This window comes from Aptenodytes forsteri, unplaced genomic scaffold, assembly GCF_000699145.1.
Source record: "Aptenodytes forsteri isolate BGI_AS27 unplaced genomic scaffold, ASM69914v1 Scaffold76, whole genome shotgun sequence".
Classification (NCBI taxonomy): Eukaryota; Metazoa; Chordata; class Aves; order Sphenisciformes; family Spheniscidae; genus Aptenodytes; species Aptenodytes forsteri.
The window spans coordinates 1,992,130-2,064,218 of NW_008794444.1; positions in this window are offsets into that span (position 1 = coordinate 1,992,130).

Here is a 72,089-nt window from a genome sequence, read left to right on the forward strand (position 1 = left end):
ATTTTTTGACCCATGATTGATTTTGCTTATTCATGTGAAAGATATTGCAGACTTTAACTCTGAGGATTATATCTTTATGGAAGCAACAACACAGGACTGATAAATAAAAAAAAAAAAATAGCAACGATGATAATGCTTCTGGATGTTCTTTGAAAAGATCAAAGGAATTCTCTGGAGTTTGTGTGCCTTCACATGGTAGAAATCAGTATGGTATTGCATGGAATCTAAAATGGTAATAACAGCTGGTAATGCCAAGGAGTCTGCAAAATGTGAGGCTAGAGCTTGGGGTCTGCTGTGGCAGAAATGAAGAGGTATAGTACGTAAGTGTGAAATCTGAAGTAAACGTAGTTGGGGGAAAAAAACCAAACCCAAACCTGAGTAGGTCCTGTGAGATTCCTTATTACCCCAGGCATCTTGCAGCACTAAATGACAAATATTATGTTTATTAGCTGACTACCTGTTAGGGTTCTCTGTTTCTTTCTTAAATTGAGCTGTTGCCCAGCACATCAAATTGTAATGTGCTAAAGCACCCAGATCAGCTTGGTTGTGGTGTATTTTATAGGAAAGACTAACAGGAGCTTGTCTGCAAAAAAGTGTCTTTTTGGCATATAAAAAGGAAAGCATCAACATCAAGGCTTTACCTTCTGGAAATTTTTGTCAGTTTATAGATTGGAGGCCTGTGCAAAGTGAAGAAAAATAGTCATGGGCATGGGCTGACATACATAGTTTGGAAGATTTATTTCACTGGTGAGAGAGGGTGATGAAGAAGGTATGATTTAACCAGAATTTTAATTGGGCTTTTAGATAAACGGTTGAGCCAGGACCTGCTGTCTACAAATACCTAATGGGAGGGTCTAAAAAAGATGGAGCCAGACTCTTCCTAGAGCTGTGTGGCAGAAAGAGAAGAGACAACGGACAAAAGTTAGAACGTGGGAAGTGTCTAGTCCATATAAGAAAATAATTGCTTACTGCGAGTGTTGACAACAACAATCAATAAGAATTTGAGTGGTAACTTTGTGGCTACATGGTGGCTGCTTGGGGTTATGTTTTTTTGGTTGGCTTTTTTTTTTTTTTGAGAGAGATAATAATGCTTATGTTACATGACATAAGACACTTATGCCTCTAATGCAGTAATAAATACCCTCCCAGAGATATTAAAAATAATTTACAGTGAGGTGGGTCAAACAGCAAGATTTTCCAAGGAGCCCTATGTCCCAGTCTTTAAATACATGTATGTAGAATGGGTTTGTGGCCTGGCAGCAAAATCTGTATACAAAATTTGTAACGTAGGAAAATGGTGTATGAAAATCCAGACAGGCCTGGTAGGTTAGCTAAGAATTTTCTCATGGACCCAGTCGTGACTCCTATGAAAGCAATCCTGTTCAAACCTGTCTGGGTTTCAGGTCACTTCTATTCCTCATTTCTCAGCAAACAGTCAAGCTCCTAAGAGCCAGCTGGCTTTCAAATGTTACTCTGGTTATACCTGGCTCTCATGTCTGTGTGCACCAAACCAAAGTGAAGATCTTTATGCCCGAATTCATAGCTTGTCATACCGGTAAAGTGTTAAAATTCCGATTGCCAGACAAATACAGTTAAGCCTAACCGGGTTTTGCTGTCCTTGGCTCAGGGGAAGAACCCTCATCCCTGGGGACAGTGGAGTGGTTCATATATGCAGTATCTTCTATCTGCTATTCTGCACTCAGGTTTCCCAGACAAAATAAATAATTGATTTACTTCAGGTAAAAGCCTGGAAGCGAACTAGTGTGTATGCAGCGGAGACAGCCAGGGACTAGCGTGAAACAAGGAGCGAACGAACTGGATGGTATATAGTCTTAGCATGTACCTTGTTCAAAGATAAACCTTTAACAAACAAGCTATGTTCTTTTCCTGCAAGGAGCCAAAAGGAGATCTGAAACGTCCAAACCATCAAAATAATTTTAAGATCATTGGTAACTGATTATTCCAAACAAAGATATGTAATGCCAAAGACTTGTTCGTCACCTCTCATTTCATGTATCAGTTTCTGGAAGTTGCGTTTTAGTAAGACTAATTAATATCTGTAGCGTTCCAAGAGATGCACTGTAATGTCTTTGGGAGCACTCCACTGGTGATATCACCAGAAGATCCCACGGGGCATCATTTCAGTTTTTCAGATTGTTGTTTCTGGAGGGAAAAAATAATAGGTGGAACAGGGTTTCAAAATTTTCAAGCATCTTCTCTTTTTCCCCCCCGCCCTTGACTTTAGATTGTATGTTTGTAGAAAACTGAACACCGCTACGTTATAAGCTTTACATTGCACCTCACAATGAGGATATGAATGGAAAATTCTTGTTACGTGAGATAAAATTGTGTAATGTTTGGAGAAACAGTTCTAACTTGAGACACAAAAGAAAATTTTAGAATTGCAAGCACAATTTTGGGAGATTCTGTATGTTTTCCATATCACTACTTAGTTCTTCAGCTATACTTGAGTTTGTTTTGTTAGGGTTTTATTCTAAAACTGCCAATAAAATACTGACAGAAATGTTTGTGAATGGTGATTGTCTGCTCCCAGCCAGTGTTAGCTGAAAGCAGATTCTTTGCTCCAAGCCAGTGTTAGCTGAAAGCAGATTCTTTGCAAGATATGTTATTTCAGAGTAACAAGCAACTACCCTCCTACTCCAAATTTTTTGAGGGAACTTTTTTTTTTTCTTCACGTGCATGTGGTTTTTCATTGCTTTCCATCAGAACCCAAATACATTTGTGGCAGACAACTGGCTGGAAACATAAAGCTCATGGATTGGCTGTCTTTTCTGTCAATAAAGCTTCAAAACTGTAGTTTCTCTGTAGCTCTGAACAAAAACACCCTGCCTGCTGAGAACAGCTGTTGGCTTGCCGAGTGACTTACTTGTGAATATGGTGTTATATGCTGCTGCTGCTGCCATAGGACTGGATTTATGGATTGTTTTGCCAGGATAGTACCATGGAGTTAAGAGTTGAAAGAAAGACAGAGGGGCTTAAGCTCTGTCTGGCCCTATAAATCCTACTTGTCTATTGAATTAAAACCAGAACTGAGATTTGGCCCTAAAGCTGGTGATGAAAAACAGTGTTGTAGAGTAACTGCTGAGGACACAGGTAAATAAAATAGTATTCCGTGCAGTTTTATAATGGTTATTGGCAATTGTTAGTGCAGATGAACTTCTACGTTTCTAGGCAGAGTGCAGCCCTGCTTTTATTGAGACTAATGACGTAAGTGTCACTGGGATCAAGATATTTTGACTTGCAGTCTTCAACAAATCCCTGTTTATTCTGGATTGAAATGTGAAGCCTTTTATAGCTACAAAGAAGGTCTAGTGCTGTTTGGAGTCGAGAACTGTGCCATCCTGTGCAGTTGACATGAGATGGTGCCTGTCTCTTGTCTGCCCTTCTTTTATCACAGTTCTCTCGTTTATATATATATATATTGTTTTTTTCTGTTTGTGTGTTTAAACACACAAAAGTTACACCTAATGTGGTAAAGAAAGTCTCTGTAATGGTACTTTTTGTTTTGTTTTGTTTCCATGACTTGTTCTTTCTACAGTGATCTGTTCATGACCTTGGAGAATCCTATTTTAATGGAAATTTTTCCTACTGTATGATTCCTTTTGTATTTCAGGCTGAGATTGCCTGTTAAATGGAGTAAAAACTAAAAATATTTTAAACTAAGTTTTTAGCACAGTGTGGTTTGATTATAACTTGACTGTATGAGCCCTACCAGAATACAATAACCACAGTTAATGGCAACAATACAGCAGATGAGTCTGCAACAGTTGTGTCTTACTGCTCCAAAGCAGGTCATCTGTGGATATCTACGTTGCACTGTGTATGCCTGTGCAGTTACTTGATTCACAAGGGATAAAGTCATATTTGCAACAAATACGATGTTGCCCATGGAGCTGAGCATCGGAAGTCGATCATTGGCTTGACAAATGATATGAGTATTTTTTAATCCAAGTTACATGTAGCCATGTAGATCTTGTTCTTTTCATCATGGGACCTACTTTTTCTTTATTATCATTCAAATATCTCTTTATGTCTAACAATAATTGCTGTAAAACTTTTGGAGGGTGGAGATCCTGCTTGCAAGCAAAATGATTGAATTCTTATTCATTTTTTTTCTGTATTTGTGGTTTTTGATGAATGTGAAGTTTCAAAGCAATGATCAAAACAGGACATGGCAGTGACAGTAGGAAAGAAGGAAAGTGTGAAGGAGAGAAAAGAGCTTTGAAGGCCAAGTCTTCAACTGATAAGGTTGCCACATTTGGTGGCTATCCTGGTTTACACTAACCGGAGATCATATTCTCCCTAGGAAATGTTATTCCTGTTTTCTTTTATCAGCTTTGTAGATAATTCTCTCCTATTTAACATTGATCCAACTGATATAAAATTGGACTTTTAAAATGTATACTTCCTTTCTGGTAACAAAGATGAAATGGAAAATATTGTATATAGATGAATTTGTTCTTTTTCATTGCACTTACCAAGTTGCTCATAAGAAGGCTACAGTGAGGCTAGGGCTTTTGTGTGTTTCTGGCTTGCTCTTCCAGACATTGTCTTTTCAATCTTATTAAATATTTGGTCTATGACAGCACAGGTTTATGCAGTAAAGATGATATAAAGTCCCAAACAGACAGCTGAATTATTACTTCAGTCATTGTGAAAACAGCAGGAGGTGAAGTTTTGAGTGAGTGCCTGTGAAATAATTTCATGAACCATAATGAAGGTAAAGGAACCAAACCAAATATTTAATAAATGGACATATGTTTGAATTATGTTTAAAGCTTGATAGTCCAGGAAAGTTTTTGAAGGTTCTGGCATAGTGAATCTTTTTTTTTCTTTTTTTTTTACATGCTAGTCAATGGAAATATTATCAGAGCACAGGACTGAATAAATCTACATGTTTTCTTTCTCAATTTTTCCTGTTTTTTCAGGGATTTGTAGTGAAAATTAGCTGCAATTTCATCAATGGGTGTGACTTATGAGGTACTTAAACATTCATAGTCCAGATTTTTCAGCCCGAGGAAGGATTCTAAGCTATCAAAATGCAACTTGGAGTGGAAAAGTGCAATACTAACAATAGTTACTTCCTGCAAAGTGTAAAATCTGATTTCAAAGGACTCGCTCCGGGAGGGCTGAGGAATGAAGGGGGGATGTGGTTGAAGTCAGTGCCAGGTATTAGCATCTGTATCTTCAGTGACTAAAATATATTGCTGTCTCTTGCTGTTTCTGTCTGTGGATGTGCGCGGTGACTGTAAGAAACGGGGGTTAAAGCATTGGACACAAAGTCAGAGGATTCTTTCTTTTCTTAGTTCTGTAATTATTCATCTTAGCCTGTTCCCTTAAACTGTATGTTGCAAAGAAGGGTTTGCCCTGAGAATGTGAGTGGATAGAAGTTACTGGAGTGGATCCAAAAATACAAATGCAATTTTGGGAAAAATAAAGTAGAAAGGAATTTTATTTTGAAGATTTTGAAATGCATCTGTTTTTTCCATTCACTCATCTTAAGGAGTTAGTGAAAAAAATAGTCAGAAGTGTTCCCCAAATGGTTTGGGAAATTTCTTCAGTTAATTAAAACTTGGAGTTTGATCAAAAAGAAGCTAGGTTGCCCAGCGGGCCTAGTAAGATATTTTGGAAGTAGGAAGTCCTTTTGGCTCCTAAATCTTACTTTTATATTTGGGAATCTAGGAGCAATAGGGTTATCAAATTACCTCATTAAAGCTCTTGTATAACACAAGCTAATGAATTTTACTGAGCCACCTCCATAGTGTTGTCGAAGACTCTAAATAGACAAAAGGATGGCAGTGATCAGGAGCTGAAGTTGGGTGGTGATGGCAGAGAGATCAAAGTGCCTTACATGCCAGAAGCTTGTGCAATGGAAGGAAAACGACTGGATGAATTATACCTACACGCTGCCAGCAGGTATGTCATTTATTTTGCTGGGTGTCTACTCATTTCATTTCAGAGAAAATCATCCTGGCTCAAAACGTGGTGATCCTAATATCCGTAAGCAAAATGCATCACCCGAGCGCTTAGTCCAGCCTGTCTGAAGTTCCATATCCAGCTGTGTCCAATGCTTTATGAAAGCATTGATATTAGCTCCATAGTAAACTTCTGGGGAGACAGGTTTTGCAATCTTCTAGTTACTTTTTCTTTTTTAAACCCAAATCCTGCACACAGTAGTTCGTGATTCACTTGGAATGTATTTAGTCCTTCCCCTCAGCATGAAGTTGGGTTTCAGTGCAACTCATGTTTTTTAAGTAGGTTTAGGTTTGATCAGCAGTTAGATAGAAAAGACTGTAAGAAAACTCAGCAAAATTTAGCTGGAAGCGTCATCTTCCAGGTCTCATGGTGCAGGCTTCATGGAGTCTGTGATAATAAGGAAACATTTGAAGAACCAAAACAACAAAAGAAAAAAGATGTATTACTTAAGCAGTAGAGTAGAGAAGAGAACACTACTGGAAGTTAATAGACATCCATCGAAGATGCTGTCATATTTAGATTAAGGGAATAAAAAAATCCAAGTTAAATGTAAGGTGATAGTAACACAGCTAAAAAGATTTTGAGGGGCAAACTCCCTGGAGATGCAAAACTACTAATATGCTTTTTCCAGTCATATTGGAAGCAGAACTTGCCAGGGAATTTTTATGGCCTATTGACAGTGGTGTAAGAGGAATCCTTAATGAAGATAAGGTTGAAGTTGAAGACTAAATGAATTATTTGAATCAATGTTCTTTGCAGAGTAGCTTAAGGATCTTCCAAGACTACAGTCTGTCTTTATTCAAGATGTTTCTGAGGAACGGCCTCAAATTATAGTGTCAGTAGAAGAGTTTAAAAAAAAAACAAACAAACCAACCAAACCCCCCTCCAATGAAAATGAAGAATAAATGGCTAGAAGCAGAAGGTGTTCACTCAAGAATTTCAAAGGCACCTGATAATGAGTTCACCAAACTACTCTGGTATGCTGCTACTTTCTCTCTTGAAATGGAACTGAGATCACTGGGATGGCAGGTGACAAATACTAAGCCTGCTTTTAGAAGAGTACTAACAAGGATCCAAGAGACTTATGTGGGCCTGACTGCCATATTAAATTGGTCGAAGCTGTAATAAAAAGAGAAGTAATAGGCATTTGGGTAAGTAAGCTTGTATTAAATTGGTCGAAGCTGTAATAAAAAAAGAAGTAATAGGCATTTGGGTAAGTAAGCTATAAAAGCAAAGAGTAAACACTGCTTTTATAGAGGGAAATCAGGCCTCAAAGATCTGTTAATAGTTTTTGGGAGGCATCAAGAAATTGCACTCTTTTGGTGCAATTCTGTTGGTGACAAGAATGATTTTGACCTAGTCCCATTGTTGGCTTAATGTGTCTTCTCATTCCACCATATGATTTTGGATCTATGGGCTTATTGATTGTAAGCAAGTTTAGAACACTTAAGGTAAAGATGCTTTGCAATGTATGATAATACTTATTTAAAGATATGATCCTATTGAGCAATCCATATCTTTTCGTATAAGTCTAGAAGGCACTGAATACCAGCTCGAGGAAGAACAAGGCCTACGTGCAGCAAAGGGCAAGCATACCATGCCCATGAGCCTACATCAACTTCCCTGCACTCGAGGGAGTTGTGTGCCAGTTTCAGAGAGACAAGAGAGTTTGTAAATAATCTTCCTCCTGTTCTTGGCAGCATCTTGCCGTGGAGTTGTTGCTCTGCAGTCACTGAGTTCACTGAGCAGTATGCTTGTGAAGGAGGGAACAACTCCCAGGCTGTGAAGCCACCAAGGTTTGCAGAGCATCTCTGGGCCAGGAGCTTCACATATCGGTTATATGAAAACTCCATACGGTAAGGATGATCCTCCCTAGTTTTACTCTCTCCTAAGCATTAGAGGGCGATCTTGTCTTAAAAATTTAGACTTTACACCTATCAATGCCTTTCCTTCACAAATTGTTGTTGAAAGAATGAAGGTTTTTATCTCTAGAAACATATAGGATCGGATGTCTGTATTATTCTCTGTAAATGTTATCTTTGTTAAAGATACTCGCAGTACCTATCAGGTTTTACGCCACACAGCAACATTTCTCTATATTAAGTGAGAATTACTGAAGTAAAACTATTGTAATACTAATGGAGCAAATAATAGAATCCACTGTGCAAGAACACTGTAAAAGTCTGCTGTAATTGAGTAATACCCAAGAAGTATTGTGAAATTAACATTTTTTTAGACTTAGGATTAAAAAAATATTGAAACACTGTGATTCATGAAAGGTAGCTAAAACTGATTTGGCTTGATTTTTGGTTGATTTAGTACGCTACATGAAAACCAGGGAAGCAACATTCTAAATGTATTTTGTAAACTTTTCTGTATGGAAGGTGTCTGCCCTTTATCTGTATACATGGAGACGGCTGACTGCAAATCGAGGCGCTAAGCCAGCATCTAGTATTCAGGTGGGTAGTTCTGTTCACACAGACTATTCTTATGAGTATGGACAGTCTGCATGAGTAAAAGCTAAAAGATTAATGCTTAAGTTACTCAGACACAAAAAAAATATGAAGCACGTGACTGGGTAGAGAGTTGTACTTTGGAATATTTTTTTGGTGGTAGTTTTTAAACTGTGGGGTTTTTTTAACACCTTTGTTTTTATTTTGTATAACATTTTGTATTCCTGCCATGCCACCTGGAGACTCGTGTGCCAAAGCATTTGGCGACTATGAAGGAGGATGACTGAACCATTGTAGATGGACTGTCTTGATAAACTTCTTTGTCAATTAATCTGTTGCAAATGCCCTTAGTCTTCCAACTGGGTTTTCCTCTCGCAGCCCTGTGATAGTTCCCTATGGCTCCAGGATGGAACAATCCTGGGCAGTAAAGAGATTGAGATAATGACAGTCCATGGTGACAGCAGGGCTGGCAGAGCCAGCCTGGGGGAAGAAAGACACATACTTGCCAATAGAAATACCTCCATCCTTTGGGAATTGTAGCTTGGGAATCAAAGCTGACCTCATAGACAAGAATGATGGAGAACAAGCTTTTGATTTATGACTAGATGAAGCTCAAAGTCTGCCCTTCTGATCCTTCTTTACAACACACCTTTTGTATTTTATATGAGCTCTTTCACTTTATTCTCAGAACGTTATCTCTTGGGGTATCGTTTTTAAGTCTTTCAGTGTCATAATAGTTCACTCATCTCCTTCATGGCAGTTTTTTTCAAATGAAGCTAAAATCTCTTTTTAGTATCACAAATGAACTGTCATTTATATTTAACATGACTGATCAGCTGCTTTGCTTTTTGTTTTTTTTTCTGCGTTCTCCTAAAAGCTAAAACCGTATTTGCTTTCTAGACCGCATGCTCATCTAGGGAATCCCATTTGCATTCACTGGTGCCTCGGTTGCCTCAAGGACTTATTTGTACTTGAATATGAAAAAATTGCATTTTTAATACTGAAATTTATGGGCCAGATCCTTAGTAAGATGTTGACCTCTGCTGAGTTCAATGAAGCTATGCTGCTTTTCACCACCAATCTCTAATTAAGGCATCCACTATAATGATTGGAACAATATGTCCCTCTGCTAGGAAGGCTACTATCTGCTACCCGGTCACTTTGTTTTATAGGTCTTAAGCGAAATTGTGAACTCTCTGGAAGCGTTAAAAAAATGAATCTGTGTCTAAATCTTCTTAGCTTGTTCTTGTCCAAGTTATCTGTTGTTCATATTTTCCCAATCTTTGCTGTGTCCTCTGTGACAAGCCGTAGAAAGGGCATAAGAAGCGTTTACAGTGGTGTCATTTATAAATGGGAAGGGCTATGACAGCATAAGATCAAGCGCAGCTTTCTGAAAAGGAATGTTTCTGTGCATCAGCTCTGTCGTATCTGTGTTTAGGGTGTTTGTGTTTCCATGTATCTGTCAGTCTGTCTGTCATCTGCCTGCCTGTCTTCCTGACTTATATGACTGTTGATAAATATGCTCCATTGGTGATTAAAAGGAAGTGACCTCATAAGTTTGTCTTTTCAACCACAAAGGTTTGGTTGTAACGTGACATTCCATCCTATTACTCTGGTTTACACCAAATTCAACAACTTGTGGCCTGCAGATACTCAGTATAAAGAGCAGAAAGAGACTGACCTTGACAACCTCATTTCTCATTCCTTTCTTGTTATAGGTAATATAGCTGAAAATGTGGTTTTAATTATAGTACTAATGAAAACTGAAAATCCAGACAGACACTTGACAAACTCTGGTACGCTTTATATTACATTTGTGCTAACTACAAAGTATCCAGCTGGGTGTAACATTATATCTCTTTTCCTTGAGCATCCGCCTGACTTAAGCTGTATAATTAATGTGTACTTTGGCTGGAGGTCAGCTTACAGTTGGTTTTTTAGAATTTTTACATTTTTTAAGATGTTGTAATGAAACGAATATGTTTATTACCTCTGTGCCTGCATTCCCCAGGGGGAGTTAATACCTGTGGAGGAGCACTGGCTGGGAGAACTTGAATAAAATGCTTCTGCCAGCTGAGTCTGATGCATCAGAAGTCTGTTTTGAAAAGTAGGTGTAAGAAATAGAATCAAAGAACGTAATGTCCACAGATGTGTTTAACTTTGACTCACCTCCTTTGTATGGTTTGTTGATTTTAAGTTATGACACCGATACACAATTGCCCAAAGTAGAATTTGTGAAGGGATTTCTTTTATTTCTTTTCTTTTTTCCTTGGAAAGGATTTTGTTTTCAGAACTCACCAACGAGAAACTGATGTTCTCAACTAGAGCCAAAAGCACTAAAAGCAGGTTCCCTGCCAAGCCCCACCAGTGCACCTTCATCCTGACCTGTCTTAACTCGGCTATTCCAGTCGGGCATCCGACTGCACTAGCATGTGTATGTAATCGTGTTAAATTAAATACTGGTTTTCATGATATGGACAAATGCTCTCTTGGGACCAGACTGAAATTAGCTTTGAAGGAATTTTATTGTGATGTAAGGCAAAGTTGAAATTGGGTTGCAAATGATAAAAATCCGAAGACTTGCATTACACTGCTGTTTTCAAGGACCTGCTGCAGAATCTGAAATTTTTCTTGACAAAAATATTAATGTGATTCTTATGCCAAACATCAAAAAAACATTTCGGACATAAAAGGAAATGGCTGCAGTACAGCCACATTCACAGTGGGGGCCTCAAGGTGTTACACTTAGAAATGAATGCATAATAATTTTCAAATGACCTTTTCTGGCACGTTCGTATGACTGTTAATGTGGTTTGATGTTTTGTGCGAAGGCACAAAGAGCCTATCTGCAGCTGCGCTCTAAACTTGTTTGCTGATACAGATGATCTGAGGAAAGTTTGATTTTTCTCTAACAGCCTCGACTTGTTTCTGCTTTCTCTTTTTGTGATCACAAAGCCAAACGTGGTTGTGAAAAAAAAGAGAGTTTCTTCTGAAAAATTTTTCATGAGCAGCTTTGCTAATGTCTCACAAATTTTGGGAAGACAAACTGAGTCCAACTGATCAACAGGTCTCCCCAAAACAGTATAGCTAACAGATGATTGTTTTTAAAAATTGCCTTTCTAAAAATGATCAGTGGGTAGAGTTCCTTAAAGGCCGTACTTTGTCCTGGAAGATATTTTGGGAAATATGGTGCTAAAGTGATACATTTCCTTTGTTCAGAGGAGGGTATAGATTTTGAAAATAGCAATCTCCTTATACATTTGTGTTCCAGAAACATTGAGAAGCCTTGCCCGAATTCAAGCTCTGTAGGACCGAATGCTATACTGACATGCACAGTAAGAGATAGCCTTTGTTCCAAGGGCCTGCGATCTAAAGAGACACTATAGGCAAATTCTAGCCCCTGTTTCTACCACAGCTGCTTAACTGGTTTTCATAGTGCCCATTTGGCATGAGGGAGATGCACCAGCATTAATTAAAGGCATTTCCCATCTCAAAGAGGAAATAACGCCTAGTCTCCAGTTAGTAAACAGCTCAAAAAATGAATTAAACCAGATGTTGTTGAGCTCTTGGTATCGACACACATGGTAGTGCAGCCTTTAAAGTGTCCCTCCTGTGGCCCCTCTAGTTATATTAAGATCTTATTTCCACCCTATAAACATTTAGGAGAATGATTAAGCAACAGTACCCCGTTCATATCCCATGTTATGCGGTAGTGTCTCGTGAGTGCCCATTTGGCATGAGGGAGATGCACCAGCATTAATTAAAGGCATTTCCCATCTCAAAGAGGAAATAACGCCTAGTCTCCAGTTAGTAAACAGCTCAAAAAATGAATTAAACCAGATGTTGTTGAGCTCTTGGTATCGACACACATGGTAGTGCAGCCTTTAAAGTGTCCCTCCTGTGGCCCCTCTAGTTATATTAAGATCTTATTTCCACCCTATAAACATTTAGGAGAATGATTAAGCAACAGTACCCCGTTCATATCCCATGTTATGCAGAGAAAAGTTCATGGCTGCGTTGTTTCTTGAGTGAAAGCGTGCTGGGTGGGTAATGTAATATCACTTATTTGTTATTCCATTAACTGTTACTAAACAGACTTACAGGACAGAAGTACCTGAAAATGTTTAATGTTTAGTATTTGTGTATTATTATTGTTTGGCTTGTTTTCTCCCCGTGGTAAAAAACTCTATTTCTCCTTCACCTTAGCCATTCTACTGAATAGTCTCATTAACCTTAGTGGAACTACTATAACTATTACCTCTGTTCTGATTTTATTCCCATCATCTGCTATATTCAGCTCATGATTTGGAGTGAAGAGATTGATGCTGAGGCACTAGTTCTCCATTTGGCATCAAATAACAAGCACAGGCATGAGAATAAATTCGTTTGTATTCGTTAGCTTGGTATTTGCTGGACAATACAGCACAAATTAATGGGGAATTTCATTCAGGATAATAAAATGGGTGTGTCTTTTCAAAAAGACACAAACTAAGAGACTGTTTTGTGTGGGTGTGGGATTGTTACTCTTCTTGACGGAAGGCAAAGGCAGAGAGATGGGTTACACACTTGCAACTGAGGGCAGTGAGACAGTGGGGTCTAATAAGGAGTTACAGTTCAAAGCTGGATCCATCTGCGTTGTGGACTGGGGCAATATGCTGCCCTGTGGCTATGCCTTTGCCGTATAACTCAAAAAATATGCTGTGTGCTGGGTAATACCTCTGTTAGGTAATACTAACAAAGGAGGGAGGTACTGCTTCCTCAGCGTTTCCCCGAAGAAGTAAATTGTCAGCAGTGGGGGTGTTAGATGGTCCTGGTGTGGAAAGGAGTCAGGTGTTTTATAAGCAAGAACGGCAAACCTATGGAACTTCTTAGATCACATCCTATAGATGTGATGGATTCTCTAAATCAAGGCTGATATTTGTATTGTATACTGCCATGCAAACATTAGCTGATGGGCCTCTGTGCTAGAATTGAGGGCAACTACCTGCTCAGCTGCAGGTAGTAGGAAAAACATTTCTCTCTGTCTATTCGTGTTTCCTGCACTGAGTCTGGAGGACTCTAAGCTATACCTGTGCATCTTTGTGTTTTGCCTTCCTTAGTGACAGGCAATGAGATGCTGCTAGTTAATTCCTTGAGATGTCTCTTCCATTTTTATTTCCTTTTGACGAAAGAGGCACAGGGTTTCCACTGAGTTTCTTGGAGATGGGAATAGTTTGCTCCAGTGAAGGCTTCAGTCCTAAGTGTTCTGCATTTGGCCTCCTGTATACAGTATCACAAGGTAAAGCTGTTCTGGGAACGTGGAAAAAAGTGTTAAGTTTTCTGATTTGCCCATTCATACATAACCATATCACAGTATTATGCTTGTCATATGCTATGTGTGTTTTGGATTAATCGTGTATTTATAAAAGCTACAAATACAAATATAAAAAGGTGGGGTCAGCATGACAGTACCTTGCACAGTACCTTTCATTGTTGAATTTGATAAGGTGTTCGTGCCTTTGATTTAGATTGTGCAGCAAATGGAATTTACTGGGGTAGATTTCTCAGATGGAGCAGTGTTTTTTATCATATAACATTTCAGAGAAATGGCTGGAGGAAAGTTGAGACAGTTTTCTTTGATGGGAACAATATTGGAAAACAGTTAGATCTGTCCAGAGTAAAACAAAAAATCTACATGCCTTACTTTACTGCTGCCATAGTTCTCTAGGAAATGAGATGCATGTTCCTGAATGTTTTGTATTTAGATCTCTGATTTACTTGAGCTTGCAGAGCTGCGGAAGTAGATTTTTATTTTTTTTTTTAAGTGTGGCTGCTGTTTGTGTTTTATTGTTTGATGGGTTTCTTGTCTGTGTGGGGTACTGTATGCGTGCATGTATTGATATGTGCCTTTCTGCCTGTATATGTTCTCAGTTGAAGTGTGTAGATAGTTAGGTTGCTGACTGACAGATGCAGTCACGTGCCTCATTCTCTGACAGCAGTTTCATTCTCAAATAACACTCTGCAAAACTTTATCTGCAGATGCTATCAGCTACTCAAGAATGGACTCAAAGAGCAAAGGCAGGATGCAGTTCCATTTAAACTGGCAAGCACAGTTTTGGGCAGCCGGACAGCTCCCTTTTGACCATGCAACTGAAGAGGATAAAAAATTGGAATTATCCCCAAAGTTACTAGCACTGGCTGCACACTCCATGATACAGAAAGAAAAACATCAGTGCTTGTCCTGAGGAGTTTACAGTCTAGATTACAAAGTCTGATTGTGTAATATTTTATACTATATGCCGTATTAGCTTGAGCTCAGAATTTTCTCTAGATCCAATTTGTACAGATTCATACCTGTTCTCTGTTAATTCACAGTAATTAATAGTCACACAGTACTTGAGAAAGGAACACGTGAGAAAGGACACTGAACACATTCAGTTCTTGAGCTCTAACTCTGGAGGACAGAAGCATAATGTTTCCTAAATAGAACCCTGTTCAATAAAACATATATATACATTTTGTTTCCTGAACTGGCCCTTTTAAGTTTTGGAGCTGGAAGAGAATAAGATTCTCAACACATTAATCTTGGAAGTATAGTCATGAATAATGGATCTGAGGATAGGATTTGGCACTAAACACTAACCATGGTTCTAATGATTTTGTAGAATGCTATAGAACCAATTTGACCTTTTTAAAAGTAGGGAAAAGAGGTACATTAAAGTAATATTCTTCTGTCTGCAAGACCTAAATCACATAAATTCTGAGATCCATTCTTCCAGCTGTAAAGCACAGAGGAAAATGTTTCCTTTCTCCCATCATCTGTCTGTAAGCTTTCACTTAGATTGCAAACATTTGGGGTAAATGCTGCTGCTTACTGTGTTTGCACACTGCTGCTCCAGTTTCAGTTAGGGACTTCTGAAAATGTAATACTGCACAAGGATGCCAGGCAAATGTACTCCTACATTCTGCTACAGTAGTGCAGTAAGCAAATTGCTTTTAAAAGCACGACGATTTATAATTTCACCAAGTGGTAGTTCTAACAGTAATGACAGACAGTTCAGCACTAACCCGTGGCAGTGTATATTCGGCATGGCGACAATATACTTTCTGATACTTTGAATTATGATACACGCGGTGGCCCCAGAGTTACGTGTGGAATAGCTGCGGTGCTAGCTGATGGGCTATTTTGTACCTTGGATGCAGAGTTTTTATGATGGCCAATGCTCTGAAACTCGTTCAGGCAATAAATTTACTTGCCTTTGAGTTTACAAGGCAATAAACAGTTGAGGCCTTTGACCTCAACGTTTACCAAATACATTTGCAGCAGTTGTGTTTATTGACAACTATTTATAGGGAAGTATTTTATACTGAATTTCACATGTGAAAGAGAACAGTTTAATTTTGCAGCTCTTATTCTTCTTTCTGATTTCCATCTCTACTTCCTGTCCCTTTGATTTACTTTAATAGCTGAAGTTGCAGGTTAATGCTGCAAAATACTCAGTTATTGACAAAACAATTGTTTTAAACCGTTGTGCCAGGTTTTTAGAACTTTCTCTATTTTTATTTTGGATGATTGAGGTAAAGATATACGTATGCTGCATTTTGCAAGGCATTGTATAAGGCTTGTTTTACATTCTCTTATTAATCTTAATAGGCATTTAGTAACTTGAAAACGTTCCCTTTATTAGAACATAAAGTGAAAACTGAAAATAACAAAAAAAATAATACTTTAAGCTTCTTTTCCGAAGTGAAAACTGAAAATAACAAAAAAAAATAATACTTTAAGCTTCTTTTCCCTGATTTGTAGGAAGCTGGGGTTCTCACTATTTTCTGGTGGGTGATTAGCATCATGGATGTTAAGGCTCCTCTACGGATCCAGAATATCTAGCGACTGACTAGTGTTTGCTGTGTACTCATCAAGACCAAGAACTCTGTCCTGCTCTGCAAAAATCTGTGCAGTTGAGGATTCCCTCCCATTTAGGCCTGTGTGGGATGGAGCCAATCAGCCGGTGGTGTTCATAACAGTAAGTGTCAGACCAGCTGGAATTTTAACCAGCATAAACTCACATAGTCCTGAATCTGCTCTAATTTATACCATGGGTTAAATGAGAGACTGTCAGGCCCTGAGATTACTGGAAAGCAGAAAGGTAACAGTGCTTTCATCCGTTCCTGCAGCTGTCAGCTGAGCTCATGCTAGGTGCACCTGAGTAACTGTTCCCAAAACAGTCCCTGCTTTCGGAGTTGACGCTTTTAAAATTGCATTGGCCCCGGTCCAGCAAAATGCTTGAGTTAATGTTTAATTTCAGGCATGAAGCATGGGACTTCAGTGTGACTGCTCGTAAGCTTAAAGATAAGCACATGTTCAAGTTCCTTGTTGGAAAATGGCCAGCATACTTTTTATCTTGCAGCATCATGCCTGTAAGATACTCATTTCAATCTGTTGAACTCTGATTGCTTGAGTTCTTCTAGAAAAATAATTTCAGATGCTGTGGAATTACGGTCATTCATTTCTAAATAGCTCACCAGATTCTTGCCCCATGTAAGCTGCTTCATGCCATTTTGCAGCAGTAAAGGATATGCTGCAAAGTTTTGATCAGGAATTCTTTATGCCTTTTTGTAATTGAACTTTTTTCCTTTTTGCTGAGGTATTTATCATTAGTATCTACAGGCCAAGTGCAGCAACATTCTGAAATCTATTAGAAAAATCATACTTAACCAGATGGTCAGACTCTCAGGTGGGTTACACCAAATAAGTGTAGAAAGTAGTGTCCTGTGCTTCAATAAATCACTATAAATGGGTCCACAGTAGATTGTCATCCAGTGTTGATTTTCATTCATGTGACAGAAAGAAAATGGGCTTATTCTCTAGAGTGGGTCTGTCCACACAGGAAGAGGTTCATATACAAGATGTTTTATGTATTTGGTGTGTTGAATGTTTAAACGAGTAAGAAAAATACTTTATCAGTGCAGCTTCAGCTCGCTTTGTTATTATGTTTACGGCCCATATCCCAGATTCGCACACTAGAGAACTGTGGAAATAATATGAAACGGCACTGACTCGCACTGAGGTGGTGACAAACTGGAGCTCTGGGGCGGGACACCACTTTCTTGGCACCTCCGTTGTCTGCTTAACGAAGTGGCAGTGACGCTGGGCTGGAATTAAGGTCCTCTGATATGAAGGTGTGGGGGAAAGCCCATTGCTTTGTTGGGTTGGGTTTTGGATGAGTACCAGAACCGTCTTAAGGAAATCCCATATAGGGATGCCTAGAAGGCTGCCTCAGTATGCATGTTTTGGCCGAGTTTGCTGTAAAGTGTAAAGAGGAGATAGGCCCATCAGTCTGTAGGGGTGAATGCATGCAGCTTCGTTAGAGCTAAATATGAGCCAAAGAAGAAAAACGACATGGAGGAGGGCAAGTGGGGAGGGACATCGCGTTAGCAGCCTGGCTGTATGACACTGTAAAAGGCAACTCCAGATCTGTCAGCACAACTGTGTGTGGAGCAAGCCAAGAAGCCAGATGCTGTTCCTGCCGCTGAAAGACTATTTTCCACAGTTCAGTGTTGGGGCCTTGTGATGTAAATCCCTGCCCCATGTGTGGCCGTGGGTGCGGGACCTTATTCCTGGCTAAAGTAGTGAATGCGGAAGAAAGGGAGGAATCTTGTGCTTACTTGGTCTGATTTATAAACTAAAAGCAAATTAATTGGATTGCATAGTCCATTTAAGGGGGGGGAGGGGGGGAAGGTACTTTGTAACACTTAGTGATTTATATGTTTAGGTAGCAGCATCTGCCTTCACTATCAGTGTGTCTCTCAGCTGTAGTCCTCCCCACAAATGCTCATTTCTAAGAAAGCGTAAGAAATATACATATTAATTTTAAAAGGAATTGTTAAGCTCATGAGAAGTGTACTTAAAATCACCGCTCTATCTGCTTCATCTTCCTTTGCATTTAAAATAGTCTTCCTGTTTTCCTTTGCATGCATCTGTCCTGAAGGATTAAGCCTTCACATGGCACGCATCCTGGGTGGAGGAGTCATCTTCCAGAATAGCCTTTGGAGGCCAGTGGACAGAAATCCCCACTAATAAAGCCACAGAGCCTCAAGGAATTATAACAATCTTCATATATCCTCCTGGCCCACTGGCTGCCCTCCGGGATCACTCACTCTCTGCATTGCTGTGAAAGGAGTCACAAAGGTGCTGTTCTTTGTGGCCCACGACGATTTACTCAGAAAAGCAACAATAAAGAAACTGGGCTGTTAAAATGAAAAGGTGCATCAAAGAGTAGCCATTGGTCATAAATTTGCTGTTGATGCTTTTTTGATAAAACGTGTAGGCTTTTTTTTTTGTATGTAGAAAATATCTATTTTCATGGAAATTGTTGACTAAATCCCAAAAGGCATATTTTATGCTGAAAATTTTTTTTTTTTATATCACGAGGGGAGTTATTGATCGAAAGTCATTATTTTCTACTGGAAATTTGTCAGAAATTACTACCTTTCCTTGACATTTTCAGGAAGGGGAAAAGCACTAACCATTTTGCCAGTAGCTTTAATAAGCTTCTAATATTTTCCTGGTGTATTCAGTACTTTTTGACTTTTATATTTTCATTGCAACCCAGAAATTTGGGGTGGGAGGGAAGAACTAGGTACTCCAAAAGAGCTGGAAGAGGACAAAAAAAAGCACTATCGTGAGGTTTCCTTTGTGAAGCTTCCTAGCTAAATGGAGTCGAATCCTGGCTGCCAGGAAGTGGTTTTCAGATCTCATTGGTGCTCCACAGAAATTTTACACCTGGAAGGTGCCCAAAGGAAAGTACTGAGTACCCTGCCTCCATTATGGGCACTGCCTGCAGTTAATACGATCATCGTGCCAGCCTGTTAACAGCACCCTTGTGTTATGGGTGACAGTGTTTTACACTGATACTCCCCTCTCTTCTCCAGGTCAACTAGCCGCCATTAGGGACTTAACCTCTTTGGAGACAATGGAGCCCGGTTTTTGTTAACTATATACCATAATCTTAAGTTAAACCAAACATTATTGCATCAGTCCAAACCATCTCGTATTTGTGTCCTTTTATTTGCTTGATATCCATTTCTCCAGTGTGTAATGAGTCCTGCCAAATGATCAGACGTAAGTTTATCTCCAGCAATGTTTTGATTGATTTAGGGTGCTAAAATGGGAAAGGAAATTTATAGGGGCCAAAAAAATGAAACGTGAAAAGAAACAAAGACCACTGAGGTCTTGGAATCCCCACCCTGTGATTAGACTATTTTGCTGCCTTTATTTTTTAATAAAAGTTCTGCAGAGACAAAAGACTGAAGGTGAAAACTATCAGTGAATTTCCTCAGTTTTCTCTGTGAAAACCGGAGGAGACAGACTGTTGGTATCACAAGGCACATATTATTTAATATGGTTCTTAAAGCCTCAGCTCCAGGAGTCACTGTAAGGTCTAATGTACCTTAGCCTACTTGTCCGTATTATTTACCCTTAAATTCAAGAAACCTTACTCCTAAATTTTTATTAGTTTAAATCTGAATTGATATCCCCAGAAGAACCCAAATGCTTTAAGTACATATTGCACTGATATCTGTTCCAACTTTTTAACTGTTTTTAATTAGTAGCACTCCATTCACTCATGAAAAAGATAGTGTTTAAATCAAACAAACAACTTTCCCCCCCCCCCTTCCCAAACCCACCACCAAACCAAAGGTTTGTCCATTCTCATCACCAGCCCAGGCAGGCCAGTCTTTTCTCAACAGACTGGGAAAAGATGAACTTAATAGGATGCATGGGAGGCAGACAGATTCAGATTCTGGTGGGCCAAAGTGCAGGGAAATGAATTGAAAAACCGAGGACATCCATAAAGAATAGTCTGGGGGGTCCCTCCCTATTTATTTTGAGGAAAACTTAGCTCAAGCATACTGTGGTCATAACCTTACTAAGTATAATCTGACATGCATTCTGTGGAGTTATTCCAATTGATCTCAGCCGTGGGTCTGCCCAAAGACACTAATTTGAGAAAGGCATGTAACATGGTATGATTTTCAGGATTATGCTCCAGATGAGGAAGGCTGAAGGTCTTGCTTGTCTCTTCCAATTAATTTTGTACCAGTGTAACTCCATTAACTTTGGAAAGCACCCACTGCTCTTTTACTGTATGAAAGTAGTGTTACTGTTTCAAGTAAGAAGGCATGTCTAGCTGGCGGTGTTTCCCATTGTGTGGTTCAGGAAGCTGTAGGACTTGGCCCTAGGATCATACGGGGTGCTGTGCTGAAAAAGACTCCTAGAAGTAAACCACATTCCTCAGCCGCAAAGTAGGGCAGTAGCGTATTCTCTACAATTTAACCTGATGCCTGAGATGCATCACGTGGCATGTTACGGGCTTTCCATGAAGCCTAGCTCTTGCATAGTGGCACAGAAGTGCTGCCAGTATGCACTATACTGAGCTTTGCTGTTAGTGGTAACGGTATTTCTCTCTGTTAATAGTTTCTCTGTATCAGTAGGCAAACAATTCTTCTTCTCATCTTTCAATTCTGGTATTGTTAAAAATACCTGGAAGATATCTATGTTGTACTTGTCAGCGATTCTAGCATTACATTACATAAATTACATGCAAAGTAAGTAACATCATCTATGGTGTTATCTGGAGCTTTACGTTAGAACACTGTGTTACCAGTTGGTTTTATCATCGTCACTCTTCAGCTATTTGGAATAGCTAAACCCAGCTGCATTGTTTATGAGGTTAGAGAAAGACACATTTTTGTTGTTGCTTAAATTAAAAATATTTTTTAAATTATGCTTTGGACAAACACTTGAAATCTGACATGGAAGTGGAAGTTGTTCTGATATCAGAGGGAGATCTCTTGGCATCCCTATAAAATTTTTCCCAAATCTGGCCAAGCTGTATGGCTCTCAAAAGATTTTAGTTCACAGATGTTTAGTAGAGGGTTGTTAGATTTTGACAGCTAAATTCTTTGAAGTTTCCATCTGAATGGAACAAATTCAGTTTTCTCCTAATTCCTTTTCTTTGCTGCTAGTGCTGTCTCTGAAGTATATAGGCAGGACAAATAAAAGGAAGAAGCACCTGACAGGAATTTCAATGAAGAAAATAGGAGGGAAGTTGAAAGTAGAGGTGGCAGGAAGTAGAAAATGATCTGAGTGGAGGCCACGAATTCTGTTCTCACATATCAGTTGTGAAGACAAACTTTTTACCCTATGTGAAGCACTTGGATGCTATGCCAATAGGACTGTAGGAATGCCTATGAGGAAATGAATAATTCTGTTTCAAATGCAGAGTTTAAAGGCCATGTATAAGATAAAGCCTGGGGCTACATGTTGAATGGAAGAATAGAAAGAAGTATTGAATAACTGCTTGTTTTCTGAATGAGCGAGTGTTTCTACAGACAGCTATCTCCTTGACAACCCTAATTCTTTCCTCAAGCCGTCCCTTACCTCACAATGAATGAGGCAGTGGTTTGGTAGAAAAAATTGTGCATGATCGCATAATGAAAACCTGTATCATGAAGTGCACTCAGAAAAGGGCTGAACGAAGTTTGTACAGGCAACCTTAATTTTGGCATTTCCTAACTTTTGAATTCTTGGCATTGCATTGTCAATGTTATTTTAACATAGTTTTTGGATGTCATAAGTAAAAGTGATGCCTTCGAAGCCTGTGTTTCATCCTTAGCTCCAGTGAAGCATTCCTAATTTTCATCCGAATGAGCCTAAAGGGGCTTGTTTGTCAGACTTGGAGTCAGTGACAAATTGTTCACAGCAGCATTTTAGAAAACAAACCTCATGCCAAGTTTACAAATGATCTTCTAAGAATGCACGTTTTGCGTCTTGCCCCTGCAGCCATGTGGAAAGTCACTTGCACACTCAGAAGACATTTGCCTGCAGAGCTCGGGAAGTAAGATGTACAGTAACGTAGCTAGGATGTCCATGTGGATTTGAGTGGCTTTCTTCTGGAGACTGCATTTGCATTTAATACTTGAAATATTATGAAAGGCCACATCCCATTTCCCTTGTAGTAAAAGTGACCAGTCCCTTTGTCAGTTCAGTGGGAACACTAATGAGAGTCCTCATTCAGAGAAGCTTGCCATCTGTAAAGTAGTTAAGCATATTCTTATCGTTCTTATATCATTAAGGGCATACTTAACCCCACCGGCTTAATGAGGAACATATATCTTTAAAGGTAATCACATACTTAAATGCTCTGTTGAAAAGGGATTGATTTAAACCTGATACAACTCTGTAACTCATCCTGTTGACCATTCAAATTCCTTGCTTAACTAAAGGTCTGGTTTACACCAGACATTGCTTTGAGCAGCAGCAATGTGGAGCTGTGCTGCTTCTCACAGAATTGTAGTAGCAAAATAGGGCTGAAAGACACCTGGAGAAGTTCTTGATTGCAAGGGCGCTCAGCCTGTGATCCATAGGCTGCATATTGCTCACTCAAAGTATTAAACCAGTTTGCAACCTGCTCCTTCTTTTCAGGTAGCACCTCAGGAGCACATTAAGGGTGGACTGTTAGCTTCAGGAGTTGTTGGGGTGGTGGAAAGTCTATGACCATGACTCCTGCTTTCCTTGTGGGGTTCCTGGACTTGCATTCCATGAGGTGCATGGCGCCAGAAGTGGGCACCTGTGAAGAATATCAGTGAAGTGTAGGCTACCACCTCTGGAGCAGTTCATCTGGCTTGCAGTCTGCATCCTCCTGATCCTCCCTCTGAAAAGAAGGCAGCAGCTGGGAACAGGCTGTTCAAACTGATCAAGCGGCACATCCATGACTTTGCTTTTTCCAAGGGTAAGCTGGGATGCTTAGAGGCTTTCCTGCATGCACATGCACGCACGGAAAACTGAGAGACCCCAGGAAGTGCCATTCCTACTATTTGGGCACCCCGGATCTTGTCAGGTTGTAGGGGAAGGACGGGAAAAAATGGTCCATCCAGCCCGAATGTCTGAATACTACTCACCTAGTTTGTTTCCTTGCCAAGATGGGACCGACTATACTTACATTTTTCCTGACAGTTTTGTGTTTATATAAGTTTTTTCTGTAATTTTAAAATAATTATTGCTCTTTTTTTTAATGGTGTCTCAGTACAAAGGTATGAAATTTTCCTCCTGTCTATAAATGCTTGCTGGTGTATTGTGTCAAGGGCAGCAAACACTGGATTACTGTGTATGTTCTAAGTATCACAATGCAGAGACACATTTGGCCAATGTGAATCCTCATGGGAAGTGGCACAAGGGTTTTCCAAACCTCAGAATTATATATTGAAAATAATTGTCTGGAAGGTAATAGTCCCCCAGAATGGACTAATAGCCTGTCAGGTTTCACGTTTCCTTAAGTCATTTTTGAATTCATAAAATGTTCTGAAATACTTGGATCCAAATTTGGTTCTCAAAAATGTCGGCTCATGGGATGAAGCTTTCACTCCAAGTTTTACCTGAGGCAGGCTTCTGTTTGCCTTTCTCGTTCGGATAGCCTGAGTGAATCAGGTGAGCAGACTTTTGTTGCAGGAGTGGGTTTGTATTTACTCTGTCAGCAGAAAGTCGGTGAAAACCTTAGTGAGGGTGTTGGTAGTATAAGCGTCCAGCTGCTAAAATACAGATGTTGTACAGCTAAACTGGATTGATCCAGAATGGTGTTTCACTGGCAAGGTTTAGCATTCTTAATGCAAAGTGAACCCTCATAGTAGGGCCTCTTGTACTGTAGGTTTTGTACTTTAATGAGGTAGATATTTAATCAATTTTAGGGTATACTGGTATCTGTGTTTTGCATATGTTTCAAATAACAATGAAATTTATACACAGATGAAGTAATTGAAGCATAGCCTGAATTCAGAAGGGTGCACAGTCCTTACTGCAGTGTAATTCGAAGAGATTGGGGATCAATCAAAGTGTTTTAAAATTAAGAGTTTTCTGCAGCTGGGACACTCCCAAGTTGAGCTACTTTGGTTTCAGTTTATAGCTCAACTTTTTTCCCCAAGTCAAATGGTTTATTGTACCCAGGATTTTTTAACTGTCACATCTGAAAATGAAAAGTATCTTTAAAAACCTGATATTCTGTAGAGATCTAAACCCGCATTGAGCTGTGTGACCCAAACATACCCTGAACTTTAATGGCAAGAAGTTTAAAATTTAAATCCAGGTCCACATTTCACATGAGTTCCTATCCTTGTATGTCAGAATTTGAATGCAATATTCAGCTAAAATACCTTGGAATTTGCCTTTACTTAACTGCTCTCACACGAGTTACAGCTCTGGCAATTATTTATTGCCTCTAAGCATGTTATTAGCTATTGTTTAGCAAATAACCCTTATCCTTGTGGTGGTCCATGCCACACCATTTGGTTTATATCTCTGCCTGCAAACTCTGGAGTATTTGAAATTCAGCTATGGATTGTTGGGCCAGAACCATTACCAGATTTTCACAGTGTTGCTTTACAAATCCTCTTCCTTTTGTAGTGAGCGTATTTTCAAACTTTCTCTGCTAGGAGTGTATTATTAAGTTATTCTCTGAGGTCCAGTTTCTGATACGTTTTCTTGCAGTAAGTAACACCATGTTTTGTGGGGAGTTCCCCATGGAATAGGAGCTATTCATTCTGGGGATAAAAGAAGCAGACTTTGGCCATCAAGATCTGATCCAATACCCACTGAGTACAGTGGAGGTCTCTCATTGCTTAGCAGGGCTTTGTATGTGGTTGAAGAATAGGACGATCAAGTCATCAGGAGTAAGAGCTAAGACAAATTGCGTTTATCTGTAGTTAAACAGAGTGTTTAACTGTATCTCAGAATGATGTAGATTGTTTCTGTGCTGGATTCTGAATTTTATAGTTGACATTTAACTTAGAATCTTTCTACTAACAAAGAGCCTCATGTGGCTGAATGATGAGTCTTAAATGCATTGCTCTAATATTCATAGGTAGGTTTCATGAAAAAATTCCAGTAGTCCAATATAGACCAATACTCCAATGTATTTTCAGACTCATTGCTTTTATTAATAGGTACATATAAGGGGTATTTTGTTCATGTCAAAAAAAAAAAAAGGCAGTAAAAGCATCTTTGTGGAAACAATAAGCAAAATAAAATGCCAGAAGTGGATGGAATGTAGAACACCATGCTAAGTAATAAGCAACAGTTACTTACATGAGGGTCATTACAGGACCGGGTCCTGCAGTATAGATTCTGTAAGACAGATATAAATAAAACTATATTGAAAGAATTACATTGGACAGAAAAGCGTAGTTCAGTTTTAATGACATTTTCAATAATTTGGAACAAAACACTTAAAATGTTACAGTGGATTTTTTGCAAGGTTTTACATGGTTTTCTATTAAAATTTTCTTTCCCATTTGAAATAAGTTACTTAGCATCCTTCCTATTAATTCAAACCGTTGTTAAGCAGTGTTTCGTTAGGAAAGTCTTAAAATAAGCTATGTGCCATATTTTTCAGAATACCATCTCTTTCAGAGTGCGCTGCTGAATGGAGTCTTGTTAGGTAAAGGATGCACATTTTCAAAATTCCTTCAAAAAGAGTTTATTTTAGGGTGATGTGTGCACTTCGGAAAGAAATTCGGATATATTTAGATCTTGATTAGAAGAATAAATATCAGGTTCTGTAATGTCCCATAGCAGCTGGCAGCTAGTGTGACACTCAGTGCTTATCACTATTTCTTTTTTTCCCTAGAGTCATTATTTATTTAGTTTTTCTCCCTCACCTGCTTCTTATGCAGATCATCAGCGGGAGCTCACAGCGTACCGTACGAGTTACACCGCAGAACAGGTGCAAGCCAGGCTGGCGGTGGGGTGAGCGGCTTCGCACCACGCTTGTATTCCCTCCCTTCTGACTGCCCGGCGAGTGGTGTATTTGATGCTGTGGTGGTCCTGCACCCTCTCCTGTCTGCTCAGAATAGGCAGATTTTTTTTTTTTTGAGCCCTTCTGTGCTGCTGGAATAGCACAAAGGGGCTAGCATAAGGGATGGAATGGGTGCCGCTCCTCTCTGGATACATTCACTAGCCCTTCCAGTTTCTGATGTGCTGGTGGCTGTGGTTTAGAAGTACTTGCCATGAGCAAAATTAGAATTTTAGACTACTATTTACAGAGTAAATTACGGTGTAGTTAAGTAGGGAAAAACTCCAAACAAAACCACAACAAATTATTTAGCAAAATAAATATTTTGAAAAGTGATCTAAATTGTCCCCTTTTGTGCAGCATTAATGGAGTTACATGGTGAACATAAAAACAAATTATGAAGTCCATTCAACTTTAAAAAGGAAAAAAGAAAAAGTTTTGCTCGTGTGAAATATCTGACAGCAGCTACCTATCATGTACATGAGGAAGACAAAGGTTAGGAATGCAGAGTGCTTTAGAACAGAAGATTCTCTGTGTTTTGTCTTTTATATCAATAAATGAAAATAGAATTTTGTGGTTAGAATATGGGTTTAAGTGCATAGATAAGAGCCCAAGTAAATACTAGCACTCCTCCATTCCTGAGGGAAGTTGGTGGCCTGCCCATATAATTTGCTGATAAAGTCCCATCTGTTAAAACAAAGTACTGCAGCACTAGTAATAAATTTCAGGCAAAGACCATGAGAGGTTATTTTTGCATGACAGTCTTTGCTGAGCTTTATTTTAAACCAGAAAAAGTATTTGAAACTGAAATGAAGATTATAATGTTGGCTTTAAGTTAGCTTTACACTTTTACAGGGCAAATGAGAAATCCTGCTCCACTTTATTTCACTGGTAAACAGTGTCGCATGATAAACTGTTAGGAGAATAAAGTCATAAGGAAAACTCTGCTTCACAAATGACATACGTAGAAAAACAGCAGATGTCTGATGAAGTAAAGAACCGACTTATTGCCAAGTCTTTGGAAAACAAAATTAATTTCCTTTCGTCTTTGATAATGATGATGTAATGTAGTTAATAGGAAGAGCCTGCCATGCTCATGGAGTTATTAAAGAAGAAATGTTAGACATGCAGCAGGTCAGAAATATGGGTTTACTTACCAGGGCCATTTCCATGAGAATATTTATAGATGTGGAGGAAAAAGAAAAACGATAGTGGCGTAGAATGTTGCTTTTTGTTTTATTTGAAGCATAAGAAATGTGTAATGAAACAAAACTTGTGAATGTCCTCTTAATGAGTCCAGAATTCTGGTTGTTCAGTGCAAAGAAGAAAACTCTTTTTGGTAGGCAACTTTTTTCTGTTGAGATCTGACTTCAAGGGAAATAAAACTTCTTCTAGAGTGAAATTAAAAAAACAAATAATTTGCCTTCTCTTTTTCCCTGATGAGGGTTAAGCCAAGTGAAGATAGCGGATGAATGAACATGGCCTGGGCTGTTTTACTGGGTAGAAAATATCTCAATACCACCACCAACAACAAAAAAAGAGAGCGTGTTTTTCCTAATTTTCAAGCACTTAATTTTGCTCCTTTGATTTTAACAAAATGGTGTAGTGAGTAGATGTAATGGTATTTGCAGTATCTTCTTTGGTCACTAGATGTCCCTGCATGCTGTTGGAGTAACTGGCAGGGTGTGGTTCCTGGTAAACAAAAAAGGTAAAGCTAAAACTGAAGCTGTGCAGGTTCCTTGAGAGTATGTAGGAAGCTGTCCTGTTGAAGGACATTTTGTGATCTCTGTGTGCACTTAAATGGTGGGGGAGGTAGTGCTGGAATGTACTGTACTTTTACCATAGATACAGAATGAAAAGATTTGTTCATGGAAACTTTTGAGGAGATACTTACTGGAATGGCTGAAGCAGTGAAACATGGTTTGGCAAAGCACTGGTGGCTCAGTCTCCTCCCTGGTGATAAATATTACAAGTATATAGAGGTGGTATTGAAAATTGGAGTTTCATTGCTGAGACATGAGAGTAACTGCAATATACATATGTATATACACATGTATATTTATACAAGTGCATGTGTATATGTGTGTATATATGAGAGAGACCCCACAGTCCTGCAGTCATTGTAATTCATGTTAGTTTTAACAATGCCCCACAGTCCTGCATTCATTGTAATTCATGTTAGTTTTAACAATGTCCATGATAACAATCTTGACAGTAAAGTTTTTTATTATACAGCGGGTTTTATATTATGTGGCAAGGCTGGGAGTAGTACATAATTAAGCAGAAACCTATAGTTGTCCTGTCATGTAGAAGATTTGCATCTATTTCTAAAATTTTTCCCTTTGAGTACAAAATGCACACATTTTGATAAATCTGACTGCTAAATTCTACCCCGGTGTGAACAGACACAATGCTGTTGCCATCACTGGAGTCTTGTTCTTATGCAGGTTGTAGAATTGTGTTTTGTCTTTCCTAGTAACTACCCGTTTGCTACGTATGGAAGCCAGGACTCACTTTCTGGAAGGTCAGCTTTGAGGAGGGCTGGGACAGATACGCTACCATCTAAGCGATTTCACTTGTCAGGGCAGCCATTGGGCTTTCTGAACAGCATTATGTGCCTTAACTTTATAGATGGTTTTTCTCCACCGTTAAAGATTTGACAGTTGAGTGCAAATCACAAATATAGAAAGCAGAGCAAAACACTGCAGAAGTGATTGTGGTTTCCAATTAACAAGTGAAAAATAGTGCCAGAATTTAGTGTAAAATACCAAACATAACTCTCAAGAGAAAAAGAACATGTGACTGAAACAGTTACCTTCAGCTGAAATGTATGCATGGGGACTACTAAACTGCTTTTATTGTTACAATTTTATTTTTTGCATATATGGCTAAAAGTTTATGGACATTTAGTTTATCGTTAGACTGCCCTATTCCCTGTTTGACTTGCCACAGGTTGTTATAAAAATAAAATTATTTTGGGTTTTTTGAATACCTACAGAATTGTTATGGTTATTAAAACACACACAAGCTGATAGACTGCATGTTTATTAAGCTTGGCTACTCGGGCCTTTAGAGCCCACCTGCCAATGAATATTTCACTCCAAAAGAATCGGGTAAAGTTCAACAAATTAATTTTGCAGTGGGTTGCTCATGCAGAGGTAAGACCTGCTAGTATGCCGTCAAAATGTTGAGAGCAATCTTAGTTCAACTTCACTAAACTGGATTTCAGGAGTGAATTATATTGATGTCGCAGACTCAAGCAAGTACCTTGTCCTGGAAAGCTGCTTTTCCGCCTGTGGAATCCCTGAACTCTTTAGGAAACGAAAAAGTGAAGGTTCTCTGTCATCTACCTGATGAGTCCAAACCTCTCTGTCCCCCCACCTGTACTGTACTGTTGGTAAAAGAATTCAAAAGAATTATTTCTATTTTGTGGTATTTGTTTAAATTAGGGGAACCATGGCTATCCAGCTGGAACAATGGCTCATAAAATAAAACTGATCCTTTGAAAATCTTGCATTTAGTACATGTTTGTTCTAATTTCAGCTGGATAACTAATTTTTTTTTATTGTGCTAATGGGCTGTTATGCATATGTGGAAGCCATTTACTGCATGCCCTAGATGGAAACAGACTCATATTTCAACTCTGAATATTTAACACTTAATAAGGTAGCCACCTGCTTTTAAAGTTATTCCAACATATTTGAATGGCCTTTACTGCTCATAGTGAATACCAGGATTATTTTTGATCTCCTGTAATGAAACAAATAACCAAACCAATTTAAGCACTAAATAAAAAAAAAAAAATTCTAGCTCCTCTATTTTTCAGAAATTCAAACAACTTTATAATAGCACCTTATAAATCACTTAGAAAGAGTTCTGTAACTTTAAAAGCCAGGCCTGCATATAGTGAATGTTTGTTCTTCTCAACATGACACCGTGAAACCACTGAGTGCATAGCGGGGTGAGGGCAGGTGCTGAGCTCTGATCACCACCCAGCACTGCCTGTTCTCTTCAACCCTGACCAAAGCTGTCTGGAGCATTCCTGTTGAAACCTCAAACCAAGAGAAACGATTCTGTGCATCTGTTCCACTTTGCCCCCAAATTTTGTCATGGCTCATGAACCTGCATCTGGGGAGTATGAAGTACAAGCCAGAAATTGGCGGGGAGGTATTGCAAATGTGGCTTGAAGCCATGTACTTACTCCTCACTTTGGAGCTGGGCTGCTCAGGACTTCAAACAGCTTGAAAAGTTGTCTAATTTACAAGGGTTGGCATTGCTGCAGGGACAGAATTAGGATTGTGTGGTGGTTTGTGTGTGGGAAGTGTTACCTTAATTCAGCATTTCCTGTTTCTCTAGTTTTTGCTGTTTGATTTTGATGATGAGTATACAGGACAAGAACACGATTAATACCATATTATCAAGCTCCAAGATGCCAACCTTTTCCGTGCAGTGCCAGCAATGCTGGGGACTGCTGAGGTAAGTTTTCCCTCTGGGAATAGCCACCCTATTGCCATTCCCCAGTGCAGTCAGCTTGCATTCTCTTGTCCGCTTAACTGCATCACTTCTGGTGCTTGTCTGCAAACCCCCCCCCAAAACAATTCTTTCCAGTTTCAAAGCATGGTAATGCATTGATTGTGTAAATGAGGGGAGAGAAGTCAATGGAGGGATGGCTCCCTTTGGTTTGCTGTTTATTGAGTGGGTTGAGCTGTGCATTGTTCTGTGGAAAGAAAGGTTTAGGATGGGCTTGGACAGGAAGGTGGAAATGCTTGTGGCAGCCTTGGCTACAGCAGAAAATGCTCTACCTCCTGGCAGCTCTATTTCCAGAGCAATAATCTTCATTTCAATGTGTCGTGGTTTAATGAAGGTTTAACAGCCATTGCAGTATCCTTGAGAAGGGAACTCTGGAGGGGGTAGTGGTCTTTTAGACCATTTCTCTGTGGGCCATTTGGTCTCTTGAAAATAAGGGTGAGGACTTAAGAGAGTATTTTATGGTTAGCCGGTGTAATAGCAAGGAAACAATCTGCCTGCAGTTACTGTGGGTAGGAAGGCGTGCTGCAGCCTTTGGTACCAGCTGGAGGTTTCCTGGTGCCGACACTCAGAGTCCAAATGGACTGTGGTGCCATAGCCAGATGAGAAGTGAGGAAGGCATTTATCCCTGAGGCTGGGTCATCGCATGGATGTAATGCAGACTTTTGGCCTGTCAGGGATGGTAGAAAGCATTTCTCACAGATGTTGCTGTATGAGAGCACAGTATCAATAAGGAGTCAAGAAAGCTTCCAGAACATGGATTCTCTTGATAATCTGTGAGCATGTGTCCTCGCTCTGAGGGAACCACAATGCTCCTTGGAGCATTTCCCTCTGCCCACAAGCCTAACCTCTCTCCTGCTGAGTCTTAGCTTCAGCCAGCTCCTGCTCTTCCACGTGCTAATCTTGGCGAGACACTGGGACAACTGAATGTCTGTTGTATTATCCTGGGTTGTAAACAACAGACAAAGCTATGTGTCATCTACAAGCGCTCTAATCCAAACAGTGGCACGAGCGCCTGTGCACCGTTGGGAGCATTTTTGTAGTGTGCTAGCCATGCTAGGGGGACAGAGGAGGGTCAGCGTGCCAAATATCTCTAGCATTGACAAGGCTTAGACACGTGTGTTGGACAAAAGCAGAGCAATGGTGGCAGAAGTACTTAGTAAAGCAGCTTGAGTAATTTCGGCCACCGGTAGTTTTCTTTCTTTCGATGCAGATAGGTAAAGAGAATAATGTTTTTTAAGAGAATGGTTCGCCTTTGAGGGAGCTGGTGAATGTCAGAAGAGGCTGGTAGCAGGGAGGGACTGTCAGGAGTCGTTGACGATGTTAGCAGAAAAAGACTGTCTTGCTGCTTTGTGCTCTTCTTTTGTTTAAACTTGCTCTTTTTGTAAAAAACTCAGGGTTTTTGTGAAAAAATAATTTTTGTGATGTTGGAATTTGCTATCCTCTTCCGGGGTGAACCAGGGCTTTTCTGAAGCAGATGAGTTATGTCAACTCATGGGTCATATTTAGCATTTTTACCCTTAAAATGAAAAAGATTGAAATCTTCGTTTTATACAGCAGCCGTTACTAAAACAAGGAGAAAACTTGGTTCTTTTCCTGGGTTTTGGAAGAAATCTGGTATGTAATATTTAGGAATTTATTTCACCGCTGTGCCTTTCTTTAACCATCTGTAAAATGGGAATAACGATACTGGCTCTGTTATGTCAGGTGTTCTAGGATGTATAGGACAAACGGGCCAGGGAATGAGTCAGAAGCCGATTGTATTGGAGTATCTTTCAAAACCATGAATCTGACAAAATCCTAACTGTACGAGGATCTGTCATCCTCTTTCATTCCCAGTGTCAACCCCATGCAGAATGATTTGAAATTCTGCGCTTTGTTATAAACTAGCAACATACTAGCAATGGGCTAAACACATCTTCACCTGTACGAGCTTTTTTTCTTGTAAGGGCAAAGAATGTACAGATTCTGTAGCATTAGCTGTCACTTACTTTATTTTAAACAACTCATCCCTGTCTGTAATAGGGAACAAATTATCTTGAGCAGCATGACAGTTTACATATTTTCAGTATATTCATCTTTCCAGAGAAGACATAGCTTGAGCTTTTAAAGCAAGAGCATACAATGTGTAGTTGTAGTCTTTAATAGTCCTCGTGTGCCCCGTTTTCACGCACCGGCATAAGTAGTTATTATCTCCCTCTTTCTTTTGTGAGTCACGCAGAAAGCTCAAAGCAAACCTCGTGTTGGGCAGCGAAAGGTTTTGTGTGGGATCAGCAAGCAGTGGCTTGCTCTCCTGTTGGTAGGGCACAGAGCAAAACAGGTGAACTGGTGTCCTGCTACTTGCCTTTGCTTGGTGGCAGGATTCCTCACAAAACATATATCCAAAAAGCCCACGATTAGGGTTGATTGAAGGGATGTGGTGCACCCAGAGACATACACTGCACATTATGCCTCGCTGCTTCCTCCGCTGTGTCTTCCTCTGTATTCTGTGAATGCTGCAGGAGAGAACCCTAAGTGATGTGCTGCTAATGCTGTGTGTGCGTTGCGCAGGCTCTTGGTGCAGGAATGCTGACACAAACAAAAAGGAGATAACTTGGAAATTCTATTGCTCCGTTTATGTTATTATTGTAGTTAATGGTCTGTCAGCATTTCCATTATAAATCCCTATTTTCAGGGTTTTATAACTCAGCCGTAAAAATTCTCTCCAGGCTGAATTTGGCATGTGTGTTTTCAGCCTGAGAGCACATGTGTTGTTTTTTTTAACAAGTTTTTAAAAAAAAAAAAAAAAAAAAGAACTGCATTCACAATTTTTAAGATATAGAATTGCAAAAAAGAAAAAAAAAAGCCAACAAAAAATAGGTGATTGGTTACAGATGCTTTCTTTGCACTCATATAACTCAAAAATTGCTGAGTTATTTCAGCTGTAATTGTGGGTATGTGTAAGGTTAAAATGGTGGATTTAGTACTATTCCTTTCTTTATGGTGTTGGTATTTGACAAGCAAATAGAAAACAGACCCCGATACTGTATACACTCACATATAAGTTGACCCGTGTGTAAACTGACCTCAAAAAAAAAAAAAAAAAAATAGAACTGCATTCACAATTTTTAAGATATAGAATTGCCAAAAAGAAAAAAAAAAGCCAACAAAAAATAGGTGATTGGTTACAGATGCTTTCTTTGCACTCATATAACTCAAAAATTGCTGAGTTATTTCAGCTGTAATTGTGGGTATGTGTAAGGTTAAAATGGTGGATTTAGTACTATTCCTTTCTTTATGGTGTTGGTATTTGACAAGCAAATAGAAAACAGACCCCGATACTGTATACACTCACATATAAGTTGACCCGTGTGTAAACTGACCTCCCAAAGTTGCCCCACGCTCCCCTCATCTAGGCCAGATTGTTTCAATGTCAGCAAGGGTGGGGATGCAGGGAGTGGAGAGCGGGGGACAAAATTTTAGATTTTGGTGAGTTTCTTTTTCTTTATTCCATTGCTTCCAATAGGCCTGTGCTGGTCTGCAGTCACAGGACCCACATCAACCAGGTGGTGTTATTAATAAAAAGCTAGAATAGACACATGTTCCCACACATTCTGAGTCTCAGCTTTGTCCATCTTGTTTACAGAGGGACTGCCCTCTGTCTGAAACTCACTCCAGAGAAGTTTACACAAAGATGAGTGTAAACCACATGTTTTACACTGAAGCATCTGAAAGGAAAAGAAACAAGGGGGAAGACCAAGAGATTATGTCTGAATTCTTTGCTGTCTGCACACACAGACTTCTCCTCCTAATCTCCCCACGATACCTGCGGTTCTCCATTTATGCTCATTCACCAGTGCTAGAACAGAGAAGGGTGACCAGCATTCAGATAAAATTTTATTTTGAAATCTCATTTCCCCAAATTAGTTTGCTTCCAAACGAATTGATTACCTCAAGAACTGACTCCAAGAGCAGGCTGCAATACAGTCCATAGATATATTTTTTTTCTGCACGTAGGGTGCTTTCTGCATAACATTTTGTCATGCGTAAGAACAGAACATCGCATGTCTTCCCAAAAATGAACAGTTTCTTTCACACTAGAGAAAGTGTGCAAGAAACTGTAACAATCCTATGCCATAGTGATTCCTGCCATTATTGTACTTTGTCATTGTATAAGTGCTGGTGTCTATAAAAGTGTGTAAAATTATGATTATGGAAAAGTATAATCTGATTTGATTTTTTTGCATCTTATCAGATATATCTTTTTGTAAGTATTTGATTCTTTAAGTTTTTGCTATCCATATTGAATTTTTTCCGTGATGTTTTTAACATCCTGTGATATATAACATCCCATCATATCTTAAACATTCCTTTACATCAGTATGAAAGGTCATGTACTTGGGCTGTTTTTCATTTCACGAACATCTGGGCTTATGAGATTAACAGAACAGTATACCATTGCCTTCTTTTTGGTCTCTTTTATTAATAACTTGTGAATAACACTTGTCTTCTACCATGTGGATTATACTTCTGTTGGGGCAATTTCCTCAATATAATAATGGCTGCTAGTTAACCCCTTACTCACAACTGCTGCTGTTACTAGCTCAAATGCATTTCTTTATATGTTCAAATGTATAGTCCTATATGTTTTCATGGGGTGGGAACAGTTCATTTGCTTAAACGTAGGCATCTAAGCACCATTTTACGTGTTGTAAGGTATCCCACCTGGTCTCCAGCTATTGCTCTGGAGAAGGCATGGGTCTCTTGTAGGTCCTCTGGTTTATCTGCCAGTGCTGTGCAGATGTCTCTGATACTGTAAGGTATTTTCAGTGTCACTAGATGCCTATGTTTACATTAGAAACTTATTTCTGTATTTGTGATGAGCACAGTCAGCAATTGGGGTCCTCCCACAGTGCAATGGGGAAGGCCACATGATTTCTGGTTAGCAAAACCATGAAACAGGAATGACAGTCGTTCAAAACGTGTGCCAGTAAAGGCTTTACCTGAGTGTGTGGTGGTTTTATAATCTGCATAGACCACGCAGGTAACAGCCAGCCATTTGCGACATGGAAGGTGATCTGAAATCATCTAAAAGGCCAAAAGTAGCTTTTCTATGCATAGATACGTGATCATTTTCAAGTTCTGGAGGAGCTAACGTGAAATTTTTGTGTTGTTCCCTAGCAATGGTGTAAACCTCTCATTGCTTGTTGTGTAAGGCGTGAGATAGCAGATTGTAAAGCTCTTGCTGCTGTGGGAGCGAATGATCTTCATCCAGAGATTTGGGCAGGTTGGCAGCTGGAAAAGGAGAGAGAAAACGTGGAGGATGGGTCTGAAAAAAGGTTGTTCAATAGGAGAAGGGCTAGGGCAGTGCTACTGACTCCATGCCTTTGATAGTGGAACACAAGTAAGAGGGACCTTGAAGAAATTCCTGCTTCCCATCTATGACTGGCAGAGTGTTTTCTGTTCCCTCCGTAACCTACGCAACATACTTTTAGGTAGTCTCTTTACATATGCCTTCTCAATCTCCTTCAGATCTTTTGCTATCATCGCTATCCTCATTTCCTCTGTGCACCCATTTTCCCAGCTCTTGTGTTTAGGAACAAATCAGCATTTAGGTCTTAGAGTCCACAGGTATGTCCTAATTGGAGCATTTGTCTTATGGGAAAGGCACTTATTTTATGTCAGGCAATAACAACATTCAGTGGCCTTGTTGTTTACGGTCTCCTGCATTTCCTCCTGCTTCAATTCAGTCAGAACTTGGGCAAACTTGTAGAGGATGTATAGCAATTTTTTGCACAGAGAGAAATTTTTTTCCCCCACATTTTATGTGGGGAAAAATGTCAATAATTACAGCTATCTTTTAATGGAGTTTAACTGTCAGAAGTGTGGAGGAGCTGGTTCTACACCTGCAGACAGAAACACACTAAACAGTTAGAGAACTACAGACTTGGAGATTAAAAGTCTCCATAGTAGGTCACCAATCTTTTAAGCCCTTATTTCTTCTCTTTTGTCTGTGTAATTATTGTGTGTTTTGTGTACTATATTGTATCTACCATAGCAATTTCATGGGTTTTGGCCACAAGATGGCATCTGATTTCATAATCTTCTTTTAAAATACCACTTTTTTTTCTGTCTTGATGGAGTAATGCCCAGTTTTCTTGCAGCAAATTATAACCTACTTTCCTTCTGCCTTAGGGAATGCCTTCAGGAGCAAATGCGGTATGATTTTTCCATGGCATTCTTGGTTCCTGACAGTTGAAACCACCAGCAGAGGTGATGGGCTCGGTGACACTTGCTGTGAATCCTCTGCCCTGTAACCCCTATCCTCCACCCTTCCAGGGTGTAACTGCTGCCTCTGTTATGATTGTTGCCTGGTAAATGAGAACTGATACAAAAGCTTCAGCTCATTTCTCTTGTGAAGTGATCCAAAGTCCCTTGAAGTTGTTAGAAAAACTCTCATTGACATAAAGGAAACTTTGACTGGGCTCCTGCTTACAGAAAAATATCCTACAATTTCTTAATTCTAACTAAGCTGCCTGCAGTTATGGGTAATGTGTTTCCTTCTTCTTTCTGCTTCAGGGCATCTCCCATGTACCTGTATTGGGGAATGAGGAACAGCCAGATTTGAAGGACAAGCAGGCAATCTAGCAGACTCTTCTCCTGAGCAGACTGGGAATTCTGCCTCTGCAATTGCAGGAGAAATGGGTAACTGAGATTTATCAGGGGATCAGACCTACAGCAAACCGCAACAGTTGGTTCTTGGAAGCTTGTAGAATGGGAGATGGAGTAAGGCTGGATCTTAATTTGCAAAGGGAGAACTAAATTATTCAAAAATTATTCACATGGGTTTGGCTTAACTGTGTGAAACCCCATGATTCAATGCAGCTAATCAGTATGTAGATAACATGCTGTCTGGAAACTACTGAATGATGTGAAATAAGGCAATTTATCTTTTTCTTTAGCAAATAACATCATTCTGAATTGCTCCAGAATATCACTGCGGACCTTCCAACAACTTAAGGCGGCAAAAAGTGAAAATGGAGTTGAAGAAGAGATTAGAGAGATTCATGGAGTTCTTTGGTGACTTTTACACATGATTGTTTGGTGCAACCCTGGCTCAGAAACTCCATGTCCCTTTGATTGCTGGAAGCTGGTGGAGTTCAGTCAGAAGAATTGTACTGTATTTGGCCTGTGTCTTATATTCCTCCTTCAATATCTGCTACTCTCTCCTTCTTTCCCTCCCAGGGACAAGGCTGAACTAGGTAGATTTTAGGTCTGACCTAGTGGGCAGTTTCTATGGTCTTTCTTGTGTGCTTAAATGCTGAGCTGCTTATCCTTAATCTTAATCGATGGCTGTCATGCTGTTTTAGTTTTTGGAAGCATGTGTGTCAAAACACTCTTCCGTTCATAGTCACAGAGACCATATCCTCTCCATTGGACAGCCACAGAAACCATTTCCTCTCTGTTTTGCAACAGATTATTGAAATAGTAACTGTAGCACCTGTGTCCTTGGCTCATCAAATGAAGCAATACTAGAAGGTGTCAAATGCACTTTAATTTTTTCAAATAACAATCCAGCAGGATTGTTCCAATCCAGCTGGAGAAGGAAGCCTCAGCAGCATTGCATAGCCAGATGGCCTCTACAGCCCACCAGGAAGGGCTGTAGAGACTCTTTACAGATTAAAAACCACAGGGTAGGAACCTCTGTCAGCCAGGATGGGAGAGCACCTGGGGATTTCAGATATGGGTAGTACCGGGCAAAGAGTCAGGGACAAGCACACAGTGAACGTGAGACTGTAGACACCAAATAGTTCAGCCTCATTGTTACTGCTGAACTGATGGATCAAGAAAAAGGGGAGATTTACCTCTGCAGTCTGGTAACCCTGTATGAAGTGTAGATGAAATGGTAGATGCTCAAAAAGAGAGGCCAGCACTAGGCAAAGTGATAAAGGCTGAAGCAGTGAAAAGGATTTTTAAACAAGAAGTTCAGCAAAGAGTGGAACAATTAACCACGGTCTCTGTATTGATGTGTCTCATAGTTAGATTTTCTGATTGAAGCTTTTCCTGTGTTTGGGGCAGGAAAACACTCTTTGTGTGTTCCTGATGCCTGAACTCTGTGGGTTCCTGATGCCTGGTGAGGGCTGAGCTTGTTGGGGCAGAGGTAAAGGCTCTTTGCTCTGTGGGTTCCTGATGCCTGGTGAGGGCTGAGCTTGCCACACAGGGTTTTCCTCAGTGGTGGGATACGCTGCTAAGCTCTCTCTCCTATAATGGAGGAGAGGTACTGCTTTTAAAAAATTAAAGTGTCTTTAATTTCTCTGAAGCCTCTACCTCTCAGCCCAGTCACATATGACTGAAATTGGCAAGTGGGGACGTTTGTGGAGGGGACAGACAAACAGAAACTGTATGATCAGAAAACCGGGCTAAACCCTCTGTTTTTCAAATGATGTTTTAATACAAGATCTGTTAACTTTATTAAGTGGCTCTTTCTGTAGATACTTACCCTAGCACGTCAGAGACCTGTCTTTATACCTATAACATTCCTGGGAAGCAAGGAAGGGTTGCTGTCTTATTTTTCACTTGAACAACTGGAACACAGAGAAATTTTGACCGAGATGACAAAACTATTTAAGTGTATAATTCCTAGTAGTAACTTAAGGCTCTGTAAAAATAGTCCCCTGAAGGATCTGGATCAGAGCAGTTTGCCCAAGATCGCGTTGAAATTGTGTAGCAGAGCAGTGAGGCTTGACTTCCCTACACCCGGGTGCACTCTGGTCAACAGGCTGCCTTCCTCTGGATGGAGACAGATACTGCAGTACACAGCAGGCTGAGCTGGGGAAGGAGGTTAGTGCCAACCTGCCTGCTACTGCTGCTCACCACTGCCCTGCTGCCTGCCACAGCCACCCCAGCTCTACCAACAAGGGTGCTCATGTGAGTCCTGTTTCAGGCTAAAGGAGCAGGGCTAGTTTAAATGATGTAAATAGCAGGCCTGCACTAATTTTGCGTGCGATACAGTGCTTCCATGAACAATTTTCCTAGCAAACTGACAGGGCTGAAGGCTGTCCCGTTTTCCACAGGTGTTGCTGGATCCAGGAGACAATGTTTGTAGAGTAAATAACTTCGCACATTTCCATTCTGCCTGAGCCTCCCTTCAGCGCTCTGTGGTTGAAGAGTCAAGACAAAGCTGCTGTTAGAATTTGCTCTTGTGCTGAGACTTTGCTGGAGGAACTCAGTGGTGTGTATTGGTGAAGCGTGCTTCAGGTAATTATTTGCCTCTTGGTGCACTTGACGGTACGAAAGCTCCTCTGTTCTATGTGAATGTTAAAAAGCAGATTTTCAAACAGCATACAGCTACTCTAGAGAATATTCCAGCTAACGATTTATTTTTGAAAACTACTGATTCTCTTACCAAGAGGGGCTGTCTTTGTTTGGTATGGAGAAGTTTCAAACTCTTCCACACCAGGTCTTAAGGAAAGAGATATTACTGCAACAGTATGGAGCTAAGGACAGCTATCCACTGACACCTCCGCTTTTCACATCTGGTTAAGTGCATTATGACATTTTTGCTTTTACATATGAATCATTAGCTATTGGCTGTTGCAAGTAGGAAAAAGAGACAGCAATTTTCATATGCCTATCCATATTCTTATATAGAAAGGGGGTAATATTTTTCTAAAATATACTGTGTGAGCGCTTCTGTTGCATCTCTCATCTAAGTACCTCCAAGTTCTCTGCAAATTGTAATTAAATAGATTGTATGTTGCATGATGAGACAATTAAAAGAATAAGGGGGAATGTGAGATCAGCTGCTATTTCTTTTATGAATCCAGAGACAAGCACGTATTCCTTTCCTGCTGAGCAATGAGAAGTTCCTGTTTTATTCTGATGCACTTGAAAAGCGAAGTGGAACTACAGTTTATCCATTCTCCTGTTTTTCTGCTAATGTGCTCAAAATGGGGTTTATTTGGCAAATATGCTTTCTTCAGCAGAACCGGAGTCTTCATCTAAACAGTCTTTCCCCATCTAAGCAGGATAGTAAGTGGAGAAGGAGGTTATTCCTCTGTTAATCTCCTGCATGGCTCAGTAAGAGCTCTGGCAGTCTCTTGTGTGATTCTCCTGTGTCAAATGGGAAAAAACTTTATGGCTTCTAGTTCTCACTTCTGTACTTCAGTCCCAACCCCAGATTTCCTTCTATGTCAGCTGCCGCCTTTGTTCCCTTTGATGTACCATTGTGTGATCCAGTGAGATTTGAGCTGCGTATTTGTGCTTTGTTGCCTCACCTGCTCTCGTTTTGACAGCTCGAAATGGGCAAATGAGGCAGACAAGCAGCTTTCTGGAAAGGCTCAAACTTCGGAAACCTGCAGTGCTGCTCAGCAGTAGTACAGTGACTGCTGAGCTCCTTGGCAAGGCCACATTTCCCCAGGGTCTAAGTGACTGCCAGGCACTCTGAAGGTACGCTGAGAGCACTACAGCAATCCTGTTTGTCTGTCCAACAGGCTCACTGTGACAGTGACAGTCTGCCTCCAGCATGCTTCATGCCATCTCTCCTTGATCTGCAAGACCACCCCAAACAAGCTGCTGCAGAAACCTGTAGCTTTTTTTGTAGGTTTTGTGAAGACAGAGCCAATCTTACTCCTTATATAAGGAAAAAAAGGCTTTCTGGGTGTTGGAGGGGAGTTTGATACATGGGATAAACCACTGCATCTCAGTAATGTTAGTTATGAGTCTATTCAAGGGATGGGGATACTGGCTGGTTGGCACTATTTCTAGAAGGAGCATTTTCCACTGAGCCTGTGATTCCATAGCAGTTTAAGCCAAAATAAATTTGTGTGCTGTGGTCTAGTGCTACCCCTAACCTCTACTTGCACATTCCCACTCCCATCTCCTCCCCTCTCCTTTCTGTGCTGGCTCTTAGCAAGCCCGTAGCTGTGGATGAGGCAGGGCTGCTCCCTGCATGCAGTGGGTTTTGCAGTGTGGCAGGAAGGAATGGCAGAGGTGCTGTGTTTCTGTAACACCCGAGAAGCTAAGTCCCCACCTGGCCAAAAATTCTGGGAACTTGTGACCCGCCTTAATCAAATCCACATGTCCAAACAGGAAGCCACTCAGTGCTGTTCTGCATTTACATGGGTAGTCTAGGATGGAGAGTGGGGAAGGTACTGTTGAGTATTTTTCCTAGTTCTACCACTAATTTACACTCTTTCTGACCTTTGGCAAAACAATTTAATTTGCCAATGTCCAAACTGTACAATGGGGCTCTCAGTACATTTGATCCCATAGGAAACTTGCATGGTGCCACTCTGTGTGGGCCAAGACATTTGAGATCCTTGGAAAGAAAGTGCTCCACCTAACTGAATTGCTGTAATTATGATTTTGTTAGTTACTTGTATGTTTGTAAATATGGGGCAAGAAGTCTGAGAAAATACCATATCTGGAAAAATGTCAAAAAGAATATTTAATTCCTCTCACTCTGAAGTTTGTAAATCTTAGAGTCCATATTAGGAAAAAATATTTTTCTGCGTTATGTCACTTTTCAGACTATGGCTAGTGCCACTTCTGTCCCCCTGTGAAAAATATTGAGATCAAAATAAAAGATTGCTTGTAATTATGTCCACTTTTGGCTATTCTTTTCTTAAGTGGGGCAAAAAAAAAAGGATGTCACAGGCAACCCAGAGCATTAGCGTGTCTGGGCTCTGCAGCACAGAGTTCAAAACTGAAGGTCCATGAGATTCAGTATAGAAAAATAAACTGATAAGAGGAGCCCAGGCCAAGCACCTCTGCTCATCCCAACTGTTGGAGTTTGTCTGGGACTAAACTGCAGATTTGGCTCTGTGACCCTCATGAGAAAAGTAGAAAAGGTTACCTGTAATGAAAACACTCAGAAAAATGGTATTGTTTCATATTTAAATGTTTATGTTCTTGCACATTGCAGTCAGTGAGTTTCCATCGGCAGCGCTGTCGGAAGCCTGCTTCCTCCTCCTGCATCTGGGGTGACAGTCTAGGAGTGAACGCGGGAGACCACGTTGACAAAGAGCTGAGTATTATCCTGAGGATAAATGAGTTAACCCATCACTGCAAACACTGTGCTGGCGGATTTTAGTGCAATTAGCTCCACAAATACCAAGACATGCAGTCTGCAACCAGACTAAAAGGTCTCCTAAACAATTAGGGGACCACGGCCCCATGGACCCCTGTCATGCACATTAATGTCACTAGCCTTAGCAAAGGGTATGTGTGTGCTTTGATGCCAGGGGAATCCAGAGTTTGACGGCCCCATAAACTTCATACCATTTTTGGTCCCAACTCCCACGATTCAGTGGCATTTTATTTACTACACCTAATAACATTTAGTCAATAAACACGTACAGGTTGGAGAGAGGGTCTAGTGTGAGCTTAATTACCTCAAGTCTCTGCCTTCTCTTTTGTTATGTACATCATGGATACTTGACAGCATTAACATTCCTGGAATTGTATCTGCCATCCTTTGTAAAAGGATTGAATACTACGCATTAGTTCGGGCTCGTGGGGCATTTGTGTCTCCAACAACAGCTTAATTATGGACATTGTTTACTAATCAGTATTAAATTGACAGACTATGAGGGCTAATCTGGAGATTAACACAATAGCTTGTTTTCATTTTGTTCTTCTAGCAGTTTATTGAATGCAAGATTTAAAACAAGACCCTTTTGTGAGCCTTACCTTCCACATCACAGCTTGTGTGAGTGTAAAGATCTGTATATTTCCTTTCTGTAACTTAGAGTGTGAGCACAAACATTTTGCTTAATATATAAGAACAACCATAAAAAACCGTGTTGTATTGGATACTGCTGGATGTAAAAGCAATAAAGGGTGTCCTTTCTGTAGGATCAGCAGTTCACAAATCTTTAGGCTCATTTAAGCCTTCTGTTTGTTCTGTTTCACAAGCTACATGGAGTATCATCACTCAAACAAGTACCAACAGACCCCAGGCCCCAAGTAGTAATTTGTGTAGTGAGAAGATCTGACGTCACTGTGTGCAAAGTTCTTCAGTGAAAGCTGTGTGCACTTCTGGGACATGTTTTGCCCATACAAATTATTGAACTCCCTGATAGTTTTGATTTTCCAATGAAAGACTTCTATCGTTGGCCACAAAAACTGCCCAGAAGCTGAATGTCTATTCTGCATAGGTAGATGCCCGTTCGCTTATGAGAAATATGAGGGTTCGTTTAGGGAAGAACACACAGCATGTGAAGGAGTCTTATGCATGTTGTGTGTCTGTCCATCTTGTCTTACTGCAGCACTTGTGATTTACAGTAATGACGGTGATCTGGCATATCATGTTTCCAACACATTCACATCTGTATTCAACTCTGATTTTTCAGACTGCTGAAAATACCTTGGGTTTTGTAGTCTGGGAAACTTTGCTTATTGATGGATTACTTAGCTGATTAAGTATAAATGAATGAAAACTCACTTAGTAATAATGAGATAATCTTTTTCTCTTCTCTCACTTTCTGAAAGAGTGATGTAGAGTAGGAGGAAGTGATGCTACACTGTACTTCACAGCAACAGTGATGGTGGGAGAGTGGATAAAACAACCAGAAACAAGTGGAAAGAGCTGTTACTACCCTCTGTCCCAGACATAGCAATTCTCATACGCAGGGTTTAATGACAGTGTGGCGCTCCAAATTACGTTATGGAGCAGCAGTCATTTTACTTGTGGCAAAAAAAGATCGCAAACATTTCTGCACTGAAATGCCCAGCAGAGTGTCTCCGAAGTCAGTGCTCTTCTGGTCCATGCACTCCTCATGCTGCAAGTAATTAGTATAAAAACCCTAATCTTTTTTTGCATCCGAGCCACGTGGTATAATCCAGCCTTTCAGAAGGATAAGTCAGTATTTGTGAGCTCGCTTGGATTTAATGTAAACAATAAAGGGCTAATTCAATAAAATGGCTTTGACCCATCAAAATCTACTTTCAGGAGCTGTACTGTAGGCTAGGAGCCCACATGGTGTGTTGTGCATGCAGAAATCTTCAAACCTGCCTGTTTGGAGAATAGCTGACAATGCAGATGTACCAGCCCTAAGAAGAGCCAGTTGTTAGAGATTTTGCACCTTGCTTTTTGGGGTCATATGCCTTCATTCTTGGAGAACTTGTTTGTCAAATAAGATATGACAGCTTTTCTGATTTATTCACAGGTCTTAGAAAAAACAAAGGAAGAAAAGGAAAAGAAAAACAAATAAAGACAATTAGGTGGGCCAAAAAAAGTAACTGATTTTTTTTCATTTTTTAAATTTTGTGTTTAAGATTCTTCAGAGGAGTGTAGTTTTCAGGAAACTTTGAATATTTCTACTGATCTGTCTCCTGAAGAAAAAAAAAAAAATCACAAGAATACTATTAAAAATTAAGGCATCCAAATGCATTTGTTGGCTTCTGAAAATTGAAGCTAGAGGTTTCCAAACATTTCGGCTCGCAGACTCTGAAAAGTCTCCCAGAGGAGGTGCAGACTCCTGCACAGTGAGTTTAAGACTGTGGCAAATAGGCTGTCTTTTATTGTTACGCTGCTGACTCCTTAAAAATTGTCTGTTGATCACAGGTTGAAAGTCAGTGATGTAAATGATTGGTTATTGTAGCAAAGTCAAGTTTTACTTAAGAGCAGCTGCTCCTTGCTGCTTATTTACTCAAAGGGTTGTTTTTTTACACAGGAGCAGCAGGGTTTTATAAACGGGTTCATATTGGCTTCATACATGTGAATGTACATCCATAAACCATGTATTTTAACCATTGTGCGCAAAGGTTAACAACTCTGGTGTCTTGGTCTACCTTTTTGCAGTTGCTCATATTCAAGTCCTTTTTAAGCAACAGTCTTGAAAGGGCGAGCACAAGAATGTTTTCGTGGGACTCTTGGGAAGCTGATAAAGTTTGCTAGTTGATCCAATAAAGCTAAGTCTGTTGCATCAGACCACATCAGTCAGATCAGTTTACACCCTGGCTTTTAAAGCGGGTCTTTGTTTATTTTCTTAAAGAAGTACCTGCTACCTGTACATAGGCTCTCAGGGCAGAAGGGACCACCCCACTGATCATCTATTTCCAACCCCCTGTTTCTGTAGCCCATACAGTGTTTTCTGGAAGCTGGATTAAAGCATTAAATTGGAATTGTATCTGGTCTTGCTTAAAGGCTAAGAAGAACAAAGTCAGCCAAATCCTGTACTAAGATGTTCCAATATTTAATAATACTTATTACAAGGAAGTTAATTTTTATTTTAGAGTTGAATTCATCTGTCTCCACTCCATCCAGCCACAGGATTTTGCTACACTTTTGTTAGATCAAGAAGTTCCTGGTTGTCAGGTCTCTTCTCCATGTATTAAGCTCAAGAGACTGAACTCCTTAAGCGTCATACTATAAGCTTTCTTTTTCAATATCTGAATATTTTTTGTAGCCCTTCTTTGAATACTTGAGGAATATTCCAACCTCCTTTAAAGCATGGGCATCAGAACTAACCAGCTACTCTAACAGATGTCTCATCTGTGTACAGAGGCAGTGTTGCATCTCTGCTTCTACTTCATAGTCATCTTATGATCAAATGAACTGGTTTTGTGCCACAGCATCTGAGAGGTTTGTGTCTGTCCATCGCCCCTTGAATCCTTACTGCTTTCCGAGTCAATCTCCCATCCTGCTGGCAAAACCTACATGTTATGTTTCAGTATGTATTAAAATGGCCAAGGGATCCATCCATGATAATACAGTTTTTCTTTCTGCCCATTACAGACAGAGGCTTGAAAGCAGGTTACCTCACACCCTGATGGCAACTGAATAGACGCATGTTACTGCTCACTTAGACGTTTGGAAGCATTCAGGCTTGTGAGTTTCTGTATGATCTCTGACAACCTAACAGGTAAGTGTCTTTGCAAAAAATCAAGTGCTCTCTGTTTTCTCCTTTCTTTACAGAAGGAGATGTAACCACTGATTTTAACATTCAGGTTCAGTGACTTACCCCCAAGTTTCAACCGTATAATTATTTCTTCAGGGAGAGAAGGAAAGAAAAGGAGGTCTCTAACACCTCCTTTTTACTACTTCTCCTGCTATTACAACACAGAGGTTTTTAAGCTTAGTCTCTCTCAAACCACATCATCTTAAAGCGCCTTTAGACATTGTCTTCCAGGTCTAGCTGTGCCAGTTTAAGATATTATTATCCTCAGCTATTCTTCACCACTAGAATGGAAAGATTCCTTCTTCCCCAGCTCTTCAAAAATCAGCCAGATTAAATCAGAGTGTGTGTCCACAACAGTTTTAGTCTCTCTAAACCAGAACTGCCTAAGCATCACACTCACCTCTGCTTTTCCTACTTCCTTCTTCCCACAAAATTTAGTAGTCATCAGACTGTGTAGTGAGGCAGCTTGGAGAAGGCAAAACCGTTGATAATTACTCACTTTTTCTTAGGGTTAAGATGCAGTCACATTAGGTTCCTTTCATAATTTAGGGAGAAATCTCTAGAGAGTAATTCAGACCACCTAAATTCTGATTTTCTTCCTCTCCTTTTAGGAAATCTGAGGATAAAGTTATATGATACAGTTGAGCTGATCTAACATCTTGCCCTTGTGTTGAAAGAGGTAGTTCTGCTCCTCCCTACTTCCTGCTTATACAGTCCTGCCACTTTTTTTCAGCAGCTAAATAGCTGTCTTGTGTAACTGCACCCTAAACCAGCTCACCATACAGGTAGATGAGCACCAGACATGGCACAAAAGAGAAAAGGCAGAAGGGTGAACCAGACTTTTTAGTGACAGTTTACTGTTAGATTGGCTTAGAGGTACCATTTGACCGTGTCCTGAAACTGCTTGTCTGAACTGCTAATCTGACTGGTTCAGACTGATGTCTGCATTAGGAAATGGCTGATCTCTTGCTGGCTGAGCTGTGGTTTTGTAACCTGCAGCGATGGAGCGGTGACATATTGTTAGGCTAGATAATGCCTTGAATTGCAGTGCTATTTGCTTGATTGAACCCTTGTCCAATTACATACACATCGAGGCATTTCTATCACCATTATCGCATTTTTAACCTCCATTTACACCATTTGATAAGAGACTCTCAGCCTATCTTCCAGGAGGCTGTTAACCCTCTGTGCAAGACTAAAACCCTGTTCTCTGTAAAAGTCGTTCCACTGCTCAACAAAACCAGATTTCCCCTCCTTCACTTCTTAATGAGCTAAACTTTCACTTACTCTTCTTTTCCTTGCTTGGAAAGTTTTCTGAGAAGATCATTTAAAAACCCTTTTCTGCAGTCTGTCAAGAGCTCTGGGATGGTGCCTGGTGTAATGTCATGGATGTCAATGTGGATTGTAACCAAAGAAGTCCTTCCTGAACTTGGAATCTTCCACGTTCATTGTAATAATACGTTGCCTTCATTCCTGGAAAACTACTAGCTTTTCTATTGTCTGTCTTTTGTCTCTTGCAGATCGTCTTAATCAGTTTCCTTCACAGAGTTCTCAGGACTATCTGTCGACTTTGGCAAGTTGAGGGTTGCGTCTTTGACCTCTGAAGCCTGTCTGGTTTGAGGCAGTGGCAATTCTCAATCGGTTCCTCCAGCTTATTCTTGCAAGGCAGTCTCTTCATATGCCTACAATGTCAGGTACGATTAAATACACCCAGGGGTAAAGATTTTGGGCTTCCTCCTTGCTGTGACACGTTTTCAGTCATCTTTTGTTTCCTTGTCTATGCTTTTTATGTGATTCCTCTGAGAGAGTGTGTGGGAGTCCCTGTGGAATGATTTGGACCTGTCTATTGAAGAAAGATGTTTCTCTCAGCCACAAACTTTCTCCTCCACCTGAACTATTACCTTGTACTTCATAAAGGCAAAAATATGTCTCTTTTGAGGGAGGAACTGAAATTTGGCACATCCAGTGTAGTGGCATATAGCTGATGACCCTCTGTGTTGCTGATGGGAAGCTGCACTACAAAGCAAGGCCTCAAGCTCAACTCTGGGAATATTCTCAGAAATTCCACTGCCAGCCACTTGCTTTTCACAGTTTGTATTCCCTCAGTACCACCCCCTTGTAAAGGGTTACAAATAAGCTTAGGAAATCAAAGTCAGAACCTACAGCACATCTTTGTACCTGATGCAAACTACTCAAGAATCCTAAAAGCAATCACCACAAACCCCAGAAGACCCTGAGGGTGGGCTTTACACAGTCTCCATATGTGATACTGAGGGCAGGGGCATCATGGAACTCAACCTGCTGCCAGGTCAGACCAGGACTCCTTAATTGTGACTGTTTGCATGTATCCCTGTTCACCATTAGGAGTCAGGGGTTGATAGCTTGGTTTCTAGTGGACAGGCCCATATGCCTTTGTTTCCTGCTTTTCCCAAAGCTATATTTGTGCCCAGATGGAGTCAAACCTGTTTCAATTACTGCCAGTCATAGAGATGCAAATAGCCATCAGGCTTTTTATTGGACTTCCTTACCATAGCTCCGCCTTGCGCTTCAGCAAAGGAAGCGTTAAGAGAAGAAAGTAACTGGCCTACGTTAATTAGAGACTTCTTTTCTGCTTTTCCCAGTGACAGACTATCAGTTGGTAATTGCAATGCATCAGAAACCCCCCACTTGCCTCTGATGCTGCTGCTTGGTGAGCTAATGAGGGAGAGAGGACGAGCTGTAGTAAGAGGCTATCCTGAGTGGTTTGAAGTTGTGTAGGGGAGCGTTTACTTCACTCTAAAAATGGAGCTTGAACTGGAAGGTTGGGGTTTACAACAATAATACTGATATGTGCTCTGAGGACACTGCGAATTACCTTCTCTTGTGACTTGATAGTAGATATGCTACTAATGCTACGTTTAACTAATACACATTGCAGCACGTGCTTGTCTTTGCTTCAGAGCGGAAGGAGTTCTGTTCCCATTCTTTTTTTGTGTGCAGATGACCTGTTCCACCTCATTAGCTCTGCAGTGCTGGTCGGTGCGCTGGGAAGGATGATCCTGAAAGATCCACCCATCTGAAAGGGATGCAGAGCGGCAGCCCTGACAAGGCTGCCATCTCTGCTTCCTACATGGGAATCGATTCGATGAGGGTGGAGGAACACACAGGGATGCAGAGGAGCAATAAGCTCCCATCTCCCCCGTAGGCATTCAGTGAAATGAATAAGAATGTTCCAGCTCAGATTTTTTAACTCACATACATGCATATAATATTAAACCATATTCTATAATCAACAGTTCAGGTCCTGATTTGAGTTAAATAGACCTCAGCTGGGGAGCTGACCTTACTGTCCCTACGACATTTGAAAATGCCAGCTGCTGAGTTATTTTAGATGTTTTCTCAAGAACACAATGCACAGCTAGATCCTATGATCAGCCCCCTGAAGGAAGTATAAGTGAAGTGCTGTCTCCTTTAGTTTTGTAGAATTATAAATTTAAAAGACTTTTGATTCTTAAAAAAATCCTTTGTAGCTGGATGAAAAAATACCCCTTTTCTAAAAGCTAATATAAATAACAATCTAACCAGTCAACTAAAATACTACACTAACATTTTGTTGGAATTCTCTGATCTACCTCAGCCCTCAAAAACTGATATTTGAATAAGGTGGTGTTACAATTCAAAACACTTTAGTGAATTTTACCAGATACTGTGGTTTAAACATATATATCATATCTCTTCTGACACCAGTGAGATTTGAGTGTGTACTCAAAGGCACTACAAGATTTTGCTGAACAGGTATGTTATAAAATGTGTTCTTAAATTAAAAATATTTGTAATTCTTAAAAACCTAAATTAGCTAAATGTCTTTGGTCAGTATCTGTTAGAGTTGGTTTGGGCTCACTTGGTACCGTTAGAAGGGAGAAACACACATTTGGTAGAAATCCAGAACACCAAGTTTCAGGGTGCAGCGAACTTCTCTTGTGCGTAAAGCAGTTGTTAAAGTCTCAGAAAGAGAGGTTTGTACTGGGAATGCCGTTGGCATAGTGATAACTATCAAACTGAATGGAGTCTTGGAAAGAACAACACTTGATAACAGCTGTGTTTGCATTAAACATTTTTAGAGTTCAGTTCAGAGCAGTTCTGCACCATATATGTAGAATTTTTATGCAGAATTTGCATACAGAAAGCATGGAATGCTCTTTACTAGGTAAATTATTTGCTTCTGCTATTTATTGCACTCCCCCCCCCATCCCCTGGGCACACGTGGCTGCAAGGATTTGAGTTAGTAGAGAAAACAGGTGTGCCTGGTCAGAAGAGCAAAAAGCATGTATTCAAGGGAAAAGTAGGATTTTTGTTTGAAATAAAATGTATAATGCAGTCCTCCCTCTGGGTCCATCTAAACTGACCTTTTGGCAAGAATGAATTAAGGCATAGATACCATGGCCCATATTTACCTCATCTAATGGAGGTACTTTAGTTCTATCCTTATTAGGCAAAAGATTTAAGTACAATCTTAAGTCAGGAACGTTGTTGTACTATGCTTACTCTCTCCTCCGAGGAAGAGAGGTTCCTCTAGATGGTACTTCAGGTCATCTATGCACTGAGCCATCCTCTCTCTCTCTTTAGAGAGACCAGCAGGGAAGTTGCGTGATAAGACTGAACCGGTCCAGCAGCTTGCTTCGAGTGAAAGGGGCAGGCTCACTCCTCTTCTTGCCCTTCTTCCCAACTACGTGGATCTATTTCCTCTGTTGCAGCAGCTCTCGTGCTTGCCTGACTGCATAGTAAAAGCTGAACCCACTCACCAATCTGGAAGAAAATTACCCTTTTTCTTTGGTCAGATGGAGCAAAAACTTTCCTGCAGGCTGAGTGAGTTGCATCAGGGGTCGGGGGAGTGCCAAGGAACACATAAAGAGTACCGCGATGTGAAGGATTCTATCCTTCCAGCAGAGCTCGCCTCAAAGGCTCTCTGACTTCCTGTTTCCCAAAAGGCCAAGGATCACAGCACAATACTCCAGAGCCTGCGAGTCTCACCTCATGTGATTCCTGGGTTTGGATTTGGAAATGGAAGAATTGTGGACGTACAGCTTTTTTGGAGTTCTTCTGGCAGTGGTGTTTTTCCATGAGCCTCAAAACAACTGAAGATGAAGCTCCCGGAGCTGTGCAAGTCCCACCTGCCTCCCTGCTCCCAGGATAGCATAACCTGAATGTGTCGGAATTTGGCTGAAACACTGCAACTAGTATTCTTTTTCCTGCAAAAGGTACCTTCTGATTTTAATGACCAAAAGGGTTAAGTACCTGAATTTTACATGTCATGTGAAAGATAGCATCTCTGTCAGCAGCTGCCGTTAATACCATTTCGGTCATCTACTCTGCAGTGATTTAGAAAGTAGGATGCAGCTACTGGCTCAGCAGCATCACTTGCAGCAGTTTAGGTGTTCTTCAGAGGTTGCTGCCTGAAACACTGACCTGATCCCACATGACCCGCATAGCTCATGAAATGTGATGGAATTTCTCAAAGGTACTATGACTAACTGATTTCACCTGTGTCTGTGGTAACCGTACCATTGTTCTTTCCTTATGAGGGAGAGGTATGATGAGTAATAGCAGTAATACCAATTCTTTTGGTATTTTTGCTTTTCTAATCATGGTTTAATTTTTGAGAGTCTTTGAGCCAGAGATTTCTTCTTTCATCAGTCTTTCTGCAAAGAAAAAATATCTCAGCAGTAGATTTTCTTGTAGGCCAGCAAGAAGCGTGAATGGTGGAAGTAGGAAGATACAGTTCTGCTGTGGTTGTGCCACCTATGTAAAACCTATACCCAGGTTTTAACTCCTGGTCATTGCTTGTAGCTGTCTTAGGCTTCTGACTTGTGGTCCTTGTGGCATTTAGCCTTCACCAACTGAAAAGGCTGCCAATTCCCCACTGTCCACCCAGCCACTCGGCTGCAGTCATGGCTCCACAGCAGAAGCAGTAGCATGGGTGATGTGGCTTAGCTATCGCCATTGGCAGTCCAGTACAGGAAGAAGAGAGTATGAGTGGGGGAAACAACTGATGTGAAACAGTGAGGATGCATGAAGGTTTCGGCAAAAAAATCAGCAAAAGGCACAGAAAATCCACGCAGAACCGTGGAAAGTTCTCTCTATGCCCAGCGTCACCACAGTCAGAAGAGCAGAAAACATACACAGTACCCATCTTCTGAACCAGAATTTTGTCTTGAATAAAACTGGTCTTGCTTGTTTTAAAACCAGTTCAACCGTTAAAATAGCGTGAGACATATGGAACCCATCAGAAAACTGTGAACTAACATGCATGCTAGTTCTTCTGCAGGTAGTTGGTGAGGACAATGCCTGAACATCCAGAGGTCCTTCTGTTGACTGTTCCTGTTCTTATCAACTGGAGATTCAGTCCATCTTATTTCTTTAGTCTTCCTTCAATGCCACATAGGGTTGGAGGTGGCGGTAGGTACCACCTGGGGTCTAATGTCCCTAGAGCTGAGACATTCTCTGTTCCGTATGGCTGAATGCTGGTATATAATCAGATTTCATTTGTGGCGCAAGAGTAAACTTATCGTCCATGTTCCTCCTTTGTATGCAACCTATAAAAGGCTTCATTGTTTTAGAAGAAAGATTCTGGGCTAAGGGAGAGCTGTGCAGTTTTGGAAACATCTTTTTTATTTTTGTTCGGGCTAAGAACAGCATTCATCTCTTAAGGCTGCATTTCACGTCGAGGGAGGCAGCCTGTATTCCCATGGTTTGAAAGGGACAGAGTGTCTATGGGGTAGGACCTCCCCACTCTCAGTGTCCCCCTGTGCTTTCCAAGTGCTTAGCATTCCTTACAAATTACAGTCTTTTGTGGTACAGAATACTGTGCTATTTTAACCAATTGGAGGGGTGGTGGTGCTGGGGGGAATATAATAGGCTGAGAAGTATTTTCTTACTGTGCTAGATGGTTTGTTTAGGCTTCCATCCTGCAACAGGGTCTGAAGGCATGGACCCTTACAGGAGCTATCAGATATAAATCCCAGAATACTGATAGGCAACTTAGTTACTGAGCAGTAGGCAGGTGCTAGTGTTCATTTCAGGTGGTAGAATGATTATTAAATCCCAGATCACTTGAATCCAATAGGAAAGGTGAAAAGAACAAATAAGGAAATCGCTTCCGAGATGAAAAACATTTAAGTTTACACTAGAGAGACAATAAGCAAATTATTGACTTCAAGAATCCCATTTTCAGGAGGCTGTGAAAAGTGTCAGGAGAAGGGTCCAGAGATCAAAAGGAGACAAAAATGTTAACAGATCTTCCTGAGAACAAGAATGTGGCAGCGGGAGACTTGTTAGAGCCATCTAGGGTGACAGCATGGAGGGGAGAGAGATGTACATACTCTATAAGGTAATCTAAAGAAATTGGCCCTCCCTGCTTAAAGCAAAAAGAGCTGAGAGCTGGCAGCAAGCACCAGTAAGCCCTGGGGAACTACTAAACAGCTGTGTTGCATATATTGTTTTTAAGATTTGTTTTCTCAGAATAGTTTGGTTATAAGATCTGCCCAGATTCTGTAGATCTAGGCTTTTCACGCTGACAGTGGTAGAAAACAAATAGCATCCTTGGAGCAAAGTATTTTTAGTTAGAACATGAGTCTGTGTACAAAAATCATCTGTGGATCAAATATTATTTTTCTCACTTAAAAAAATGATTCTCTTCAACATCCAGCTTTTCAAAACTACAGTGAATTCTCACAGCTTTGCCTACAATTCGTGTATCCATCCATCTTTTCATCCACCCAAATCCAGCATAAATCATAAATTTAAGCATACACTCAGGTGAGTGACATTTGTTTAACACCTGGTGCAGTAAGGTGCAATAGGAAAGCAGTGCATGGACTGATTTCAGGAATCTGTCAAGAATAAATGTTATTGATAATAAATGCTGAATATGCAGCCAGCATATATGCAATAGAAAACAGCATTGCCTTTGTTTCTGCTGTTCTATTTATTTCATTCATTTTCATCCATACTAAGTCCTAACAAATATAGGATTTATTCTGAAGAAATCCCTACAGAGTTCTTTCCTTTTAGGGGAAGAGCAAGCTCCTCAGTCTTAGGGTAAGAACATATTAGAGGTAGGAGAAAGTAACGGGGAAAAGTAGGTGTTTCCCGAAGGTATGCTGATTTGGGAGTTGAAAGAGGAAAAGAATTTGCTGGAGCCTTGTGAGAAACAAACACCCCTTGGGATAATCCAAACTAATAAACCCTCTGTTTTACACTATTAAGAAATTTCTTCCAACATTCTTAATATACCACATTTCCTTATACTAATGATGTGGGTACTTTTTTCCTCAAATGTGTCATTCCCGTTATACTTACTATTCAATAAAATCTCATTTCTCCCCTTAGGATGCAAAGGAACACAAACAACAAGAAACAGTTCTGTGTTTTGAAAGACTTGGAACTCCATTTTATTGTATCCCAAGTAATTTAATAAAATAGTAAGTAAGGTTTTACCTCTAACTTTTGACAAGTTTCTTGGTGTAAAATGTCCATTTAACAGCTGAGCTCAAAACTCAAAACATCCGTGTGCTCTGAGCTATACCTCAGCAATGGCTCTAAATCACTTCCCACCCGTCTTCGGCTGACACACGTGCACTAACTAGTACAGTCAAATGCAAAGAGCTTGGAACTGTCTCCCCGTGTTTGGTCACGGTGTGGGAGAGAGCCAGAATGCCTGAAGTTAGAGGATGCGCTAACCAAAGGTTAAAAAAAATGTGGCTTGTGAGCATCTGCTCATGGTTTGCAGAAGTCTGCGTGGTGTAGCTGTTTTCACCTGCTAAACTGCAGAGATAAAGAACTTTCTAGTCATTATTCTGCAGATTCCCTTTCCTTGTCTCCAGGTAGGAGTAGGAAGAGCGAAAGCTCATGTAAGTACAAAGTGGAGAAGAGTAGCTGCTTTCTTTGAAGGTGTGTCCCACATCTGAAAAAACCTGAAAATCCCTGCTGTAGTCCTAATATGCAAAGAGGAGGAAGGTGACTGGGGACAGGGGGAATGTTTTTGCTAATGGGATCCCACCTCCTGAAGATGCTGCTCTTTTAAAGCAGGTCTGCTTCTCTGAAGAACTGTGGAGGTGGGGAAGGATTACTTTCTTTGCCACGGAAATCTGTAGGGCCCAGCCATATTACTCAGAGAGTTGGCAAGAAGACATGCTCTTAAAGATCACTTCTGTTGAACTTGATAGGAACTGTGTCACTGACTTCAGTGGGACCTGGATCAGGCCCTGTTCTGTTAAAGAAATAACAGTGACATGACTGTTTTCCCTCCTGGCCCCCTACTTTTGGCTATTCTGCCCACCAGAATGTTTATACTTTCTCAAGCTGGGCTGGTTTGATTGCAGCAGCACAGACAGACTGTGTATGCCTCTGACCCAGGGAGCTCTTGCAGCAGAGAGAAAGCATTGTGCCGCAGCTTTTTGCTCAGGCAGTTCCTCCAATTATTAAGGGAATAGCCTCAAAGAATCTATGGAATCGCAGATATTCTGGGGGAAAAAAATCTGTTGGCTGAAAGTGACTGTGTAGGAAAAGAAAAGAATGAACTAGCATCTTGATTCAACATGTCTGTTATATCAATCATTTACTCTGAGTGGGTAGCAAAGATATGATCTAATAGGTGCAGGATTCTTATTTCCTGTTAGAAACTGAGCATACCTTTTGTGTGAAATCAGAATGTTTTTATTTTGGTTTATTCACCAAATATTTTTATCAGCTAATTTCAGTGGTAATGTGGCAAAAAGCATATAGGTTGTTATATTTTAGAATATATAAATCTATATAAATCTCTTTAAGGACTTCTAGCTCTTTTATAAGGCTTTATAGTATATATTCTCCAAATCTTTCAAACCTTGTGCTTTCTAGTGATTTGCTAATTTTCTCCCTGTGATGCCCAAGCTCAGGTTCATGCTTAAGTATAAGAATCATTCTTTTCCTTTGAGAAAATGCCAGTGTATGTACAGTTAACGATAGCGCAATCATCCTCAGAGTTTACTTCTCTCACATTCAAGAAAAAAAGATAAATTAGAATAAAGTGGCAAGTGCCATTGTCTGCTCTAGAAATCAGTGGTGTACTCACAGTGATAAGCAACTGGATCAGTATCCAGATTGACAGTTAGGCATCTAACTACCCATGGATTTCACTGGGAATTCAGACACTTAATTAGGCTTTAGTTTGAATATCTCTGTGCACCTGGCTCTATGCCTGGTATGAAGTGTTAGCAGGATCAGCCCCCTCAGCTCATATGCTCAAATCTGCCATGATCCTTCTGTAGGCAAGCCCATGTGCTCCCCAGTGACTTCAGTGGAGTCAGGAGAGCCTGGAGGCTGCTCCTGTGGAGCTCGTTTTAGAATCTGAGTCTAAGTTTTATTATGAATAAGGAGCCTTCCATCTTTTTTTTTGGTCTGTGTGGTGATTTCTTTGCCTCTAAGGTATCACAGAAGCAAAAGAAGTAATTGGAATAGGTTAGCAAAATACAAGACACAAGCAAGTAATTGTTTCAGTAATCAACTTTAAAAGGCTGGGACACTGAGTTTCCTTCAAGGCTGGTGTCTTTCTCCTCCCTGGATTTAGAACCTGTTAGTGTTAATCTGTAGGGAGCACAGGCAGTGTTAGGACACTGTAAACGTTTCCACTGGGACAGGTTCGGAGTGACTGGAGTGACTGGCCTTGCTCAGGAGGCAAAATTGTAGCTAATATATCCCAAGCAAGAACCAAATAGCTCTTAATGCCAAGCCAGCCTTGCACTGACCTTGCCAAGCCATGCCCTTGCATCTGGTTGTATTACAAGACATGTAAATAGACAAATGAGCTCCACCTACCAAATAGTCCAGATCAAACTGAAGAATTGACATATCCTTGTTGCCACTCTCTTCTTCACCCAGCTTTGTGTCATCTGCAAACTTTATCAGCAGCAATACTGTCTCTTCCTCTGAACTCTGGAATATTATTGAATGGCACTGTCCACAGTGAAATCCCTGTGCTGCTACCTGTGCTATGCCTCTTGGAGCTCCCAGACTATGTTCTTTGCACCTTTGGACTCGATTTTCCATATGGAGTGGTTTCTTGGCCGTGTTCAAGCCATAGACTGGGTGCTGAATCAGTTTTTACATAGTACTATTTTAAAATTGACATTTTGTGAAGTGTACCCTGCAGATTTTTTTGATTTATTCTGTCAGCTCCACTACTTTTAACCAAACAAATTTATAATCATGAAAACATTTTAAGCATTTAAGACTTGCATTCCATTTCATCAAGAGGATTGATACTATCTGGGTTGTGAGCCTTTGGCTTTATAACTGATTGCATCTCATCACGACCTTATAATAACCTTATCTGGAATTGATGCTGTGTTGACCCTTTTGTAGTTACCCACAATTCCCTAGTTTTATAGAAATGTTGGTACCTAAATTATTTTCTGCAAATCCCCTGCTTTTGCAAGATTTCTTAAATAAAAACCGTAGAAGCTCAGAGCTCCTTGGACAACTCTTCAAAACTCTCAAGTGTAAATTATCTCCTATCTGAATCCAGGCATAAGACAGTATGATAGTAAGCGCTATCAGGAACCCTGGGAGGGAGCGAGCACACGCGCATTCATAAATACATCACGTAACAGCGGGCGTTATACCCATAGAATGTGTTTCTGGATTCAGCACTGAGATTCTCGGCTGAAATCATAGCCTGGCTATGTCCTCTCTAGGTTGTTTGGAGGGCTGTAACAAGCCCTGCGGTAATTGAAGGGGGATCAGGGAACTTCCTCCATGTGTAAAAACCCTGTGTAATCTACTGTTTTCTGCTCCACATCCAGAACCCAGAATGGCTCCAGCAGAAGATATTATAGCCTTGACCTGCTTCTACCAGGCTTCCCTCCTTGTGTCATGGCTTGAAAAGGACGTCTGCACCAAAGTGGAGCTTTCTTTAAATGCTTCCAAGGCTTGGAAACCAAAGATTGCCGTAAGGTAAGAGGCCATAGATGAGAGAATTCTTTCCCGTATTTTCTTTGTACTTTGGCAGTGTTTACCAGCTCATCCTTTGTATTTTGAGACTTAGAAGAGAAGTTCAACTATTTTACTGGTTAGTGCTTTCTGCAGACATTAAGAAACCAAACTGCAGATTAATCTCCAAACAGTTAATGTACATTTCTAGAGGAGACGACTGAGAGAAAGGTGCACTATCTTTATAAAGAAAAAAAGGAAAAGCCCACTCAGCAATTACTTTTCAAGACAAACATTTAGGCAATTTGCCAGAAAAACATAAAATGCTGTCCATCATCTGCAATGTGCATCTTGCTCTTGCAGCTTGTCCCAGTGACTGCTTTCAAGCCTTTGAATACAACCTAGAAAAAGTTGTATTTCAAGGGATAGCCCTGGAAAGCTCTGATTCATTGCTCGTGTTCAGGATTTGTGAGATGTACTATGATTGCATATGTTATTACTCTTGCAATATTTTGTATTACGTTACTGCATGTTTATAGACCAAAACTTTATAGACAGATAGAAAGCAGCCTGAGAAGGAGGAGAGACATAAATCAAGGTATAAAACTGCCCTGAATAATATTTTATGTTTCACTATATTGACCTGGAATTACAGGATAAAGACATTTTCCACTGGTGCACTGTTCTTTTCTTGCTTTCTCTGTGTGTCTGTTTCAGGCTTGTTGGAGTTCTTCATTAAATCCAGAATCTGTATCAAATGAGCTGTAGTATGCTGCAGCACATAAAGGTTTCAAAGCAACAATTACTCTATTATTTCAGCAGAGATTACCTGTTTGAAATGAAACCCACACTGAATCCTTTCTGACCTGGTCCTTATTGTGATACTGATAACAAGCCACACTTTCCAGTCTTTATCTTACCTCCTACAGGGTAATCTTTTCTTCTGGAGCTTAATTCTGCTAATAGCACCCTTGACTGGTTGCCAGACAACAAACACAAGCAGGTGAAAAATGAATGGCTCCAGTCTGACCGCTGATAACTGCTAGAGACTTTTTATTCTCAGAATTCCCTCCAAAATATACAAATTGACTGGTGGACAATCAATTACATTCCTTGTATGCTTCTCCCCCCTTCAGACTGGTTATTCTTTGAGAGAAATTGTGATGATCTTTTCTACAGTTTCAGATTCTTTTTTTTCTCCTCCTCCAAACAACAGTAAATAGTAATTCCAGATGGTAGAAATTACTTTTAAATTAAACCAGTTAATACAGGGAACGTATGCTTATCTAATTCCCCTGTTTTAAGTGGTAACGATACGATGGAAATGGGTAAAACTGATGTGCAGTGAAGGTATGCAAAATAGTTTGAGATTGTAAAATGCTTTTTTCCCCCCTTTTCTGATTTACTGTCCATGAAAATGAATTATAGACTCGTGAAGAAAACAGAAGTTTTTATTTGCTGAACTCAATAGGCTGCTTTCTGGGGACTTGAACTCTGCAAAGTGCTGAAAAAAAGATTACTGCATTCCACTGACAATTTTTCTGTTTGAACCAAATGGGAGGGATGACAGTATGCTGTGCTCTGTCTTTCTGCTTCCCAAAGAAAATCTCAGGACTGTTCATTGTTCCTCTGCTGTGTGCGGAAAAGTCAAGCCCTGAAGCACATGCTTAAAAACTTTGCTGAATTACGCGTTTGAGCCTGGACTTAGCTTTAAACAGTTCCTCTTAAAACCAATGAGTGCAGAAAATCCTTAGCACCTTGCAGGTTTGCAGCGTATGTGAATCAAAGCCATTATCATAAGGAGGATGGTGTAAATGGACCTCGCTTCACTGAAATCAGTGAACTTGCATTAATTTACACCAGCTGAAGATTTGGTGGGGGCTCATTTGTTTTCTTCCAAAGTGATTTTGCTTTTACCATTTGAGTATATGATTATAAGGTAACTAGTTAGTGCTGAGGGGGAATATGGTTGGCTTTGCTGGAAAATATAAACGTATCCACTGTTCCTTCAGGGAAATCATTTTAATAGATAACAGCATGTTGTACAATGTTTCATCAGTGATATTTAGATCTAAATTAGGAGCAGTTGTGAGATGGGTTGCCGATTTTCTTGTGATAAAAGGGAAATAGTTCAAGAAATATAGACCAGATGTTATCTTAATCCAATCCTCATGTACAAGAGCACACTATGAGACAGTAATAATAGTCCCTTCTACCTGTTTCTAATTTTCCTGCTCTGAAACACCCCCTGTGAAAAATAGATTAAACCAACACATCATTTATGAATCGGCACTAGGCGGGTTTGAGTTTGTATGGAATGCAGCATGCGTGGCACAGACCAGAGGGTGCAGCCACTAGATTTTGATACATGTTTAAAAATGCTCATTTGACAGTTACGTTTAAGACAGCAGCTCTTAGTGATTTAAAAGGAGAGTAGCCAGTTTGGGTTTGAATCAGGCTTTTGGTTCAGCATATCCCTACACAGTTTCAAATTTGTCATCAGTGTTTCTAGGCAGTATATGTTATACAATCCTCAGCAGGCCAGAAAAGAGGGGGTTGATCCTCAGCTGCTGTAAATCAACACTGATCCATTGATTTAGATGGAACTACACTGATTTGTACCATCTCATGGTCTGGACAAAGTGTATTAACTTTCCCCATGAAAATCCTTCACAACAAAAAGCTCCATTCACAGTCCTACTGGATAAGCAGTAACTAATGTGTCTCTGTTCTCGTAATAATGTTTAATACCTGCATCATTTCCTACTTGCTGGGGCAGTCGAAACATTACTCTTTGCTTTGACGTAAGAAGTTGAGTGCTGCGCATTTGTAATATTTGGGACAGCTTTTTCCATAACTCCCTGTCTGAGCTAAAACATTTTGCTGGAATATTCATGTCTCTTGGCATCAGTATGCCAAGGAGGCATTTGGGCAGCTGTCTAGCGGCTCAGGAGACAAGACTTTTATTTTCCTTTGAGGAACACAGTCATATGAAAACACTCTATTCAGCAATATGCAGAACTGTAAGAACTACTGGGGTTTTTTTGTTCACTGGAAATAGCAATAGCTGTGAAGGATAGCAATAATACCAACAACAGTGTTAATAAGACTGCTTTATCTAGAGTAGACACCTTCATGTTTTGGACTATTCCGAACTATTTTTCAAGCAGAGTAAAATCCTGTTTTCCAGGTCACATATTTTCATATTTCTATGAACAGAGGAAGCAAGAGCAAGCGATGAGACAATTAATCTTCAGAGACTGCCCACACAGCTGGCTGTCTGCTGCAAGGACTGTGCGAGGACAGAACCAAAGTTTTCCTTTTGAAACTAACTCCTTTGCTCTTCATTTATTTTTAAAATGAATGTATAGCATTGCAAATGGATTCACCCCTCTGTTGTTTTTTGGTTTTTATTTATTTATTTGTTTGTTTGTTTATGTGTTTGTTTGTTTTTCCCAACAGCTTTAAAGATAAATGGGCAGGCTTGTGTTGGAAAGAATGGCTCTGAAGGGCCAAAAGAGGCTGTAGGCTCACACTGGGGAGCTGGAATCTCATGGATTCCCATAAAAGGTTCATAATCTGACTGTGCATCTATAAAGACTCACGGGTGAGGTATCAACACGTTAAGGAAAAAGTGTTCAGTATTTCTGTAGGAGAATAGTTTTATTGTGTTTTAACCTGTTAATCCAACACCTGTCATTTTATTTATATTGTGTCTGTACCTCAAGGCCCTACTTATCTTTTGAGGCTCTAGTTTTATTCGATTCTGTACAAATGCATGCACTGAAATTCTCTTGAGTCAGGCAGTGTGGTAAGATGAGACAGGTGGATCAACAGGATCAGGAGGGGATGGGATCATAAAGGAACGGCACAAGAAGGTGCAAAAATAGAGTCCAAGTTGTCACACGCCCTGGACTGCTCACATCAATGGGAAAGCTGTCATTCGGGATAAGAGTGCTTCAGAAATATAGATGGAAAACTTGATGGACTAAAGTAGTTAATGAGAGAATAAAATGAGAGGAAGAAAAATGTGGAGTGGTTGAAAATAGTTATAGGAGAGAGAATCCACCTGGCAGACAACCTGTTGATTGGGAAAGCTTGAAACGCTGCAGCAGCAGAGATGAATACACACATCTAATCAAAATGCAAAGTGCAGTTTAGAGATCTCGGTGCCAAAAGGCACTGGTGGTGGTGGTAGTGGGGTACGTAGGTTAATACTGAAAGCATGTTATTAGTAATGACCAAAGACCTTTAGCCTCCTGTCCAAAATCCTTTTTTACTGTATAGAACGGGAAAGTAAACTCTATCATGTTGGGCTATTTAGTAAGCTATTAGTGCATTCATCTTTTCATCATTTGACAGGTGGAAGTAGTAGTCCAGCTTTTAGTTTTAATTATAAGGGATTCCAGATGTAGAATAGGACATAAATTAAAACCAGATCTACTCATATGTCTTTTCAAAGTAAGCCAACTTCAAGGTATCTGCTTTTCATTTCAAAATGTTATTAAAGCTATTACTAAGAAATTCATAGTCTTAGCATGCTCCAATAATTGACACCTTTAAAGTGACTAAACAGATTTAGAGTGTGCAGAAAAGTAAATTTGTCTTAGAGAATGACTCTAATCATCCATTTACATATAATGGACAAATCAGTGTTTGCGTTTTGAAAGGCTGGGTGAGCAGCCTGTCTAGATGGCTCTTTCTGACTACTCCTCCAGCCTGCCCTGACTGCTGGGTGTTAGGTTGTTTCCGTGATTATGCTACCATGCAAGTGAAGATAAAGAATTAAGGGCTGATCCGAAGCCAGTGAAAGTCAATGGGAGTCTTTTGATAAGCTTTCCATCATAGTCTCCTCCTCTCATGTTGACTTGAGCTATGTTACATTATGTTGGAAGTTGCATTTTTTTTTTAAAGAAAATCAAATCCAGAACCATTTTTTTTTCCCAGTGATAGTGTTCTTAAACCCCTAACTGTGTAAAGAAACCTGCAGATTCCTTTCTAAAAAGCCTTTCTTTCCCCAAGACCTATTTATCTAGCGATATGCTACAACCATGCAAATAACGCTGTACAGCTGACTTCATAAAAAGTCTGAGGTTTCCAATAATTAGAATGATAGCTGGCAAGTCTGATAAATTAGAGAAATAACTTGTTTGGTGTAAACTGAGCCTGTTTCTGAGGCAGAAATGTTAGGCTTTTATCCTCTGGAGTGTGATTGAAAGGGTGAGAAGTTAATTTGGCAGCTTCGCTTCTATGGTTTCATAATGTTTCTCCTCCCCCCTCCCCTCAGCTTCAGGGAAGGACTGTGATTTCAGTACTTTGCGCCTGCCCTCATACAAGGCAAGAGCATGACCCGAAACGAAACCCCTCTCCCCAGGGCACATCCTGAGCAGTAACAGCTTGGCTCAAGTGTTTCTTATGAACAGCCGTCCAGAGCACTTGATCTAAATCATGCCATTTCCTTCACAGTATGGCACAGTTAACAAGTCAGTGCATCAACACAATCTGCAGATGGCAGTTCAAAAGGTGCACGTTCCCCAGCAAGATAAAGGGCAATGAGTTCCATGGGTTAGCTCATTACTTGGATTCAGGCAGGGGCTCCGTAAGGGTGTGAGGGAGGAAAAGGGGGCAGGCAAACCTTGAGAATGCATGTCTACACAAATAAAGCCAGCATTGCAAGAAGCATGTTATTGAAGTAAAGTGCAAACAGCTTGCAGAGCATGGCTTCCTTCAGAGGTGGCTTGCTTCGCCTCCGAAAAGCAGGAGGAAAAGGGGAGTGAAACCAGTGGCGATACGCAGTGCCTGCGCGCCTTCATTTATCCGCAAGGCCTGGCAAACATGACACCATTTCCTAAGCAAAGCCCCAAAATTCAGAAGAGGCAAGTGAGCTATCAGCAAGGGCCGAGGCTCATGGTGGCTCTCTGTCCTGCTTGGGAAGGAACCTGTTTTCTGGAGCGTCGCAGAAGGGCTTCTAGAGAGCAGCGTGCACTCCTGCACAAATTGCATTAGAGCTAAACGTCCAGTGAAGAATCTCTGAGACATATTAGTCCTTTAGACTTCAAAACAAGCTTAAATTGGAACCATATTGCTGGAATACTTCTTAGCTAACATTTATATTACTTCAGTTACCAAATCCAGACTAAGTCCCAGGACTCGGCAGGGGAGGACATAATATATTAGGAAGTAAGATGGGGGTGTGCACTTCTGGCCTCCTATTTTATATAAATGTACAAAAAGTTTCCTCACACTAGCAAGGAAATGACTACAAGGCCCTAAAATGCCGATTTCCAGCGGCAAACGAGGGAAGTCCACAGCCCCTCCTCCCCTCTCTCCCCTGACCATTCTGTGTGTGCCATGCCTTGGGGATAGTTTGGATTACTTGGAGTAAGACTGTTGCATAGAAGCTCAGGTATCAGAGCAGATAATTATACACATATAGCTAGATACAGCAAAGGTCTCAGTGAATTGTCAGAGGATGAGATACATCTCGGGAGACCAAACAAGCCTCCCCTATACTGATCTTTGTAAATGAATCTCTTTGGGAACTATCAAGATGGTGCTTTACCACGATTTTCACTGCTGAGGAAAAAGGAACTCTTCCAAGCTGTTTGTTTTCCAGGTTGTATCAAAAGCTGGCGAGTGAAGACTTTTTTCTTTCTGAGCTTACGTTAGTGTGAACGCACTGAAAGGCGCTAACACATGTGCTGATCTCCGAGTTCCTGCAGCAGAGAAGTTCAAGGCAGGTTAGGCAAGAGAGGAACAGCAACTCCCCTCCCCATAACTTCAAATCTACAAAGGCTGACTTTCCAGTGAACTCCCTGGTCTACATCGCAATTCTTTTGGAGAAACAGTGCTAAAACTGGGAAGGGCAAATCCGGAGTGGCTGCTAGGCAGAGGGGTGTTGAACTAAGTTCATTCCTTGTGTAATTTGATTGATTTAGTAGAGTTATGCCAGAGAGAAATTTGGCTTCGGGCTTTTGGGTGATGTGTCATGTTTCTTTATTTAACTTATCGAACAGGTGCTTAGCAACAGCATCTTCCACTGGTTTATCCAGAAATCTTCACTTCTTTCTTTCATTATCCGTTCTTTAACATCATTCCAAGCTGTGCTGAGTTAAAAACTGAGCCAAGACTTCAGGCTGTGCCCCACTGGGAAACACGCAGGTACGCAGCATGTTTCACCAGGCCCTGTATCCATTTGTTTCTCACAACAGTGCCTGGTAATTGCTGTTTTTCTCAATTCAGTGAGATAAACGAAGGCTAGAGAGCTGTGCGTCTCAGAGATTTTTCTGGATTTGGTGAGTTCAACCTTAAGCTAAAGCAGCTGAAGAGGACTTCATTAGAAATGTTCCAGCTTCTGCTGAGATCGGCAGAAAACAAGTGAGCCCCAAAGGTTTCAGACCTGAGCTGACAGGCAGCAGTCTTCAGCAGTGATTCAGGTTGTTCACAGGCACCGCACAGTGTGACTTCTCCAGACCACTTTTTAAAAGCTGCAGTTTCTGTACTAGGAGTATCTTTGCCCAAACAACAGGTCTAGGATATGCACGTGTCTTCAGACACTGCAAAGCAGCTATTTATTTCTCCCTGTTGGGCAGCAGCCTTCAAAACATTTTCTCTTTGCTGCAGAGTGCAGCGCCCAGAGCACTTTCAGTGAGGTGGCTTGAATGCAGTAAGGCTTTGCCTTGGCTAAATAGATCCTGCTTCTCTTTCAGACATATCTTTGCTATCGCAACATGGAATTGCATGGTGCTGTACTGTACATCGTGTGTACCAGGGTTGTAAGAAATACTATCTTTTCTATCCCTTTTCCAGTCTCTCTTGAGAAGACATGAGGAAGGAGAGATGAGCAATCCTTGTGCTCAGCCTTTCCGGTATATAAGTGACAAAGCAACACGCTCTCTGTACTCTGTCTGTGTCTTTTCACTGGTGTGGAGCACAGCTTGCCATCCCATGTAGATGGTGGAGGGCCTTATTCACGAGATCTATGGCAGCCGCAACCTGCCTGATCTCTTATCTCTGTGGCTGTATCCTTCACAGCCATTGCTTGCAGAGAAAGCGTTGTTTGCTTTCTTATGTTACACCTTACGTTCAGCCTAGTAAGGTACAGCTGACAAACAAACGTGTGTGACTTATGAAAAGGATTATATGACATGGTTGCTTGTAATAGCAGGAAACAGAACTTAGTGAATTAAGTCCCTTCCATCCTGTGATTTCCCTCCTAATGACAGATGTCAGAGAAGAATATGGTTTATTCTGGTAGTTCTTACTGATCAGCATGCTCATATTTCTTAGAGCTACAGTGGAAATCTCTGGTGTTGTTTTGAAACAGAATCTCAGACCCTCACAGTGCCTTAGTCTTCCAGAAAGCATTCTGCATCTTTGTCATGAAACATCAGTGTTATGATAGCATTGAGAAGCCCTGAGGACTCTGGTATGCAAGGAGCCATATACTGAGACATGAAATAAAGAGATTGATCTCACATAAGCAGTCTGCAGCAGGGTTAGCGCACAGACCTGGGTCTCCTACCTCCCAGTCTCATGCTTTCATCGTGAAATCACTCAGTTCTTTCAGCTGGATCTCCAGGCTCTGTTCTTAGCACTGTAGTTTCTCTGTCCCGCATGGAAACCCCAGGGCTGGGCCTTGCAGACTCTCTGCAACTCTATCCCTTTGGACTGTAATTGATTTGGAGTCAGGTGGTGGTGTAACATAACCCGTATGGAATCTGTTGGTGAAGTTTATGTCCATTCAGTTAAAAAAAAAAAAAAAAAGAAAAAAAAAGGAGGAGGAATATAGAGGGGGAGTAGGAAGTCAATTGAGTTTGAGTTCTGGGATGTGAAGCTGTGCTGTTTCGCAGCCCAAGGACAAAAGCTTGTAGAGGCCTTGGGTGTGGAGAAATCTACTACCAGGTCATGCACCACAGTCCTGCTCAGCCTGGCCGTGACAGCCTGTGTATATACAGAAGAAGCTACAGAGAAATGTCTGTCCCCAGCTCTGGTCAGCCTTTGAGCAAGTATAGAAAAGCAGAGAATTGCAGAGGGAATGCAGAGAATACTTCAAAAAATTAAAAAAAAAGAAAAAAGAAAGAAAGAAAGAAAAAAGAATCGCTCAATTGATGGCTCTGCACTGCCTGGCTGTGTGGCTGTAGTAAGGCTCTGAACTTCTGTCTCCCCTTACCTAAATTTCCAGGGCTTTTGTGTAGCAAAGGAAGCTATTCCAGTGTGGCTCCTGGGTCTCTTGAGGTACTGCAGGCAGCTTCATGTTATTTGCAGATTTGAACAGCTGGTTCTAGATTGAAAGTCTTGGAATGAACTGGGAAGATCTCCATTGACAGTACTGGATTTTCTGATTTGGCAAATTCATCTGGGATGATAGAGATGACAGGCCAAAAAATTGTTCTTTCTGTGACAAAAGAATCCCTTTCACAAGGTTTTGTAGAGGTTTGAAGATATTCTTCCGGGTGCAAAAAGTTATAGAAAAGATTTCTTACCCAGCTGGTGGGCTTCCCCTATGAGTTACACTGAAAATGCCAGCAGCGTTATGTGATAAGCATTATATGGTAAGTATGTGATAAGCAAGGCCATAAGTTTGTACAGGTATCCCTGCATTGCTGAAATCAAAATAAATAGGGTGAAAAAGGCGGCTGTGAGAGCTCAGATCATGACCATATGTAAAGTATCGTGAGGCAAATACTTGTAGCTTTGCTGCAGCCGTGGTGATTTACTGATACAAGGGAAGCAAAGTCTGTGCGAAGCAGCGATATTTGTCAACAGGCCCATTTGTACAGCTAGAAAAAAAATGGGCAGGCCTTTGAACACAGTCTAGGTATTACTGTTGTTGCTGTTATTACTGTGATCTAGGATCTTGCTTTCCAGGAGGAAGAGAGGAAGCCAGTTCTCACCCCAGACTGTAGGCACGCTGTTTCTATCTCCCTCTGGGCTATTGGAACAGTCCTCATCTTGCGCAAAATGCTGTCTTACAGAGTGTCTTTGGAGAGCCATCCTGCTGCTGCCACAAGTGGACATGCTGCTCTTCTATGCAAGTGAAGTGTGAAGGATAGAAAGTAGCAATTGAGGAGAGAGAGGGTTTGCCTTTAAGCACTTTAAGCCCTGAGTGAGGAGCGATAGCTAAGTTGCATCAGCCACTCAGACATCCTCGGTCCTTGATTACTCTCCTGTGGCACATTTTTTTCCTTTGCCCCTCAGAGGCTCCTCCAGCCAGTACTAACAAGGGAAGATTTCCTGAGGAGGGGGTAAGATGTTTCAGTCCTTCTGCTAACATGACCCTATGCAGCTTGTGCTGTGGGTCAAATGCCCCCCGTACACTTAGTGTCCTGCTGATTCCTTTCCTAGGACTCTCCCGGTCCTTCTTGTCAACCCCACTCTGTGTAGTCACTGTCATATGTACTGCACACACCAGGATCCCGGTGCAGAGCAGCCTTTGAGGTGATCTCTCTGCCCCTGTGGCGTGTGTGTGCTGGCGTCCCAGAGCACTCCTGGACTGCGTGCTCTGTTCTGTACTATGTTACCCTGTTCTACCTCAGTGGAAAATGAGATGTAACAAGGTTGAAACCAGTCAATTTGTAGTGAAAAATAACCTCCTATAGAAATGTTCAGATCAGTAAATGAAAACAGTAACAGGGACTTCTGAATTACTCTATGGCTTTCTTAACAGAGGTTATAATTTTCCATTGCATTTTGTCGGACACTTACCACATCTGTAGAATGCTGCTTCTTTGCTGTTAAGCTCTACCAGATTCTTCCATAGGGGTGATACTTTTTTAAAGAGAAAATACTGAAGACCCACGTGAAAACAGGAAACTCCATGAATTTTTTATAGTGAAATTTTTCCACTAGGGAAACATCCGTATTTTGCAGTTTCCAAAATGTGTGGGACCATAAACTGTAAAACCACATAGAGAACCACAACTCCTTTGTACTTTAAAAATACACATAAAAGTAATTTCTTCAGAAAGAAGGAGCATATTTTTAAAGGTGAATATTTGTAGGGCTTATAAAAGCTATTGGTCTGTTCTTGGAAACTGAATGATAATGTTTAAAAAAGGAAAAGACACAGATTGTGGTGAGTCTATTGCGACTGAATCATCTCTGTAGTATGTGCTCAACTGGACCAGCCGTAGCGCAGCTGCACGAGGATGTGAAGTGTTCCCACCCAGCGTGTGAGCCTCTGGTTCCCCACTTCACCCAAAGGCGAGGAGACAGGAGAGATGGTGCACAGAGATGAGCAGGCAGGTGGTGGAGAAGGTCATGAAGAAACTCAGGCTATTTCATTTCTCCCACAGCGTACCAGCCAGTGGAGCTCAGCTGGAATGAGGGAAAAGCAAGCTGTTCAGGCCGCAGGACTGCCATGTTTTCCCCTGCTCTGCCACAAGTGGTGAGCAGGGAAGGGGTCATACTTTATTCTCTCAGCTCCTTGGGGGTGGTGCAGGAATGACCACACTCAAGGATTTGAGCCAAAACTCAGTCTCACCCTACTGGCTGTGTCATTCGTAGTAAATGAGACTGACACTTCTCTTTTCCTGTTCGGATCAGCTGGTCTATAGCCAGGGCTGTGCAGGACCTGACAGGGCTGGTCTTTAGAGCTGCCCAGCTGGGAGATGCACGTGTGGCAGGATGGTGGTTTGTAGCAGACATTCTGTGCCATGGGTCAGCACAGGGATGTCATTGCAGGATGTCAGGAGGTATATCTCTGCTCCTGGATGTGCTGTAAAGACAAGCAGCCACCATGATTGCCTGCGGCCCATGGTGTTCGAAAACAGGGTGAGACATCCAGTGTGTGAGTGGGCAAATGGAGAGGTGGGGATCCCCCAGCATCTAATGCTGGCTCTGGCTCTCTGTTGGTGAGATGAAGAACCAAGGGCAGGGTATCTTCCTCAGCATACCCAGGTATCTTGTCTGAATACTGAATTGGACCAGGGCAGGTTCTAGTTCTAGGCAAAGCAGTTGCCTTGGAGCTGGCAGATTCCTTGGCCCCACCGCCTGCTCGGTGCATGCCGGATCTCTGGAGAGCCAGCGCTTCTGCTGCTGCTTCGGCAGAGAAGTTGGGGTGTGTGGAGGAGGTGGCCTTTCCCAGCTGCAGCAGCAGCAGCAGCAGCAGCTATCTTGCTGTCCTCTCCTTCTCTGCCAGCAGTAGGAGTGGAAAACCTTACTCTTCACAGCTATTTTCCCTTTCCCTTCCTCCCTGGCTTTCAGCTCTACCTCTGTTTCCAGGCAAGAGGGGCCAGTTCCTGGCATAGCCTCTTCTATGGGTGACAACATTCACTCTCGTTTGTGTGGCAGAGGACACTTTATCTGACTCATAATTTGATAATGACGTTCTGTTTATCAAAGTTTATCCTGCCATTTCATATGGATAGGAATGTACTTTTCCATGTGCTGCTCAGTCCTAGTGTTGTTGAATAGTGTAATATTCTGGTCTGCTGTTTACAGCTGCCTTTCATCTTCAATTATCCACTATATTTTAGCAGTGGATAACTGACTGATTCCTGTATTCAGGCCAAATCCTGCTTGTTTGGCTCATGTGAGTAATCTAAGGAAGTCTAACACTTTGTTCCCTGATCTGTCTGGGAATGCTTGCATGACAACTGGTCCCCAGGCATGGGACCCATGAGCAGGAGTGGAGTTCTGAGGCTGAGACCCATCTTCCTTTCATTGCAAACGCACCAGTTTCAGAGTGTGACTCTAGCTCTAGAAAGCCATCCTGTTTGTGGCCAGCTGGATAACATTAATTTTTACAGGCCGTTGGTACACAGTGTGGAATATACCAGCTGCCTTTCCATTTTCAGGGAGGGGTGAGACAAGGCCTTGGGCCATTCCAGTTGGACAGCACTCCTGAAAAGGGCAACTAGATGAATCGGAAACATGCAAAGTGAAAAATTTTCCCACTTCTTCTGTGCAGCTGTCATCATTAGCACAAACAGGCTGGTGCTGCCAGAGCTGCTGGGCTACCCACTGCTGAGACTCATTTTATCCGCAATCACTGCCCTGCTCTGCTGGCAAATGCGTTTCTTTTGGATGCCGTCATTTAGCTGAGCTACAGCGTACTGATAGCAGTTTATCTCAGGATGAGGCTGCAACCGCTCCGTTTTTCCTACCTTTGTGCATGCTCGAAGAGATCTGGCATATGACCACTACAGAGCTCTGAACACGGACCAGGGTGTTGTATGTGACTGTATGTGGACCAGGGTGAAGTATGTGAATTTAGAATCATTAATTTCTTGCTGTCACATGCCACCACCACTTCCACAATGGGGTCACCGCCTGAGAGAGGAGAGCTGGTCTGTGATAAAAGCATTTCCTTTGGACCTGGGAGACAAGGGTTCAGTATTCTGCTCTGTTACAGATTTTCTCTGTGAACCTCAGAAAGTAGCTTAGACTCTCTGTGATTCAGTGTCAGGTGTAAAATAGTGGTGATAGCCTGCCCTTTCATCACTAATGCGCAT